The sequence below is a fragment of the Martes martes genome (genome assembly GCF_963455335.1).
Source record: "Martes martes genome assembly, chromosome: 16".
NCBI classification, from domain to species: Eukaryota; Metazoa; Chordata; class Mammalia; order Carnivora; family Mustelidae; genus Martes; species Martes martes.
The window spans coordinates 44,581,966-44,641,528 of NC_137904.1; the positions used below are offsets into that span (position 1 = coordinate 44,581,966).

General features: G+C 43.0%; 3 protein-coding genes across 4 annotated transcripts; all 3 read right to left on the reverse strand.

Annotated features, from left to right (window-relative positions):
• Nucleotides 1-13,408: 13,408 nt before the first annotated feature.
• On the reverse strand, nucleotides 13,409-19,689 carry LOC308356922 (keratin, type I cuticular Ha3-I). 2 transcript variants are annotated; one of them, XM_080826313.1, is made up of 7 exons: nucleotides 19,186-19,689; nucleotides 17,813-17,895; nucleotides 17,122-17,278; nucleotides 15,754-15,915; nucleotides 15,534-15,659; nucleotides 15,189-15,409; nucleotides 13,409-14,975 (listed from the first exon to the last, which is right to left on the reverse strand). In XM_080826313.1, exons 1-7 carry the CDS (start codon nucleotides 19,531-19,533, stop codon nucleotides 14,858-14,860), a joined length of 1,215 nt encoding a protein of 404 aa, XP_080682439.1. In that variant the 5' UTR covers nucleotides 19,534-19,689; the 3' UTR covers nucleotides 13,409-14,857. The 2 variants fall into 2 exon arrangements, with proteins under 2 accessions (XP_080682439.1, XP_080682440.1); XM_080826314.1 differs by having other exon boundaries at nucleotides 13,415-14,738; nucleotides 15,273-15,409; nucleotides 19,186-19,598.
• An 11,994-nt stretch (nucleotides 19,690-31,683) lies between these two features.
• Nucleotides 31,684-37,930, reverse strand: LOC308356921 (keratin, type I cuticular Ha3-II). Its single transcript, XM_080826312.1, has 7 exons — nucleotides 37,442-37,930; nucleotides 35,865-35,947; nucleotides 34,744-34,900; nucleotides 33,591-33,752; nucleotides 33,371-33,496; nucleotides 33,026-33,246; nucleotides 31,684-32,214 (listed from the first exon to the last, which is right to left on the reverse strand). Exons 1-7 carry the CDS (start codon nucleotides 37,787-37,789, stop codon nucleotides 32,088-32,090), a joined length of 1,224 nt encoding a protein of 407 aa, XP_080682438.1. The 5' UTR covers nucleotides 37,790-37,930; the 3' UTR covers nucleotides 31,684-32,087.
• A 6,526-nt stretch (nucleotides 37,931-44,456) lies between these two features.
• Nucleotides 44,457-48,285, reverse strand: LOC308356926 (keratin, type I cuticular Ha4-like). The gene is made up of 7 exons (XM_080826320.1): nucleotides 47,834-48,285; nucleotides 47,650-47,732; nucleotides 46,964-47,120; nucleotides 45,948-46,109; nucleotides 45,728-45,853; nucleotides 45,383-45,603; nucleotides 44,457-44,934 (listed from the first exon to the last, which is right to left on the reverse strand). The coding sequence occupies exons 1-7, from the start codon at nucleotides 48,257-48,259 to the stop codon at nucleotides 44,850-44,852; spliced, it is 1,260 nt and encodes a 419-aa protein (XP_080682446.1). The 5' UTR covers nucleotides 48,260-48,285; the 3' UTR covers nucleotides 44,457-44,849.
• Between the last annotated feature and the right edge of the window lie 11,278 nt (nucleotides 48,286-59,563).

The window sequence follows — 59,563 nt, forward strand, 5'->3', positions numbered from 1 at the left end:
GCCTGGTGGTGGGTGTTATGGAGGGCACATATTGCAGGAGCACTGGGTGTGGTGCATAAACAATGAATTCCGGTACACTGAGAAGAAATTTTTAAAAATTAAAAATTAAAAAAAAACAAAAACAAAAACAAAAAATCATCCTCCAAAAATATTGTTCCCATTTGCACCCACTTCACAGGTGCCTTCAACAATACCAATGAGCATTATTTTTTAAATCTCTTCGTCAAGAAATGTGGTGTGACATAGACCAGTGGAACAGAGTAGAGAGCCCAGATATGGACCCTCAACTCTATGGTCAAATAATCTTCTACAAAGCAGGAAAAAATATACAGTGGAAAAAAGACAGTCTCTTCAATAAATGGTGCTGGGAAAACTGGACAGCTATATGTAGAAGAATGAAACTCGACCATTTTCTTACACCGTACACAAAGATAAACGAAATGGATAAAAGACCTCAACGTGAGACAGGAATCCATCAGAATCCTAGAGAAGATCATAAGCAGTAACCTCTTCGATATCAGCCACAGCAACTTCTTTCAAGATATATCTCCAAAGGCAAAGGAAACAAAAGTGAAAATGAACTTTTGGGACTTCATCAAGATCAAAAGCTTCTGCACAGCAAAAGAAACAGTCAACAAAACAAAGAGGCAACCCATGGAATAGGAGAAGATATTTACAAATGACAGTACAGACAAAAGGTTTATATCCAGGATCTATAAAGAACTTCTCAAACTCAACACACAAAAAACAGATAATCATATCAAAAAATGGGCAGAAGATATGAACAGACACTTCTCCAATGAAGACACACAAATGGCTATCAGACACATGAAAAAATGTTCATCATCACTAGCCATCAGAGAGATTCAAATTAAAACCACATTGACATACCACCTTACACCAGTTAGAATGGCCAAAATTAGCAAGACAGGAAACAACGTGTGTTGGAGAGGATGTGGAGAAAGGGGAACCCTCTTACACTGTTGGTGGGAATGCAAGTTGGTGCAGCCACTTTGGAGAACAGTGTGGAGATTCCTCAAGAAATTAAAAATAGAGCTTCCCTATGACCCTGCAATTGCACTACTGGGTATTCACCCCAATGATACAGATGTAGTGAAAAGAAGGGCCATCTGTACCCCAATGTTTATAGCAGCAATGGCCACGGTCGCCAAACTGTGGAAAGAACCAAGATGCCCTTCAACGGATGAATGGATAAGGAAGATGTGGTCCATATACACGATGGAGCATTATGCCTCCATCAGAAAGGATGAATACCCAACTTTTGTAGCAACATGGATGGGACTGGAAGAGATTATGCTGAGTGAAATAAGTCAAGCAGAGAGAGTCAATTATCATATGGTTTCACTTATTTGTGGAGCATAAGAAATAACATGGAGGACATGGGGAGATGGAGAGGAGAAGGGAGTTGAGGGAAATTGGAAGGGGAGGTGAACCATGAGAGACTATGGACTCTGAAAAACAACCTGAGGGTTTTGAAGGGGTTGGGGGTGGGAGGTTGGGGGAGCCAGGTGGTGGATATTAAGGAGGACACATATTGCATGGAGCACTGGGTGTGGTGTAAAAACAATGAATACTGTTATGCTGAAAAGAAATAATAAATAAATAAATAAGAAATGTGGTGTGGGAAAAAAAAGAAAAAGAGAAAAGGAAATGTGGTGTGATACGTAGTCCAGTCATGCAAACTCATTGTAGTATTTGTGTGTATTGACTTCATTATTAGCATACTTATTCTGTAGGCCTTTTTTCTTCTTTTGGGGATTATATATCATGCCAATTTTTTAAATGAAGCTATTCATCTTTCCTAGTTTATTTATAAGAGTTTATTTTATACTAAGTATATTAACGTTCCTTTCTCACACTTGTTGCAAAATTTGTTCGAAGGGATCATCTCCTTTTGATTGCCTCTATGGCTTTTTTATGTACATAATTTTCTTCTTATATAGGCGCATCTACCTGCATTTTCCTTTCTGCTGCTTTTGTGCTTCGAAATGTCTTCCCACTACTAAATGAGACACTTACTAACTTTTCTTTTCCTTTTTAAGTTTTATTAGGTGCATTTTTTTTTTACACTTACTGCTGTTATCCATCGGGAATTTATTTTGATGTGTGGCAGATGCTGCTGACAAAAACGATCTGATTTTCCTAATTGGGGCCCGTGAGTGCGTATTAAATACGTGCTAAGTGTGCAAGAAAGAACAGGACCAGGTAGAGCAGGCAGGAGTCATAGTAACTTTCTGTTATTTCTACTTTCTGTTTTGGCGGCCTCTAGTGTTCATTGGGTGACATTACACATGCAGCTCCTGGTGTTTCTTTTGGAGTCAAGACAAGCAGGTTCTGGCCTCACCAGAAGCAATTCAACAAAAACTTGATTTGATGTGAGAAGCTTATTATATTTATACAGCATTGATTTTTAAATCACGTGTTCAATTAACCATCTCTTGGCAAAGGAAGTACAGTAGCAGCCTCTCCCATTGTGCCAGACTCTGCACTAGGTACCTTATATGTATTTTCTTGGTTAATGTTCAAGATAACTATATACAATAAACATCATGATCCTTTCATTTTTGTACATGAGAAAACTGAGGCTAACGGAGATCAATTGCTTTAACTAGAAGATGCAGAGCTTGGATTTAAACCCAGAGATTGCATTTAAACCTAGATTTGTTGGTTTCTGGAGCCCATCGTTCTTCCTCTGTGTTAGGCTTTCTGGAAGGAACCACAGAAAATTGCTTCTTCATTTTAAGGTAAGCCATAGAGTAAGAATATCTTCTGTAATTGTATGTTCCACAACCACAGAGATCACAGCTGTTTTATTCACCAATTTACATTTAATTAAATGCTGTAAGGTAGGCACTCAATAAATATTTGTTGAATAAATGAATTAATAAAATCATAAATGAGAAATGACACCCTGTAACTCAGTCCAGTGAAAAGTGTCAACTAGAAGAGACTGGGGTCTCTGCTGCCATTCCTTATTCATCTTTCATTGTTATCAATCACTGTTTCACTCAGTCTCAGGTCTGTAAGCAACACTACCCAATAGAACTTTCTGTAATAATAGAAATGTTCTATATCTGCTCTGTACAATATGGAATCCACTAGACATATATGGCCATGAAGCACGTGAAATGTGGTGAAGGTGAAGGAGAAACCGATTTCTAACTTTTATCTCATGTTAATACCTTTGTATTGAAAGAGCCAACATGTGGCCAGTGGCTTCTGCATTGGACAGGATAGCTTCAGATGTTCTGTTTCAGATGGGATGGTAGGCTAGGTTATTTGGACTAACCTGCATTACGAAAACAGCTAAATGTGCTGTATTATTTTCTAAGTTTGAATCTTCTTAAGAGGGTCACAGAGCTGACAAGATAGTACAAATGACCCAATAATTATCAAAGAACTAAGAAAAGTAGGTACTCAGAGAGGTAAACTGAGTACTGACACTGCTTCTCCCTCAAGAGCTTTTGCTGAATTTGACAACCTTGAATTGTAGTTTTCATGGCCTTTTTGGGAGATAGAAACAGAAAATAAAGTCCAGAACCTACCCAAGGTAGAGATTCCCCTAGGAGATGCTCCCCCCCCCTTAAGCTGGGACCCTCAAGGGCCACAGCTTGGTATAATGGTGACCCAGACATCAACTCAGACCACCCACTCGTACCATCAGGGCTCTGTAAGGAAAGTTGTCATTCACAACTGACTTGTGTGCCATAATTCGAAAGAGGCCTCTAACTGGTAGTGCCCTAGTGCACTGACAGGAACAAATGCAAATCCTTTCTGGAGGACACACCACCATCTTACCTCAACAAAGACCCACAGATAATATTCTGAGGAACATAAGTGTGGCAGTCTTTTGTCATCACCAAATATTTCTGTCTCTCTCCCTTCCAGAAACATAACAGGAAGGCACTTGTCTATCCCATGTGTAGCTAGGCATGACCAAGAGATTTGCTTTGGCTAACAGCTCATGAATGGAAGGGATGCATATCACACATCATTTCCAGACCAAGGCTATATGAGCTGATGCACAATTTGCCACTTTGGCTTCACCTTCCCAAATGGATTTCTGGAAGTGTATCTGGAGTTGGAGCACCTGTCAGCCGGGATCCTTAAGCAAGTATGATGACTAGTCTATGTGAGACACGAGAACACAAGCAAGAAATAAACTCTTGTTGTGATAAGATTTGGGAAATTTGAGAGTTGTTTGTTTCTGCAGTAACTGTAGCTTAGCCTACCTTGACTGGCACAGCGAACAATTCGCAGTCACACATAACTAAGCATACAAGGAAACAAGGCACGGTGAGTGAGAACCAGCAGAAACAAGAGAGCATGAACAGACCACAATTCAGATACTGGAATTATCAAATGCAGTTTGTAATAAAGTACGTTGCTATTTTTAAAGGAATGAAAGACAAGCTGAAAAATATCTACAGGGGAGATCTTTGGAAAAATAGCTGACAAAAGAAAGTCTGTTTAAAGCCCCTTAGTGCAACGGTCCCTCAGAACAATGTATTACTTAAAATATAACCCATGGGAAATTTTACTAGTTACCAAGCACATTTAGATATAGACTTAAGAAAAACTCATACTGGCAACAGGCCTCTGGGGGAGAGGACGATATACAGCCTTGAAGCTGAGCAGCTGGGGATGCCCGGCCCGCTCAGGGCGGAACGCCGCCTGCTTCATTTTTCCATTATCTCCCCTCCCCACCCCGGAAGAGCACCTGTGGCTACTTAGATCAGTCCTTTGAATGTGCTTGTTCAACTATAAACTTTATATTGCTTGTACAGACATATTTTGCCCTCCTTCTCATTTATCTACAAGACATATGACTAATGTTTGGCCTTCTTCGACTCTTCTATTGGTTACTGTTTCTATCTAATAAAAGCGAGACTGAGGCGTGGTTCGGGGCAACGGTCTTTTCCACTGTTGTCCCCTGCTCCCTTTCTCTTGCAGCTGACTTGTTTGTGCCTCATTCTTCTCCCGTTCGCCGACAGGAAGTGGCACCTTAGAATTTCACGGATGCTGAAAAGTCAAGATGCAACCATCTGATGCTTTCTTTTGGTCCCACGTCCAATGAAGACAAACCAGAGAAAGTCTTTGTTTCAGTTGCTACTGCTGCATAACAGACAACCCAAATACAGTGATATAAAACATTTTCTATGTGATTAAAGCATTTTATTATGCTCATGGTTTCTGTGGGCCAAGAATTCTGAAAAAGAACAGTAGGATGGCTTGTCTCTGCTCTGTGACGTCTAGAGCATCATCTGGAAAGACTCTAAGCCTGCTTGGGCTTCCTCAGGGCAGCCCAGGAGAATGAGGTTGAAGCTGCATTGCCTTCTATGATCTATCCTCAGAAGTCACATAGTGTCACTTCCTCTGTAGTTACAAACTCACCGAGGTGTGAGGAGAGGGTCTATGTCAATGGAAGGACTAGCACAGTCATGTTCTAAAAAGAGCATGGGAATAAGATATTATTGCAGAGTCCTCTTTTCATACAGTCTTCCTCTTTTTTCCAGTAATCTTTCCCAGCATGTGGGATCCTCATGGCCTACGGTCATTGTCCTCAGCCTCTTTCCTCCCCTTTCTTCCCAACAACAAAACCAAGAGGTATCTGGCATCAGCCATTTCCTCAGGTTTGCTAATAACCCTTTAACTGAACACCACTTTGCATAGTCAGTGTATTTCTTACCTTGCCCCACCCCTCATTACCCATTAGCAAGAACCTAGGGGAATTATTTGAAGCAAGGAGGATAAGCCCTTTCAGCTGGCCATGAAGGCAAATTTAAAGCAATACCTCTGGCTTCACTGAAGTCAGGGAAGTGTGAAGACCAGAAAAGATGGTCTATATTGAATGTACACTTGTCTCCTATTTCCAGGAAAATCTTCCCAGGCCTATATTTTATGTCTGGAGCATACACACCACCACAAACTCCATTACCTGCCATCTTGGAACTCTCTCTCTATGTATAATCAGGGTTCTCCAGAGAGACAGAAACAATAAGATATATGTAGATAAATATAGATGTAGATATAGACTATAAGAAGAGATTTATTATAGAAATTGGCTCACGTGAGTATGGAGGCTGGGAAGTCCCACCATCTGCCATCTGCAAGCCAGAGAAAGCAGGAAAGCTGATATTATGATCCAGTCTGAGTCAAAAGGTCTGAGAACCATGAGCACCTGTATCCAAGGGCAGGAGAGGTCGGATGTCCCAGCTCAAATAAAAAGAGCAAGTTCACCCTTCCTCTGCTTTTTTGTTCTCCTCAGACCCTCAGCTGATTGGATCATGCCTACTCACCCTGGCGAGGGTAATCTTTACTCATGCTACTGATTCAAATGCTAATCATTTCCAGAAACATCCTCACAGACACACCCAAAAATAATTTTACCCAATATCTGGGCATCCTGCAGCCTAGTCAAGTTGACACATACAATTAACCATCATACTTCACAACTCCTCTTTTTCTTTCTACTTTTATTATAAAATTTCTGACAAAGGATGTCACTGGAAGATATTAATTAAAACCAAGGATTTGCATTTGAAAAAGAAAACTCCATTCTAGGCAGGAAAGTTTCCTAAGACAATGAATCCATGAAATCAGATACCTTAGAGAAATCTGCGTACCCACAGACAGTCCCTCTTGGTAACCATACCCTTATTGATGCTTTTCTGGTTGAGAAACAGACACAAATTTCCATATTTGTGTTTGGATATGGTGCTTCCCAGTCCTTCACAGTGAGGGAAATACTCATTATGTATAAATCTCATGCAGTGCTTCCAGGGAAACCCCCATGGAGAAGAGTATACATTCAATATGCACCATCTTTTCTGGTCTTCACACTTCCCTGACTTCAGTGAACCTTAAGGTATTGAATTAAACAACTCAGATATTGCAGGCAAAGCTAAAGCAGTTAGATCTTTTATACAAAGCCTTTGACTCACGTGTCCCTCTGTCTCCTTATTACAGGAAGTATGAAAATCACAAATACCTTTACACACTACCTTGCTGCAAGGAGCTGGACAAAAGTCATCCCATTATTTTGTGGCTGTGGGTGATTAGAACCAAACTCAAGGATGAATATCCTCCTGGTTACTCAGCCTATCCTTAGCACCAGACGTTTCCATCAGGTAAGCGGCACTACCAGCAAGACTCCAAGGTCTAATACCCAGGATTACCACAGCCACCATTGGCTGAAATGAAGAGATTAGCTCACTTTTCCACCAGTTCTTTTGTGTTTTGCTTTATATTTTGATAGCAACAAAATCCTTAAAAAAAAAAAATCTGAGCATTAAAAAAAGAAAAAAAGAAAGAAAGAAACCACAACAGAGAAACTATATTATAAAACCCATGCTTCTCTATTCAGGATGAGTAGCAGTTAAATTTTTTTTTCATATTTTCTCTGTGTTTAAAAATCAAGTAAATATTAGGGCACCTGGGTGGCTCTGTCAGTTAAGTGTCTGCCTTCAGCTCAGGTCATGATGTCAGCGTCCTGGGATAGAGCCCCACCCTGGGCTCCCTGCTAGGCGAGGAGTCTGCTTCTCCTCTGGCCCTCCCCAACTCATTCTTTCTGTCTCTCTCTTACTCTCTCAAATAAATAAAATATTTTTTTAAAAAGCGTTTTTTTTTAAGATTTTTATTTATTTATTTGACAGAGACACAGCAAGAGAGGAAACACAAGCAGGAGGAGTGAGAGAGGGAGAAGCAGGCTTCCCTCAGAGAGGGGATCCCGACGCGGGGGCCGATCCCAGGACCCTGGGATCATGCTCTGAGCCGAAGGCAGACACTTAATGACTGAGCCACCCAAGCGCCCCTAAAATATTTTTTAAAAGCGAGTAAATGTAACATGAAAGATTACATAAAGAACTTTGACTTTCATAGCCATGCATGTTCCAATCCCTTCTTCCCAAACACAGTCATGAATTTCATAAGCACATCCTGTTAGTGTTTTGTGCTTTTATAAATGTCTGTACAAGTCCAGGATTTTTTAAAGTATAGGAGTAAACATTAACGAGTATTTTTTAATCGGCTTATTTAATTGGATACGTGATTGGTATGAGTTTGAAAGAACTGGTTGTTTCAACCAAGAGATTCACTTTTTTGCCAGGTCTTCATTTATTATTAGTCACAGCTTGATGAGAGAAAGAAAGAAAAAAAGATTCTTTAAATTCACCCTGATTCTCAATTAATATCCCAAACTTTCTAGAACGTAGACCTCATTTTGTCACCTTTGACCAGTTTTATGTCTAAGCAAGGGATACCCAGCCCCTCTGTAGAGAGAAGAGTCACAGAGGCAAGACCAAAGCTTTCAAATCTTGGCTCAGTTACTGGGCAGTCCTGTGACATGGCCATGATGGTCACCTTTAGAGTCTCCACTTAAGCGCTTCTAAAACAGAGCTGGTCAGCGCTTGGCATGAATTTCACCTTTATGTGGCTGAACCACTTCAGCTCTTAATCTCTGTTTCATGCTGGGTGTATTTCTTTTTAAATATTTTTTATTTATTTATTTGACACACACACACAGAGAGAGAGAGATCGCAAGTAGGCAGAGAGGCGGGCAGAGAGAGAGGGGGAAGCAAGCTCCCTGCTGAGCAGAGAGCCCGGTGTGGGGCTTGACCCCAGGACCCTAAGATCAGGACCTGAGCCGAACATAGAGGCTTAACCCCCTGAGCCACTCAGGCGCCCCCATGCTGGGTGTATTTCCCAAAAGTTGCACTCCATGCCCCTGTTCTTGTCACCAATGCTCTTTCACAGCAAACGTCATGTCCAGTCCTGTGAGTGTCATGGTTGTTAATGTGGGGGTGATACGCTGCCTTGGCAAGGGGCACAGATGCTGCTCTTTATCTTCCATGGGACTCTACCCCTGGTGTTCTCTTGCCTGCTCAGAGCCAGCCCTTAGACTCCATCCGGGTCACTGTCCTTCCTCAACTGGTCCTCACGTCAGATAGTTTAAATAAGAGTTTTCACATTTCTTAACTGATCTCCGTGTGCCTTTTATGACACACGCTTAGGAAACTGTGCTTTATCAAAGCATGGCACGCTAGGGTTAAGAGAAAGAGGAATTATTCCCTTCTCATTAGAAACTGCCAATCATGTGCCTACATGCTTCCTGTTCCTCTCGTAGTCACCCAAAGGCTTCTCCTCCCAATGAGTTAAAAGCATTTTTTGCTGTGTGGCGTTCCTCAAGCAACCTCTCTGCGCTTCATTCCTTCATCTGCCATAAATGGGTTATTAATTTCAGGCAGGCAAGTTATGGTTTGTTGCACGTTATAACCCCCTATTTCTTTCAGCCTCTGCACAAACTCCTTTTAGACGGTAGCTTTATGTGGGTGGTGATGAGGAGACAAAGGAGTGCTGAATCACTCACAGAAGAAGTTATCAAGAGGCCCAAGAAACATCTGGAAAACACTCAGGAGGACATAATAGATCACATGCTGTGGAGCCCCTGTCCTGATCAGTAGGAAAGGGAGTCAGAGCACATAGATATGATTCCTCTGGGTCCTTAAGGATGTGAACAGAAATGACTTTTACTGAGCATTTAGTACATATTGACCATTGAGTCCAGCACCTTTTCCAACATAATCTCATTCCACCCTTATTTGAAAGCTACAAAGTGGTCATTATTCTCCCCGCTTCACAGATTAAGAAACTGAGGCTCAGGCCACATAACACAATGAGGGCTAAGATTCAAGTAGAGGTTACGATTCAGATGGAAAACTAGGGCAGTCCTTTTCAAACCCAAGATTTTTCTGGGGCTTGCTTTATAGTCTTTCTCATTTCATCTTTTAGCTGTTTAATCTTAAACACTATGGTGACTAACATAACATAATAAAAATAAATAAATAAAAATACAAAAATAAAATCAAATTTTAAACACACACACATACACACACACTCCGGCTTGTCCTCGTACGTGAAAGAATGAAAAAGAAAGAGAACATTAGCTCGCACACCTGTTGTGGGCTCAGATAAGAGGCTGGCTAGGCCACAGCCAACCAACCCACGTAAAGGTGCCAGCACAAGTTTTGCAATAACAAGAAACAGGCCATATCATGATCCCATCTTCCTACAGTTTTAGCAATTCTTGAAACTCTTGGCCCTTCTTGCCCAATGTTCCTGTTTTGATGAGGAATGTGAGTAGTTGTTAAATATCAGCGACACTTCTTTGAAGCAAAACAGAACAGAACAAAGCGTTTGACCATAACTGTCACCCACGAGCCCCAGCTTTAAATGTAATTTCACACTCAGCCACCAAAGTGCTGCTGGGTGTTTTCCAGGTGCTTCTTGGGCCTCTTGATAACTTCTTCTGTGAGTGATTCAGCACTCCTTTGTCTCCTCAGCAGCACCCACAGAAAGCTACCGTCTAAAAGGAGTTTGTTGTGCAGGGGCTGGAAGAGATGGAGGTTGCAATGTGCATCCAGGAGAAGAAGTGGCCAGAACGACCATGCAGGCCCATGTCCCTTTTCCCTGCACTCCTGTCATTGTTCCCCCCAAGGCCTCCTTTCACACTCCATTCCTTGTGGTGCCTCTTCTCATGTCAAACCCATGCTGTCCTGGGGGCTGGAATTCCATGGGTCAGTGAGGAAGAGGGGGGCCCAGAATAATGGAAGAGATTAATCCCCTTTCCAGAACAGAAAGCCGGTCCTATACTACCCAACAGAGCTTTAGGTGGAGCTCTCCAAGCTGGGAAAATAGGAACCCGAGTTACATCCATCAAAAAGGATGTTCCACTAGGAACAGACAATCTCAAGATTAGACTCTGGTTGCTCAGGAATCCGTATTCAAGGTCAAAGGGTCAATGACAATAATACTAAAGCTTACATGTGGTTTTCAGAAAGTGCTTCCAGACACAGAGACCATCACAACCCCGTGAGGCTGGCGGCCCAGGCATTCTCTCAGATGAAGAGTCTGAAGTTGGAGAAGTTGAAAACTTGTCCAAAATAATGACGCAAACATTCTGCCTCCAAAACAACCCATAATTCTTCTCCTGTAACTGTCATCCAGTGGGTCACACTGTCATTAGCAGGTGAGGCTCAGGGCCCAACCCCATCATTGCTTACTTCACACACAGGGCAGAGCAGGGTTAGGTGGCAGTCCCTGGGTTCTGATGCCCTTGCTTCCTTGCTGTGGGAGCACTGTTTTCTGGGAAGACCTGGCTCTGGAACCATTGACCTCAGCAACGGTGGACTAGAGCCCAGTGGAAGAAGAAATTGATCCTAAACCTGGGAGAGCCCAGAGATGACTAAAATTCTTAGTTAGAGCTCTTCCTCTTTTCTTACCCTGCCTCTGTGTTGCTGCTGAAAGACAATTTAAGAAAAAACAACTGTAAAAAAAAGAGTTCCAGACTCATTTATTTCTCATCTTATTCTAAGCAAGCAGCACTCATTGTTAATGAGATTACTTTCCTTTAATTGAGATCTGTATTGTAACCATGTTAATCATTTTTCAAATTAATAAAACTATTGTCTACTGACTCTTCTCTGGTAAAGTCTGATCAAGAATGGGGTCCTCTACTGAAAACGGACACAGACTCTCAGATCTGCAAGGATGTCTATCCTTTGTTCTATAGGAGTCTGCCCCCGGTTATGAGGATCCCATGACCAGAGCCTTTCAGAGACCTGGCTCTGCTCTGTACATCAGCTCTAATACAGGGGAGTGGCTGGCCTGGAGACGCCTGGGGTGGAAAGGAGGCTGAGCAAGGGTTGAAGGTGAATTCAAGGCACCCACCCCCATCCAGCCTAGCAGACCTGGCCACTTCTCATGGCCACTAAATCCTCCACCCTCCACTGTGCTTTCCGGCTTTCTACCTCCATATTGTGTGTGTGTCTAAATATATAATAGATTAATTGATATATTATTTGTTATTTATTTAATTATATTAAATATGTATATTAAAAAATAAAATAATAAAATAAAAATATGTATATTAATATGGAATTGTATAATATTTAATATGTATGTATACATATATGTATATAGTGTATATATGTCTGTACATATACAGTATGTATGTGGTGTGTGTATATATGTACATAAGATAGATTTATATTACCTTAGTGAAATTTTCTCTTCAATTTTACCCCAGATATTAGTTGGACTTCCATTTCTTCCCAGAGATACAGGCTTGGACTCCACCACTTCCTTAGTTTTTGAAGGTCTGACGACCTCCCAAGAATTTTTTCTTTTTTTTTCTTCTTCTAAGAATTTTTCTAATACCCAGGCACACTTTTTAAGAACATCTGCCTTGGACTCATAACACACAAACAGAAAATGCAAGTGTCTTCAACATCCGACACAATGAATCTCCAGCTTCTACATCTCCATACAGTGCACAGACATTTTCTGCTTAGGTCAGAAACATCCCTCATGCTCCCTTCCAGCATTGCCCAAGACTTTCTCGGGTGCACCCAGAGGGTAGCCACTCTGTGACTCCTAACAGCCCTATTACTTCTGCGAGGCACAGTCTTGTGTGCTTCTGTGTATTTACTCAATTCATCCTCCCAGTCACCCTGTGAAAACATATTATTATTGTCATCCTACTAAAGATGAGGAAATGGGAGAGCATGGTGTTTATATTATTTGCAAAGACACAGCTCTTAAAGAGTGAAGCTGGAATCCAACCCACAGACTCTGGTTCCAGAGTCACTTTCGTCAACTGAATATCATGGCCCCTGATCAACAGTCCAACCAATGGAGTTGGATGTGTCAAAAAATAACCATTTGCTTCTACATAGCACTTTGCAGATGGTTTTGCACTTGCTCTAAGAGTTTGCATTTTCTAAATTGTGTCTGAGAGCCCTGTGAGGAGGCATGAAGTTTGGAGAAGGGAAAGGACTTGCCCAGGGGCCAGATCTGATAAGGAGCAGAGTCAGATTTGAGTACAGCATAGCCTAGGAACCATTACTGATTTCTCCTTGTCGCTAAAGGACAGGAGAAACCTGAGGCCGGGAGGGTCATATGAGCGGCAGTCCCTCCCTCCAAGCAAGTGGTGCTGAGCTTGAGGGAAGTCCCAGCCATTCCATGTCTCTCAGACTCCTTGCACTCTTACTGAGGACAGGACATTCACCAGGGACCCAGGCAGTGTCTATAGGGAGAGGAGACAATTAGGGAGAAAAATGAGGTCCAGGTGAGCAGGACAGAGGATCTCTCTGAATCCAGGACTCCAGTGGGGTGACTTGTAGGCACTTGCTCTGCCCTGACAGCCCAGAACAACCTGTGGAGAAGGGACCATGGTATCCACTCAGTGCTTCAGACACCCAATTTCACACAGTATAAATATCTCAGGGGAATTTACATGTCAAAAAAAATTGTACATGTGTAAATATCATGCTGTTCCCTCACTGTGAAAAGGAAGGGTCTTTTTGATGGAAACAAAACGGTCTTATTTCCAACTCTTTATTCATACATGAAACATTCCAAAGAATATCTGCCCACAACTTTACATCAGCTCCAAATGACATATCTCAGTCTGTGCAGAGTGTAAGAAGTTTGGGAGATTCAGGCTCCCTAGTTGGCTGGGTTTCAGAATATTTCATCTTCTACTTCTATCAGAAGAAATGTTGAGCACACACCTGCAATGTGTTTACTTATCAATATGCATTTTATAACATGTATATATACCACAACTGTAAAATATTATGTGTGTTATAAAACATACACTCTGTGCTACTAATAAACATTTTTAAAGGAATAAGTAGTCTATGATAAAACTTTTTCAATTATATTTGCTGTTATTATTAAATGGGCATAAACACTTGTCCTCCCAAAAATATTGTAATTGAATGATATGACAGGTAATATCAACATTAATAACTCTTTGGTGAGAGGAATGTGATTGAAAATAAGCCTTTTTTGACATTGTGGTTTGATCATTTATAATACATGACTTGATAGTCTAGACCTGAGATCAATGTATTTCTGCATATTTTAATAGTTATGAAATTTGTAGGCACAAACATCATCATTACTCAATTGGGATGGTGATGAAGAAAACCTCTCCAATATACAAAGTTAGAAGTAGAAGAAGATAGTTTTTGGCTGTTTTTTCCAGTTCTTTCTAGGATACAGTGTTTTTGTGTGGCCAAGAGGTATGGCCTTACTCTCAACATTCACTTGCTCCTGATGAGGTCCCATTTCTGTGGTTCTCTCACCTTTTCCCTCTGCAGAGCTAGGCAGAAAATGTTTGTGGATCTTGTCATGTGGATCTACCTTTTCTTCTGCTACCAACTTCTCCCCACACAAGAAATTCATCAACAGGTGGGTGATGCCTGGTGGAGACTTTCCCTTTGAAGGAAGTCACATGACCCCTTCATCTGATGAAAGAACACCACTTATTTTTTATTGCTACAAGACACCCAGTTTGGGAATTAATGAAGAAGGACAATGATCATGTTTGTGCCAGAATAAGAGTTTATTAGGAAGTTAAGAAGGGACTCTGACTGCATCTCCAAAGACCAAAAGAGTAACAAGGAAGATGTTTTTTCCCAATATGTTCAGTTTTATGACCTGCCTAATCAGCTTTTTGAAATCACATTTAGATAAGTATTTGTTCAAACATAACATGTTACACACGTGTGTCATTGTGATAATAGATATTGCACAATCCTGCTGTAGATTTCTCTATACGCTCAGAAGACAGAACAAGCTGCTGAGGAGACTTTGCCATCTGAAGGATCAAGCCAGGGGATTCAGTGAAAGGCAGAGTGGACACTCAGAACCTGGTGCTGGTAGAAATTCTTCCTTTGTCCAATGTGTGGTCACCAGAGGAGATCCCTTGCATGAAGTAGGGTTGAGATGTGACTCTGGAACCCTTGTCCTCCTCTTGGCACCGGGCCCTTTAGCGCACAAAGGTGTTGCAAGGCCCGCACCGAGCACGTTGGGTGCAAGGATTAGAGACACAAGGCCCAATGGGCTTGTCACAGGCATTGGTTGTGGCACATGGGTTGCAGGGGAGCCTGCAGACAGAAGACCATGAGGGCCAGTTAGGGGGAAATGAGCTGAAGAGATAGGAAAATACTAAATGCACTTTATATAAGAATATAGCACTTCCTCAGACTGTCCCCAACCAAAAGCTTGAAATTATCTATTTGTTTCCACCAGGATAACTTTTCATTCCCACAGGAACTTCATGCAACCCCCAAGGGAAATAGTACTAGCTTCCCACTCACTTGCAGTCCTCGCTCTCCAGCAGGCCCCGGTACGTGTTGATCTCACACTCCAGCCGGGCCTTGACGTCCAACAGCACCTGGTACTCCTGGTTCTGCCGCTCCAGGTCACACCTGATCTCAGCCAGCTGGGACTCCACGTTGGTGATCATGCACTGCACCTGGGACAGCTGGGAGCTGTAGCGGGCCTCGGTCTCCGTCAGCGTGTTCTCCAGGGAGTCCCTCTGTGTGGGGAAGATAAGGAAGGTCCCAGAGCCGCTCCTCAGGGAGCTTCTCCATGGGCTTCCAGAGAAGCCCCAGGCTTCATGAGGTCAGGAGAGTGTGGACAGTCCCCTGAACAACACCCACCAGGTTGTGCTGGGCCTGCAGCTCGATCTCCAGGGCGTTGACCGTGCGTCTCAGCTCAATGATCTCCGCCTGGCAGGACTGCAGCTGCTCTGAGCTGGACACCACCTGCTTGTTCAGCTCCTCGGTCTGAAACAGCACAGGGGAGAAGACAGGGTCAGACCTGCCTCAAGGGCCCCGAGGGGCCAAGGGGTCCTGAGTGGCCAAGTGCTGAGATGCCCACCTGGGTGGTGAACCATTCCTCCACGTCCCTGCGGTTGGTCTCCACCAGAGCCTCATACTGACTCCTGGTCTCATTGAGCACGCGGTTCAGGTCCACAGTGGGGGCTGCATCCACCTCCACGTTGAGGCGGTCTCCAATCTGGCAGCGCAGGATGTTGACTTCCTGAGGGAGGAATGGGAAGATGGAAAGTATCACAGAGGGTTCAGATGCTCTCTTCTAAGGGATCATAGATCAGCTTGTGATCATTCTTAAACTTTAAGCCACTCTGTTCCATCGGATCCTCTCATAACTATGATCAGCGTTCTATCAGGGTTCTATGATCAGCGACTAACCTGTGTATTCCACTTTGCAAAGTTCTTTCACGCCCATCACATCTTTCTGCCCCCCATTCGGGGTGCTACCCATTGTCTAGAGCAGCGATTTGGCCTCTACACTGAGATGTGATAGACCATAATGTAAACCGTGGGCCCCAAGCACCCAGTTCATTGTTTTTGCTCATACACCACAGAGTCTCTTAGGTCTGATTCTTCACCATGACTAATAAAAAGGTTGGCGTCTGGCTAAAGAGGAAATAAAGAGTGCTTGCTTCAAAATATGCCATCTGGGATGGAAAAGATCTAAAAGGTGATTTGTCAATTCTATCAACCTAGATTTTGCTGAAGAAATTAAATATCCATTCATATCTGGGCTATTCTCGTCATACAACCAGCATAGCTTGGTACTTGGGCTTAGGAAGATACCAGGCTTGAATTGAGGGCCATCCCTACCACTTACTCTATGGCTTCTAGAAACTTCTAGAAACCTCAAGTTCTTTGGCACACAATAAGCTCTTGATTAATATTAACTGTCACCATTTACATTGTTCTGGTATTTCAGGTTTGCAGAAAATGTCCATCTTCTTTATCAACTGATCAAGCAGTGACAGTGAGCATTTTGCTCAACATTTCCCACGGGTCACACTGAACAGCAGAGGAAACTCTGGAGGAGAAGTGGGAGAGTTGGTTTTGTTTCCTGTGGAGCCCTCTCTGCTGGGGAGCCGTCTTGGCCTCTCCAGTTCCTAACTGGGGAATTGGGATACAAGATCTCTGCAGCGGGATGTTCTCTGGCCTGGGAGTGGAAGAGGCTGTGGGCGCGCCTGGCTGCTGGTCTTTCCTCATTCCTGGGCTTGCCAACTTCCTTTACTCTCATTCCTATCTCTGGCAGAAACCTCCTAATCTCATAACACAAGCTTTCAATTGCTCATTCTCTACAAATCCCTTTTTGTTTGGAGGACAGACCCCTCGGGCTAGTTGAGTCTCTCCCATACCCCCTGGCAGTTGGAAACGGGCCTCAGCAAGTTGGAGCCTGTTGCTCTTTGGAGAACCTCACCTGCTCATGGTTCTGCTTGAGGCACAGCAGCTCCTCCTTCAGGGACTCCACCTGGGCCTCCAGGTCGGACTTGCACAGGGTCAGCTCGTCCAGGATACGGCGCAGGCCATTGATGTCCGACTCTACAAGCTGCCGCAAGCCCACCTCCGTCTCGTACCTGTGGTACAGGGGTGTCAGGGACCCACCAGATGGGAATGGACCTGGCCCTGACTCTGGTGTGGTTTCATTTGTCACACACCTGGAAATTGGGGTTTGTGATTTCTACAGCCTTCTCTTTCATTTAGGTGTTTAACACTGAGCAGTAGCTCCTAGAGGAAAATGCACTGGTAATCATTTTTTTGATAAATAAGGAGCCAGTGGATTTAGGGAACAAAATTTCATAAACTGTGAGATTTCCAAAATTAATACACTTCTCACATTCATCTGATTGCATTCTGTGCATAGTAGAGCATCAGGGTGGGGTGGGGAGGGGGGCAGGTATGACTTCTACACTAGATTGGAGGATGTCACCTTAGAGAAGCAAGAGAGGGAGGGTCTGAATCTAGAGAAGAGATCTCTGAGCTCTGCAGAGCAGTGGTTCTATGGATCCTAGGGAAAACATCTAGGGAAAAGCTTTGTCTGTGTTTGTCAACGTTGAGTAGAGGTTAAAGGGAAAGAGAGAAGAGAGAGGATACCCTATTTGCCCACTCACTTGGTCCTGAAGTCATCTGAGGCCAGCTTGGCATTGTCGATCTGCACCACCAGCCTGGCGTTCTCTGCCTTGCTGCACAAGATCTAGAAGACCCCAAACAATCTAGAATGAGCTTGGTTATTTTTAACCAACAGCAATTCCTACTAATTCACTTATGTGGAAGGAATGGAATGAGAAATCACAGCAAATCTTATGTAAGACTATTACATGCTGTCCATGTGCCATAGGTGCTCAATAAATATTTGAAAAATCAAATTTGAAAAAAGAATACTGAAATGTGTGAGCAAAAGAGGCTGATAATAATAACTAACAATTATTTTTAAAAGCCTACCATAGGTCCACACTGAGCATGGAGCCTGCTTAAGATTCTCTCTCTCCCTTGGGGCGCCTGGGTGGCTCAGTGGGTTAAAGCCTCTGCCTTCGGCTCAGATCATGATCCCAGAGTCCTGGGATCGAGCCCCACATCGGGCTCTCTGCTCAGCAGGAAGCCTGCTTCCTCCTCTCTCTCTGCCTGCCTCTCTGCCTACTTGTGATCTCTCTCTGTCAAATAAATAAATAAAATCTTCAAAAAAAAAAAAGAGTTTAAAAATAAAAAAGATTCTCTCTCTCCCATTCCCTCTGCTTCCCCCTACCCCGGCTCATATGTGCTCATTTTCTCTCGCTAAAAACAAAACAAAACTACCATAAATGTGGTATGGTTCTAGGAGCAAAGATATGAAAATGAGTAAATGCTAGATCCTGCCCTCAAGAAACTTCCAGTCCAGTGGGAAAGATAAATATGGAATTGGCCATTAGAGGGGCTGGGTCAGGGAAGCAGCCGTGCCCTTCTGGCCATCCTGGGTGGCTTAGCACCACTACCTCCAAGGTGGTTTCCACTCGTTCTGATTTTATACCCTCACTAGACACTGAACACCAGGAGGAGAAGTCCAGAGGCATCCAGGTCAGGAATATAATCAGGATAATTAGATACCCAGAAGAAGACAGCAACAAGAAGTCAGGGTAGGCAAAAGTCCAGATGAAGAAGAGAGAAAATAGTCCAATTCATACAAAATGTTCTGCTTCCTCAGCTTCCTTCTTGGGCTCAGGCCTTTTCTCTTACCTCAGGGTAATAAATCTGGAGCTTGGCCATGCATGCAAACATTTGGAAGCGGCTTTTAATTACAGCTTATTTATGCAAAGTGCTGCTCCTGCACATAGACTAGCCCTATGCAAATATGCAGGCCTAACAGTCCCGAGCCTCACACAAAATGGGTACTCAAGAAAAAAACGGAAAAGCCAGACTTTAGCTGAGAATTCATACTGTTTGTTAATCAAATTCCAGATTCCCTCCCTACAACTTCCTGCAGGAGACAGTGTGGTCGCCACCCCCTCACCTTCTGCTGGAGCTCCTCGATGGTCCTGAAGTAGGACTGGTAGCTGGGACACACGAAGGGCACCTGCTGCTGGCACCACTCCCGGATGCGGCTCTCCAGCTCCGCGTTCTCCCGCTCCAGCTGGCGCACCTTCTCCAGGTAGCTGGCCAGACGGTCGTTCAGGAACTGCATGGTCTCCTTCTCGCTGCCATTGAAGGAGCCCTCACAGAACCAGCCGCAGTTGCCCACATTGGCGGGGATGTTGCAGGCCCCGGGCAGGGTGCAGGTGTGGCAGCTGGGGGGCACGCAGGGCCGGGAGCAGCAGGTGGAGCGGCAGCTCATGTTGGGCAGGCAGCAGTTGTAAGGCATGGTGCTGGAGGGAGCAAGTCACCTGGCTGAACACAGAGTCCAAGTTCTCCAAGCCACAGAGCTGTGGGTCTCCTTCCCCTGGGGAGCATTTATACCCCCTCCACAGAGGGTGTGGACATGGAAGGCAGCCCCTTTTTTATTACTCATTTGGTGATTGTCAAAAGCCCTTCCCCCTTGGTTTGTTATGTTTCCTCAGATGAGTCCCTCACCTCATAAAAGACTTTACTTGGGCTTCTGGCTAAGTCAGGACTCCTCTTCCATGCTGTGCATCAATGAAGTAAGAGCTTCATGGAGTGGCTTCAAAGAGCTGGACTCATGAACCCCCTGGCCTTTATTAGTGGGTGTGGCAGGTCTACGGACACTGTTGCTGCTTTGCCTCCTGGCTTGCTGGCCCTGACTCCTTAGCAATCACCTGGCTCTTCTTGCTAAGAAGGGAAAGCACAGCTCTTGCCTGTATATCTTTCACTAGTTCAAATTGCCAAAAGCTAAATACCAAATTCATGGTTCTCAGAAAGAGGAATAGATCCCTTCCAGAATAGTTAAAACAGCTTGGTTCCCTGTGCCCTGTTTCTTGATGTAGCAGACATCACATCCATGATAATATAAATCAACCAAATAACTGATATGCACCAGCATAGAAGTATGTACAGGGCACTGTACATAGAATGGAATGGTAGGACCAGAGCTGTGTTCAGAAGGAGCTCACCCTTATTGTGCATCCACAGGCTCCTCTTGGTACTTGACACTTTCCACAAACATGATCTTATTCACACCTCACCATGACCCTTCAAAGTACATGGTATTATTCCCATTTTACAGATGGGCAAATGGAGGCATAGAAGGTAGGGAGAACTATATTGTGAAGCCAGGATTCCAGCACATATCTCTGTTCTTTCCGTCACTCCATGCCGCTTCAATACAAATGAACCATCTCCTACACTAACTTCTTCAGACAGATCATTTCTTCCTCCTCTGTGAGCTTTTATCTCACCTTGCACAGTGTCCAGCTTCTGTGTTCATCTATCTCTGTGTCTGAGTTCCCTAAAGGCAGGAAAAGGGTCTAGTTCTCTGAATCCTCAGCTCTAGGTGCATGGTACTGAGTAGACCGTCGATGGTGTATGTTGAGTGGATGAAGGAATGAACATAGGATAATAATCTAAGGCAGGAGATGGTAAGTGACAAGTGTAAGGTTGAGGTAATGGGGCAAGAGGGCATTGCCAGGATGGGAATTTTACAGGTCTAGATATGTGCTGGGGCACAAGGCTTCTGAAACACAAAGGAGGAACATGGGCCCTGCACGTGAAAGAATGGTGTGCACACACAGAGGGCGGGAGAGTCCAAGGTCTAGTCAGTGAGACTAGTGGCTGGGGGGAGAGAGGCATGAAGGGAGGTGGTAGAAAAGAAAGCTGTATGGTGAGTCAAAGCCATGTGGTAGAAGTTCTCTACGGCAAAACTAAGGAACTTGGACTTCCCTGGAGGAGAAGTTTTAGGAAATGTTTAGTAAACATTTATCTGTTTTAGCAAAAGAACGGTAAGGCTGAAGGCAGAGGGACCAGCAAGAAGGTGATCACAGTGTAGTCCAGGGCAACAGTGAGGAAGGACCAAGTTTAGTTGTCTGCAGAGGATGAATAAGAGAAGAAATGGTGTAAGAATCATTTTCAAAGAAGCAATTTGTTTTTGTTTCCCTACCTAACATTTATTTTTTAATTTTTTTGGTGAGTTCAGTTAGCCAACATATAGTACATCATTAGTTTTTGAGGTAGTGTTCAAGGATTTATTAGTTGCACATAACACCCAGTGCTCATCACATCATGTCCCAAGAAGCAATTAAAAAAAAAAAAAACCCAGCAATCATTTAGAAAGGTGAGATGTGGGAGAGAATCAGGAATGAAACCAGAATTTGGCAATCAAAATATTTAAGAGAAAAACTTTACCATTCACAGAAGTACAGACTATTTTGCTCATCAAGGATGAACTGGCCCACTTCCTTTAACATACATTTTATTGAGCCCTTCCCATGTGCCTGGAAAAGAACCATGTGCTGGAGATGTAGAGGTGAGCAAGAGAAACAAACCTACAACTTAGTGAAGAATGTACACCAACCAGGTATAGAATACATCTGTGATGGGGCTAGCCCCAGCTGCTATAGGAACATGCACCCAGGGACTTAACCAGACTGAGTGGAGATCTAGAGGAAGTACACATTACATTCAGGCATGCTTCCTATTTTTCACACAAAAGCTTATATAAGAAATGACAATACTTTATGGCTTATGGGGGCAAAGTGACAGGGCTGCCTTGGCCAAACACTCCAAGGACTCAGAGCACCAGTACCGTGGACCCCCTCTAACACATTCACCACAGTAAGATTGGAAAGTCCAGTGATAGAGGAACCAAGAGAAGTTCGGTAAGCACTGTGTAAGCCAGAGAGTGACAGATGAGGGTGGAGGAGAAACAAACCCTTTCTATATCTCATGTTGCTTAGATATAAATGACCTAGCTCCTTCCCTAACTTCTGACAGATCATTTCTTCCTCCTCTGTGAACTCTCATCTCACCTTGAGCATGGCATGGCATGACTGCATGAGTTCTCTCTCTCTCTTTCTACTTGCATCCCCTTGAAAGCATGGAAGGACTTTTACGTGAAGGACTTTGTACACCTCCTTGAGGAGCTTAGGCTTTGAAGGTCAGTGGGGAGCCATTGAAGGTTCTAAGGAGAAGAGTGATCTAGTTTCATTCTTGATCAGATACCTGTGAAAGAATGGTGGAATCTATACAGGTAAATGTTCATCAGGTCCTTGGAGTAGCAAGCCTAGAAGTCTTGACAGTGGTACTAAGGAAAAGTGTGATCACACTGCAGTTGTGAGAATTGGAGAAATGAGCCAAGGGAGAATATACATGGAGAAGAGAAAAAAAAGCCTAAGGACCAAACTTTGGGGAATTCCCCCAACCAGAGAGTAGGAAAAGGAAAAAGAATAAGAGAAATGGAGAAAAGGTGAGAGAAAATGAAAAGAGCCAGCTTATAGCATCAGAGAAGGCCAGGGAGGAGAGCTTCAAAGGGGAGGTAAAGGTCAAAAGTGTCAAGAGTGGCAAAGGGACCCTGTAAGATCAGAACCATGGAGAGGTTCTTGGGTACATTGACCGACAAATTGCCAGGACCTTCCCAGGGTCACATAGATCTGCTTACTCTATACAGTACCTGTACTCTTCAAGTAACTTCCACTGAACATTAAGCCATTGACACTTTAAACACCCAGAATTGAGATTCCATTGTTTAAAGAAGGCCTGCCATAATCAGTTTGTACTCCTGATTATAAAGCTTGTGAGCTTTGGTCTTACCAATACAGAATTTCTATGATAATTAGAGTGCGTTAAGTAGTTTAAAGATGTCAAGCTTGTTTTGATTTGATGATTCATAATCGTTCGTGATTTAGGAACATCTATCCAAGAAGCATAAGCAATTAGAAATGTCCATGCATATAACTCTAACTTCTGCTTTGGTGCAAGGCATAGGATTTATTTAATATCCTAAAGAGAAACTATGGGGGAAGAATTCAGTTGTGTGCCTAGATGCATTTTCTGGGGAGGGAGGTGTTCCTTATTGTTGTTCTAGCAGAGAACAGAGAAGAACTCAGAGAAGTATGTTCACAACAAGAGTCCAAGAGTCAGCTGTAGTTGTAGATCCAAAACCTGACTGCCATGCATTCAGCTCTTCCTTTCCTCTTTCCACTTCCTAATGTAGATCCCAAATGCCAAATTTGTCAGAGAAAGGGAAAATCTTGGAACAAGAGTGGTATCCAACCTCTCATTCTACAGATAAAGAAACTGAGGCTCAGAATGGAGAAATGGCTTACTTAGGATCATATAATTAGAAGTCAAATCTGCTAATCCCCACTGTATTTCCAGTTCCCATCACCATAGCACAGAAATATTGAACAATTTCTCAACCAATATGATCTGTCAACTACCTAGGGGCAAAATTGGAGACAATAAGAAAAAGGAAGAAAAATAGAAAAAAAAACTCACTTGTTACCCATAGATATGTCATGTTAAAAGAAGAATAAAGGGTGAATATGGAAATGTTAGAATTCAGTGATACCAAGGTTCCTCATTGCTATCCTGATTTCAATCATTTATTTTTCAATCACTATTTCTAAACTGATGATATAATTATGTTCCAATAGTTTGGAACAACTTAAATACAATTATATCCCATCAGTTGAAGTGACTTAGAACACAAACGATAGTGTAATTACTCAAGACCAGTACATTTACCCAAAATATAGCACACATAGTCATAACAAAATTAAAAATTATATGATTTTAACAATGAGAACAATTGAGAGAGAAAAAGAATCACACTGTAATGACGACACTGGATGCTCTTTTTTTTTAAGATTTTACTTATTTATTTGTTTATTTATTTATTTTAGAGCGAGAGCAAGAGCAGGGGGAGGAACAAAGGGTGAGGGAGAAGGAGGAGGAAAGAATCCCAGGCAGAATCCACACTGAGTGTGGAGCCCTATGCAGGTCTTGATCTCATGACCCTGAGCTGATACCAAGAGTCGGACTCTCAACTGACTGAGTCACCCAGGTGCCTCAACACAGGATGCTTTTAACTGGCAGAGTTTTGAATGCTTTTTCCCCCTTCTCTGTAGCTTTCTGTTCTCTCCAAATTTTTTGAAAACTGATCTATTCTTTGTACACGGCAAAAGAAATAAAATTTACATTAAAAAATCCAAAAGGAAATTCTTATGAGTCTTCTAAAAAAAAATGGAGTCATAAAAGGACCCAAGTAAGGCTCCTATTCCAATATAATCACTAAATTATGCTTGAGCTTATTATTCTGGAAGTAAAGACTTTGGCATGATTGTCATTCACACCCTTGTGATAACTGCTGACTTTGCCAGTTTTGAAGCAGAGCTATTAAGAAGTGATGAAGGGACACCAAGCTTCCTATGGGATCAAACAACCTGTAGTTCATAAAGTGATTGAGTTGTGGGTATGAGCTTCAGGCAAAGATGATGCCAAGAGGAGAAACACTTGGAAAAATGTTCTGCCAATTGACTGCCGGCCCATAGTCCAAGATCATGTATTAGGATCACCTCACACTGAGCCGTGTCCTAAGAATGGACTTCCCACAGAAACAAAGGATGATAAAATTTCTCTTCTGGAAATAGTGTCTGAGTCAGATGCAGCCTAGAGTCTTAGAACGTTGGAGCCACCAAGGGCTCAAGGGGTCATCTCACCCAAATATGTTGCAAATGGGAAAATGTTGACCCAAAAGAGGAAGCGACTTGCTTCAGGTACAGAGAGAGTTAGTGAAGAGTCTAGGTTGGAAAAGAGTAAATTAGAAATGAGGGTCAGGGGACAAGGCCTTCAGTCCATATGACAGAGCCGGAACTCAGTCTACTGGAAAACCTTTATCTCTTAAAAGTTAGCGAAAAGGTGTACTAGAAAAAGAAAAAAGCATGCTCATTGTCACAGCAAGATTTTTTTTAAAGTCTGAATTGTTTCTTATTGGGCTCTAAATGTAAAACATTATGCTATATAAAAGAATCCAGTCAAAAAATACCACAGATTGTATGTTTGCATTCATATGCAAAGCCCGAGATAGGCAAACCTACTGACATCATCATGATTCCTAGGTCTGAGGTAGGGGTTCCAAGGAGCAACTACTGGATAATCAGTACAACATGTCTATTTGAGGTGATGAAATGTTCTAAAACTGAGGTAATGGTTATGCAACTTTATGGATACATTAAAAGCCACTGAATTGTAAACTTCATATTGGTGAATTTTGTGGTGTGTGAATCATATCTATGTTAAATGAATTATATTTCAATAAAGTTATTTTTTTAAGGAATTCAGAAATGGAAAGGAATTCAGAAGTGGAAAATAGAATAGGGCAGAATTAATATTCAAAAAACACAATGGCTGAGAGTTTTCCACTGGTATTAAAAGGCATGAATCAATTCAAGAACATCAATTCTAATTAGGAAAACAAAACCACCCCTACACATAATATAGTGAAGCCACATAACACTTAAAGACAAAGAGACAAACTGTGGAAAGAACCAAGATGCCCTTCAACGGATGAATGGATAAGGAAGATGTGGTCCATATACACTATGGAGTATTATGCCTCCATCAGAAAGGACGAATACCCAACTTTTGTAGCAACATGGACAGGACTGGAAGAGATTATGCTGAGTGAAATAAGTCAAACAGAGAAAGTCAAGTACCATATGGTTTCACTTATTGGTGGAGCATAACAAATAATATAGAGGACAAGGGTAGATGGAGAGAAGGGAATTGAGGGAAATTGGAAGGGGAGGTGAACCATGAGAGACTATGGACTCTGAAAAACAACCTGAGGGTTTTGAAGGGGCGGGGGTGGAAGGGTGGGGGAACCAGGTGGTGGGTATTAGGGAGGGCACAGATTGCATGGAGCACTGGGTGTGGTGAAAAAACAATGAATACTGTTACACTGAAAATAAATAAAAAATTTAATTAAAAAAAAAAAGACAAAGAGACAATCTTAGAAACAAAGAGAGAAAAAAATAAACAGATTACCAAAACGGAACCACACTTAGATTGGCAATATGCTTTTCAGTGTCGACAACAAAACCCGAAAGACAATGGTATAATATCTTCAAATGCTGAAGAAAAATAACTATTGGAATTCCACACCAAACTAAACCATCGTTCAGGAGGAACCACTAAGGAGACATGTTTTCATACAATAACTGAAAGAAGTTATCACTTACAGGTTCCATAAGAACTGCCAAAGAATGTATGTCAGAAAACAAGAAATTAAAACCAGAGAGGAGCAAGAAAGTATGAGAAACATTGTAAGCAAACAAACCGGTAAAAATGCAGGAAAGTCTAAAAATAACAGTAACAATTACCAAATTTTGGAGTGTAAAAACAAGGTAGAACTTAAAATATAAACCAGCTAAATCAAAACTTCTTTACACCTTGTTTTATATGCAGGAGGAGAGATGAGTTGAAATTAGATAGTGTTAAATCTGCACATTTAAAAGTTAAGAATAAAATCAACAAAGAAAAGAAGATCTTTCCAATAGTTGTCAGGAAAGGAGAAAGCAATAAGCAAAGAAAAAAAATCGTGATTACTAGAAAGCACAAAATAAGATTTTTAAAATAAATCCAAAAGCATCAGTAGTAAAATTAAATAGAAATAGACAAACCCTACTTTTCTTCATCAAACATTCAGTGCCTTGACCAGCCTATCTGAAAGGCTTCATCCCCCATTCTTTCTGTCCGGTTGCCCAGTGTCTCAGTACCTTCCAGCTGCTGTAGCAAAACACCATAGACTGGGTGGTTATGAACAATAGAAATCTATTTGCCACAGTCTAGAGGCTAGAAGTCCAACATCAAAGCTCCTGCACATTCAGTGTTTGGTTAGGGCCCATGTCCTGGTTTGTAGGTAGCAGTATTCTCACTGTGTCTTCTCATGGCAAAAGGGGTGACGGAGCTCTCTGGGATCTCTGTGTATAATGCCTCTAACCCCCATTAATGAAGGCTCCACCTCAGAACTAATCAGCTCCCAAAGGCTCATTTCCCAGTACCATCAGAGCGAGGGCTAGGATTTCAACATGAGAATTTGAGGGACACAGTCAGTAGCACCTGGCTTTATTTTTCCTCTTAGCACCTACCACTTGACACAGTCATGTTTGTCTGACCCTTTTTACCGCCTGTCTCCCCACCTGAAAGTAAGCTTCTTGAGAGCAGGTCTTCGTTTTCACTACCCTGGCCTGACCCCTAGGACGGTTTTAGGACATTGTAGCCATGCCACGATTCTTGAATTGAATTTACAGAAAAGAAACCTGAATGACCAATAAAAACTTTTTTTTTAAATGCTTAGTTTCACTAGGAACAAGAAAACTGCAAACTGAAACAAGATGCCATTACACCCACGTGTATTGGTTGTATTTGCTAAGTCCAATGCCTCTTCTCAAATTTGAAAGTGAAAGAGATCCCTGGGGGTAAAACTTGATGCTTTTATATGCGTATCCATACATTGTGGAAGGATCACCACAACCAAGCTAAATGACCTATCCATCACCTCTTGGTTACCTTTGGGTGTGTGTGTGCATGCGTGCTGAGATTTAAGATTTATCTTCTTAGAAAATTTCCAAAAAATACAAGGCAGAATTATTAACTGTCATCATCCCCCTATACATTTTATCTCCAAAACGCATTCATCCTCTATAACTGTAACTTCACCTTTGACCAACATCGCTCCGTCTTCCTCACCCCACCAGTCCCTCTCTGCTTTTTTTTTAAGGAATTTATTTATTTATTTGACAAAGAGAGAGAGATCACAAGTAGGCAGAGAGGCAGGCAGAAAGGGGGGGTGCAGGGAGCAGGCTCCCCGCTGAGCAAAGAGCCCAATGCGGGGCTTGATTCCAGGACCCTGGGATCATGACCTGAGCAGAAGGCCGAGGCTTAACCCACTGCACCACCCAGGCGCCCCCCTCTCTGCTTTTTTGAGTTCAACTTTTTTGAGATTTCACACGTAAGAGATCATGCAGAAACTATGCAACATTGTGTGTCAACTATACTCAAAAGATTTTTTTTTGTTAAAAAAATGTCTAAAACATAGATCAGGCAATATTTGTCTTTCTGTGTCTGGCTTATTTCACTTAGCATAATGTGCTCCAAGTTTGTCCACATTGTCACAAATGACAAGATTACCTTCTTTTTTGATGAAATCTTATCATTTACATCTAGGTGGATGGAACTGGAGGATATTATGCTGAACGAGATAAGTCAACCAGAAAAGGACAATTATCACATGGTTTCACTCATTTGTGGAATTTCAGAAACAAAGCAGAGGATCATAGGGGAAGGGAGGGAAAAATAAAATAAAATGAAATCGGAGAGGGAGAAAAACCATAAGAGACTCTTAATCATTGGAAACAAACTGAGGGCTGCTGGAGGGGAGGGGATGGGGGATGGGGCAACTGGGTGATGAAATTAAGGAGGGCACGTGATGTATGAGCACTGGGTATTATATGCAACTGAGGAATTACTGAACTCTACATTTAAAACTAATGATATACTATATGTTAACTAATTGAATTCAAATAAAATAAGTTTTTAAAAGGTCACCTTTTTTGACCCTCTATTATGTATTTTTTTCTTTATTCAGTTATACATATCTATAGACATCTGTTTCCATATCATGGTTATTGTGAATAATGCTGTCCTGAACATGGCAGTGCAGATATCTCTTTGAGGCAGTGACTTCATTTCCTTTGGATACATACCCAGAACTTTTTTACAATGTTGTAAAACAAAACAAAACAAAACAAAAACAGATTTGCTGGGCCCCACCTGCAGAGTTTTAGAATTAGTAAGTCTGGGGTAGGACTGGAGAATTTGCATTTCTAACAGCTTCCCAGGTTCCCAGGACACACTTTGAGAACCACTGCTCTAGAGACTCACTCACACAGGTACATAGAGAGACATTGGGAAGGATGTTCTTGCAACCCTGTTTATAATGATGAAAGGAAGGAAGGGAGGGAAGAGAGGATGGGAGGGAGGGAGGGAGGAAGAAGGAAAAAGGAAGGAAGAAAGAAAGAAGGAAAAAGGAAGGAAGGAAAAGAAAGAAAGAGAGGGGGAGAGAGAGAGGGAGAGAGGGAGGGAGGGAGGAAGGAAGGAAGAAGGGAAAAGGCAGGAAAGAAGGAAGGAGGAAAGGAAGGAAGGCAAAAAGGAAGGGAGGAAGGAAAGAAGGAAGGAGGAAGGAAGGAAGGAAGGAAGGAAGGAAGGAAGGAAAAGAAAGAGAGAGGGGGAGGGAGGGAGGAAGGGAGGAAGGAAGGAAAGGCCTGAGTGGCTCAGTCTGTTAAGCTGCTGCCTTCAGCTCGGGTCATGATCCCAGGGTCCCAGGACTGAGCCCTGCACAGGGCTCCCTGCTCAGTGGAGAGCCTGCTTCTCCCTCTCCCTCTGCTTGCTACTCTGTCTACTTGTGCTCTCTCTGTATCTCTCTGTTAAATAAATAAATAAATAATCTTTAAAAAAATAAGAAAGAAAGAAAGAAAGACCCTAACTGTCCCTCAACAGTGGAGTAAGTAAATAAAAACATTATCTGTTTTCCTTATGAAATACTACAAGGAAGTTAAAATAAATGACAGGAATAATGTGTATTAACATGGACAAATCTCAGAAACACACTGTTGAATGGAGTAAATTAATGGTAACATCTATAGCACTTATATTTTCTAGCTTAAACTGCTAAAGTGAAACACACACACACTGTATGTGGATATAACCATGTATAATTTCTAGAAATTTTTTTTAAGATTTTATTTATTTATTTCACAGACAGAGATCACAAGTAGGTGGAGAGGCAGGCAGAGAGAGAGAGAAAGGAGGAAGCAGGCTCCCCGCCGAGCAGAGAGCCCGATGCGGGGCTCGATCCCAGGACCCTGAGATCATGACCGGAGCCGAAGGCAGAGGCTTTAACCCACTGAGCCACCCAGGTGCCCTCTAGAAATGTCTTAACTGGAGAATGATACACCATCAAGTTCAAAATAGCAATTACCTCTAGGGCAGAGGGGGGAGAGGAGGATGGATGAAGGTGGAGTTTTATGTCAACCCATAACCAACCCGAAACCAAACCAACCAACCTAACAAACAAACGAAAAAAACCCACAGTAATGGCACAAACACAGCACAAGGTTAAATCTCTTAAATCTTGGTTGTGGATTTATAGGTGTCTTACTATTTTTTGTACTTTCAGGTGTTTGAAATATTTCATAATAAACTATTTAAAACAAGAAATAGCAGCAGTGCCTTGTTATGCCGTTGCAAATCATAGGTCCTTGGCAGTGGACTTCAGCACCCTGCGTCTTGCCCCATATGTGAGGTCAGTAGTAACACTGAACTACACCCAGACATCTCAGAAATCAGTTTGGCTGTGTTCTGGGACAAAGTGATTTCCCTGACACTCCTTTCTCTGCTTCACCAAAGAAAGCAAGCACCGTGGCAGAGACCAAGCCTCAGGAGCGCCTCCCCCAAACCCACATGTCCCACTGTTAGCCTTGTCTAACATTGAGGCAAAATTTTGTTTGATGCTGTGCACATTGAACAATAAGAAAAGGTGTATTTCCTTTGCTGACCAATTGGAGCTCTCGCAAGGCAGAGAACTGGGTGTTTGGGAGACACATCTGGATAAGGGAGCTCTAGCAGCGCCCAAAATATCAACAACAGCAGAGTGGACACTAAGAGAACCAGAGTATGTTAAGACAAGGATTTATGACCAAGGTTGCAGCAGCCATCGTCACAGCAGGGGGACAGAGCACCAGCTTCATCTCAAGGAGAGAAGGCCTAACTGGCAGTTTAGCCCAAGACAGGAGAGTGGCCTTGCACAGGCTACAGTGTGCACAGCTGTGGGAGCCATCAGGCATGGCCAGACATCAGTAGACACCAGCAGGGGCAGGGCACCAGCCTAAATGTCACTTTAATACTGGCAGAGACCAGAGACTTAATATCCTAGTTGGATTCTAAAGAACTTCTTTTGGGGTATGGAAGGGAGCTGGTCCCAAAATCCAGTTTTAGTCCTTGTGGTTACAAAAGTCAAACAGGAAGAGAAACACTTTAAAAATCGGTCAGATATTACTCAGATATAAGAGATGCCCTTTTTACTGTTCCAAATTCTATTTCCCGAAGGAGAGTTTCTGGGGTGCTGAGAGCATCATCTCTCCCCATTGTGACAGTGTTGAAGAGTAGCTAAGACCCCGGTGCTTGTTACGGGTGGGTTTCATTCCCTCACAGTCATATCATACTGACCATGGACTCTAAGCTCCTTATTATGTGAATTAGAAAGAAAATGAGTCATACAGCTCCTTATACTTGGCTGGTGTTCAGTAAATGTAAATTCTGTCCCTCTTCTGACAGGCACTTGGAAAGAAAAAGTGGGACTTTCTAAAAATGTTAACCATGGTGCCATATTGAGTCAGCTCCCATAGTGAATATTCATGATATTTGGATGAGGCCTCTTGCCTTAGTGGCCCCACTAGTTCCTGGCCGGCCCAAGTGGACGCCAGGCTCACTGCACCTAATGAATGTTAATTAATGGTGATGAAGCCCTCGGGGGAGAGGATTAATGACACGGCCCTCCTGTGCTTTCAAGTGGCTTTATAAGAAGCACATACAGAGTGAACACTTTGGAAAGAATGAATACAAATGAGCCCCGTCACTGCTTTGCAAGAGGAAAGTTTATTAGGTCTACAGAGGGATTTAGGGACCTGCGAGGAAGGCCAAAGCAACAGAGAGAACCACAACACACCGGGTAGGGCACCTTCGCAGCCCAGTCCTATCAGACCATCAGGTCACAGAATAGAATGAAGGGGATCGGGTGGGCTCAGCTCAGAGTCAGGCCACACCTGGGCATTTTCTCTCCTTCCAGACCATGATTTATGAGGCTGTCTGGGGCTGCTTCTGTGGTTGGTGCTTGTTAGAGAAGCAGGGCTGGTCCATCGATGGTCCTTCTGTCTTCATGCAATCCTCTTGCTGGCCCCAGGGTATCTAGCATCCAAAGGTGTTGCAGGGCCCACAGCGGGAGCGTGGGCCACATGGGGTGCAGGGATTGGTGACACAGGGTCCGATGGGCCTGTCACATGCGTTGGTCGTGGCACAGGGGTTGCAGGGCAGCCTAGGACACAGAATTAATAGTTGGTCAGCATGAGAGGGATAATTTTTAAAAGGAGAGAGCTCAACCCAAGGAGACAGAAAACATAGAAACCGTTCTCTGACATCTTAGGAAACCAAAGCCTTATTTGCATCGTCCCTTTACAGAGCTCGGAGACAGTGGCAGAAAAGAGCAAAGAGTGGCATTCCAGCCCTCATTCTATTACCCTGGAGTCATGCGGAAGTGACTTTACCCCTCAAAGCCTCGGCCTCCTCGCCTTTAAGACGGGATTAGTAATACCTACCACACAGACTGTGTTTATGAAAATACCGTCAGGTGCTGAGTGCTGTGCTCTGTGAGCTAATGAATTGTCTTCTTGTTCAGTATTCAAATACTCATCTACAATGGTTATACTGTCCCCATTCTGCCTGTCTCAAATGATTGCAACAAGGATCAGTGAGACAAGGGATTTGAAAGTGTGGGTTAAACCCAAAAGACTATTCAAATATATTTGATGGTCATTGCATTTTTGTTTTTCTTTTTGTTGTAACAGGCCAAGCGTGAAGGTACAAAACTTTATTTATGCATCAACCTCCAAAAGCTCACCTGTTGGAGAAAACAATCAAGTCTCACAAGCATCTTTTGGAACAGAAAATACCTTTTGGCCATATAATGACAGCAAAAAATACCCTCCATGGTACACTACTGCAAAGAAAACTCTGGTCGTTACAGACATATTGGCTTCTGGAACTTCACCTGAAAAGTCTCTGTTTTGTCCTTGAGTAAAACCGTGTGTGTGTCTTACAAGGGTATGGCCGGCCGGCTGGCTACTCACTTGCAGTCCTCGCTCTCCAGCAGCCCCCTGTACGTGTTGATCTCACACTCCAGCCGGGCCTTGACGTCCAACAGCACCTGGTACTCCTGGTTCTGCCGCTCCAGGTCACACCTGATCTCAGCCAGCTGGGACTCCACGTTGGTGATCATGCACTGCACCTGGGACAGCTGGGAGCTGTAGCGGGCCTCAGTCTCCGTCAGCGTGTTCTCCAGGGAGTCCCTCTGTGCGGGGAAGATAAGGAAGGTCCCAGAGCCGCTCCTCAGGGAGCTTCTCCATGGGCTTCCAGAGACGCCCCAGGCTTCATGAGGTCAGGAGAGTGTGGACAGTCCCCTGAACAACACCCACCAGGTTGTGCTGGGCCTGCAGCTCGATCTCCAGGGCATTGACCGTGCGTCTCAGCTCAATGATCTCCGCCTGGCAGGACTGCAGCTGCTCTGAGCTGGACACCACCTGCTTGTTCAGCTCCTCGGTCTGAAATAGCACAGGGGAGAAGACAGAGTCAGACCCTGCCTCAAGGGCCCCGAGGGGCCAAGGGTCCGGAGCGGCCAAGTGCTGAGATGCCCACCTGGGTGGTGAACCATTCCTCCACGTCCCTGCGGTTGGTCTCCACCAGGGCCTCATACTGACTCCTGGTCTCATTGAGCACACGGTTCAGGTCCACAGTGGGGGCTGCATCCACCTCCACATTGAGGCGGTCTCCAATCTGGCAGCGCAGGGTGTTGACTTCCTGAAGGAGGAAAGGAAAGAATGAACCCACTGGGAAAAAAGTCTATAACTAAACTCTCTTTGATTGAGTCCAATGTGGTGGGGAGAAGATTGCAGTGGAATTAGGAAATATGAGTTCAAGCCCAGTTGACATAAAACAGCTAAGTTACCTCTGTGAGTCAGGCCTCCTGTCTTAGTGTCTCCTCATCAGCATGATGAGGCAGCTTGAATAAGTGATTGCTAATGTTCCTTTCCAATCCAAGGTTCTCTCATTTCTTTCTGGTTTTCCCTTTGCTCAGTGACAAATCTGGCATGGTATCTAGTTTATAATTATTGCTCCTTAAACATAGAGAAACCAGGGATAACTCCTCCGTTTATTTCATGGTCTTCTACTTTTATATACTGTCTAAAGGGATAATCTCCTTTTTTTTTTAATATACTGTCTAAAGGGATAGTCTCCTTTTTTTTTATATATACTGTCTAAAGGGATAGTCTCCTTTTCTTCAAAACATCTGATCTTCAATATAGGCATCTGACATCCTACTATTATTACATTCAACCATGAAGTCTGAGTCAACCATTATTTAAATTCCTTCATCTCTCTCATTTTTCCCATCTACCCATCCATCCACCCATCCATCCATCCATTGGGTTCTAATATCTAGGTGACATATGATATGAGGAAGTTTGCTGTCTCCTTCTAGCTTTGGTCCTTAATTTGGCACCTTCAGAAGATAAAAGATTTTGTCAAGCAGTAGGAAGTACTTTAAAGATCTTTGTGTGGACTCTTGGCCATATATCTGGCCCCAAGGAGAAATAAGTCAGCTGACCGCATTCTTTAAGGTAAAAGAGGTAAGCTTATGACTCATTCCACCAAAATCCCCCAAATGTGTTTTGAGCAAGTAGCAAAATGTTGTGTTAGCTCTAGGGTGCTTAGCAAAGACCAACCTTATCCTGCTCAGGAAAGGTATGGAACTCTCCATATGGGATGATGGGGGCTGGGACTCCCTCACCTGCTCGTGGTTCTGCTTGAGGCTCAGCAGCTCCTCCTTCAGGGACTCCACCTGGGCCTCCAGGTCAGACTTGCACAAGGTCAGCTCATCCAGGATCCTGCGTAGGGCATTGATGTCCGACTCTACAAGCTGCCGCAAGCCCAGCTCTGTCTCATACCTGCACACATGGCAGAAGTTGAAAGAGAGTCAAAAAAGAAGACTTTTTCCAGGAGTTTACGTGGCCAGCCTAGTCAAATTCATTACATTTTGAAAGTTTTTGAATTTTTCTCAAAATTCCCTTTTTGGAAGGGGAAAAATATACCACCATGCTGCGTAAAAAGACCTATTTCCTCCCTGAGATCCACAGAGAAGGTATTGGTGGGGGGACCTCTGTAGTTTTAATCTGATATTACCTGCTTTTGTTTTAAACGTTTGCTATGGATTAAGCCCTGTCTTTCTTCTTTAAGTGCGTTAGTGAACTTCATAAGCCTGTTAATATCGCCATCCTTTCCAACCACCTTGAAAGCAACCTGATCTTGTGATAAAAGCACTTAAGTCGAAATCAGCTAGGTTCAGCCTCATAGTCATGACCGTGGATAAATTCCTTCATGTCTCTGAGCCTTGATTTCTTTATCTATAAAATGGAAACCAAACTAACACTTCACACGGTTGGTCTGAAGATGAAGAAATGACATAGTAATTACAAATACGTTGCAAGCTATAAAGTCCTACAGAAAAACGCAAAGGATTCTTATGATTGTAATGATCACACCTAAAAAAAATTCTATTCTGAAATGGATTTTGCCTCCTATTTCTGTGATTTAATAACTTTTTTCTGATGGGCTGATAGTGATGACCCTATACTAAGAAGAAGGTGTGAAATTTACTTTTATACGTGGTTCACATAGTAAGTTGAAAAAGAGAAAGAATGGGTGATTTCTTTCACTCCTTAAAAATAAGCTGAAAACACAGCATTCTTTCATTCAGAGAGGAAACTGTCATTTAACCTAACTAACCCAATGCAAGGATCCTCCTAATGCCATCCCAAAAATTTCTGCTTACGCACACCCAGGACAGAGTTCATCATGTTGCAGTTCAGCCTGTCCATTACTAGATTGCTCTGATCATTAGAAAAATCTTACTTCGTTCTGAAGTCATCTGCAGCCAGTTTGGCATTGTCGATCTGCACCACCAGCCTGGCGTTCTCAGACTTGCTGCACAGTATCTGGGGACACGATTCATTATGAAAGGAGTTATACTAAGAAGGAATGCATTGTACCTTAAAGTGAAAGGTGTTTTGTTTTGTTTTTCTTTTTCAAATACACGTTCCTGCCAAATAGCTTTGAGTCTTCTCAGAGTTTCAGTTTAGGGATAAAAGGAGGATTAATTAGTAGCACTGTTCATTTCAAAACATGGAGAAATGTGTTCTTTGTCATGAATTCTTCTCTCCTTGGTCTGCCTCTGGCTTCCTGAAGGAATTGAGCATACTGGATATTGAGCCTTCCTTAGAGTGACCTAAATCCCAGTTTGCTTATGAATAAGCAAACTGGGATGCTAAACCCAGAAAAATCCTAGCCCAACCAGAGCAGGCTGGTTTTCCTACCCTCACATTCGTTATTCCTGTCCTGCTGACCTCTTTCCACTCTCCGTCATATTGCCTTGTCCATGCTTTTGCACAGAGCTTCTCCCTCTGTCTGGAATGCTCAGGGATGTCCTCACCCACCTAGCAAGACCCCTTGCATGACCCACGTTCTCCTCCACCCCTCAGCTGCTGCAGGGGGTCACCTCCTGCATGCACCCCCCAACAGTACTGCAATTAGCCAGTTACACTTCTCCCCTTCACCCCAGCCATGTCTGTCTCCCCTATTAGACTGTGAGCTCCTGAAGGAAACAGACTTGTCTCACACTGTCCTTTATCCCTCGCTCAAGTACTTACCTTGTATTCAGTAAATATGGGCAAATGAAAGCATGGTCTTCAAATTGCATGGCCCCTTCCTGGCATTCACTTTGCTAGCACTGCTGAGCAGTGGACAGTTAATCTCCTTGGAGAATTAAAGGCTTGCACCATTGAGTAAAAACTCCTACTCATCCATTTAACCCTGCTCAGATATTCCTCTTCTGGGAAGCCCTCCCTGACCTATACCATACATTAAGTCCCACCTCTATGCTTGCTCTTTACTTATCCCCGCTTCTACTCCTGCATTTCTGGCTCTGAATTCTCACCTGCATGTTTGCTTTAGTGAATGGTACAGGGTCTGAGTGTATTAGTGAAGCTTATGGGGTCAACAGTTCTTTTGCTTTACTATGGACACAGTCTCTTGCAACAGACTTGGAAGGCTTTAAGTATTTGAGGATCCACTTAGGAAATGACTAGTTTTAAGAAATAATTCAGATGCATATTTTTTAATGCTATAGACCTAAAAATAAGACGAAGATATCACAATAGAACTAAAAAATCAGGCACTATGGTTTTAGTAAGAAGAAACATAAGATTGCTATGACTGACCATAGTCCAATGTCTTACCCCATCCCAGTCCATATCCTTCCCTGTGGGGCTTCCCAAATAGATTTTCTAAGATAATTTGATGTGTCCTACCTAAACCAATAAAGTCAATATCTCTATCATCGCAGCTTTGAATGGTCTTAGATCCATTTCAGAAGTTGGTATGTTAAATTTAAATAGTTAACTAAATCGGCAGTGTGGTCGCCACCCCCTCACCTTCTGCTGGAGCTCCTCGATGGTCCGGAAGTAGGACTGGTAGCTGGGACACACGAAGGGCACCTGCTGCTGGCACCACTCCCGGATGCGGCTCTCCAGCTCCGCGTTCTCCCGCTCCAGCTGGCGCACCTTCTCCAGGTAGCTGGCCAGACGGTCGTTCAGGAACTGCATGGTCTCCTTCTCGCTGCCATTGAAGGAGCCCTCGCAGAACCAGCTGCAGTTGCCCACATTGGCGGGGATGTTGCAGGCCCCGGGCAGGGTGCAGGTGTGGCAGCTGGGGGGCACGCAGGGCCGGGAGCAGCAGGTGGAGCGGCAGCTCACGTTGGGCAGGCAGCAGTTGTAAGGCATGGTGCTGGAGGGAGTGGAGCTCTGAAGGTCGGTTTCAAAGGCTGGTTCCTCTCTCTGGTGTAAGCCCTGGTCCTTCCCAGGACTTTATATTCTGTCAGCCATGGGTGTGGTGACCACATGCACCATTACCCTCTTTTACTCTATTTACCCATTTTTCCATTTGTTATTTAGCCACCTCACTCGAGTCCTTTACCTCATAAAATGCTTTGCCCTGGCTTCCTGCTAAGTCAGGACTCCTCACCAATTATGCTGGTTGGTTAAGTAAGACCTTCAAAGTGACCAACCCATTACCTTGCCAACAACAGCGCTTGTTCACAGGGTGTTGATTTGCAGTGAGAGCTGTACCCCAGAGAGGGATATATCTGTGCCTCTTTCTCCTAAAGGAGGAAACATCTGTGCTCATCCAGCTCCTGTTCAGTGAGGACTCCGAGAAAAGCCATTTAAGGAAGCCCACCTGGAGACTAGACTGTTCGGTAGAAAATCCTGGAAGCTGAGATCAGAGCAGACCTATGAGGCCATCCTGTTCAACAGCCCTTTGTCCTTCCATCCAGGAAAGATGGAGGCAATTCTTCCCTCTCCTTAGGGGGCTGTAGGAAATCCCCCTAGGCTCCATTTCTACTATTACTCAATGTTCATAGAACATTAAGAAAACAAACAACCTGGGAGCACCTACGCTTACACACAACATGAGTATCATCACAATGGTTCCTGCTTGTTGAGCACCCACTACTCAAAGCACTGCATATGCATTATCTCCTTCAGGCCTCACAAAGTCCTGTGGAGTTTGTAGATGAGGACCCAAGCTCTGAGAGGTTTCCTATGGTCCCAAAGCTCCTACATGGTGGCCAGCATTCAAACACAAACCTCTCTGACTCCAACAGCCTTACTCTCTCCATCACACCAACTGTCTCTCTTCTGACCTCACTGATGCACAAATGAATTGAGTTCTACGAAGCTCAACCGTTACTAGACAGTTCCTCTCCCAAATTAGAATGATCCAGGAAACCTAAGCCAGTTCTCTGTCAAAGAAACAACCTGAGGGTTTTGAAGGGGCGGGGGGGTGGGAGGTTGGGGGAACCAGGTGGTGGGTATTAGGGAGGGCACAGATTGCATGGAGCACTGGGTGTGGTGAAAAAACAATGAATACTGTTACGCTGAAAATAAATAAAAAATTTAATTAAAAAAAAAAAGAACCAAAGGTCGTTTCTATTCTAATGGAAGAAAGTCAAGTAAGTGAGTAAGTAATACCTGCTAAAAGCTTGAAAAAAGGAAACCCTTGGTTGATTTGATGAAGAAACATCTGAGCCCAGTTCTCCAAATGATGTGATCCTGAAAAACCACCACATCATGACATGCTCAATAGCTTCTTGTGACCATCAATACATTGTGGCAAACAGATGTTCTGCCTGTGTGCTATTCCAGATGGGGATACAAATTAGGAGGTTTTTATGTTTAATCTATCAGTTCTCAAAATGGGACAGATACTCCTTAAAACAGTTCCTTTTGAAAGCTATGTACTAATTCCTTCTGTAGAGCTACTACTCAGATCATCACTTCTATAAAGTTGACCTCACAGTCTGGGACACTTTCTTTTGGTTATCCTCATTGAAGACAAATCTTCGTCCTCTGAGGGTGTTTTTATTTTTGAAACCAGCCAGATATCATTTGGAACCAACCCTACTGAGTGGAATAAACAACCAAACTTACTAACATCTTTAATGGGTCAGAAGCACATTGTGACTGTAAAACAATAATGTACATTTTCTTGGGTAATTCTGAAAGTCATTTCCAATGTGGAGCTTCGAATATGCTTCCATGAAGGACAGCAGATTTGGAGTAAATGTTTGCTATACCAGAGCATAATGCTTTGAAGACAATGCCGTCCTTAACCACATTCACAATCCACAACTCTCTGCCCTCCTGCCGGAATCTCTACCTTTAGAGAGATACGAGATGGACATGCTTGTTTAAAATCAGTACCAAACTGATTGAAGCCCTATCGGATCAGATCAAATAACATAAAGCAAATAGCAGGATTCATTACCTATTCTGTTTCCCTCCTTCTTCTATGCCCCAGGCTTCAAAAGAGAAAAATCTAGACAATGGCAATTTTTTAAAGAATAGGAGAGGAATGCTGTGTAGACTACCAAAAATGTCCCTTGGGATCCCTAAACCATTACAGCAGTTTGAACCTCAGAGCAAAATGAGCCAGAGGTACGTGTCATTGTATCTTCAAAAGTGGAGAGCAAAGTTTAGAAAACAGGACCACTCCCACCTTTTGAGTAGAAATAACCATGATTGCTGCTTGGCAGCATGATCATTAAGTTATAATAGCTGAGAGGCTTTGGGTTTATTGAGAAAAGAGCCAAGTTTCAAGTCATTCCCCAGGAATTCTGGAAGGCAGTTGCTTTTTATTTACTCCACTTACTGCATGCTGTGCATCTTTACCTTTACATAAGCAATGCCATAGTCTCTAGTCAATGACCCTTCAATAAACCTGATGAGCAAATCAAATCCTAACAAACAAAAAGGTTTAAACCTGCCCATATAATTGTGGCAGACGCCATGGTAAGGCTTCTGGTCACCAGATGTGAGAAAATTGCTGTTGAGGTTTAAAGATACAATGTATTATGGAAGCCAAGGATATTTCTGTAGGAGTGATCACATGCAAACTCATCAGTGGCACTTAACCACAGAGTGGAATCAGGGCAGATCTGCTAAGACCATTCTCCCCATGGCAGAACTTTAAAGGTATTAGGAAGCCTCCCCACTCCTTCCCAAAACCATCTTCTCTGATGACAGTACCTGGCACTCAAAATTCTCATCATGAGAAATGTAAACTACATTCTTTAGGAAATGCAAAGTAACATATTGGGTCCCTTACAGATTTACTTTATCTTAGTGTAGATGAATAGCAAGGAGAGGACAAGAGTAATATCACTGGACATACACAAGCCAAGATACTGACATTTGCCTAAAAGAGCTGGAGAGTTGACCATTGGAGAATTAGAAAAGCAAAAACACTCTTTGATACCAACATCAGCCCACCCTGCTGAGATAGCCCCATTTAGAGCTGCTTATGAGAACAAGATACAGGGCTTCCATAGACTGTTCCATAAAGGTGTCTGTTGCCAATTTATCAATCACCCAGACTTACCACATTGAGGGGAGAAATTATGGTGGTGATCCAGGAAATAAACCAACAGGTTTGGCTTTGGGAAGATGTTCAAACAACATTTCCAATGAAGGACAAGTAGGGGAGGACATGGAGAATGAGCCAGGTCAATAATAATATGGGCTGAGCAAAGAGAGGTACAGCACCCCAAAATAGGACTCAGTGCTCATTACTCAAATCCTCTCTAGAGCTGCCATTGTTTCTTATGCTCAGGCTTCAACTCCCAATGGGAATAGAGTTTGGAGGTCTTCAGGGACCAAGCCAAATCGGAAAAATGCAAAGTTCATCAGTATGTTTTTAACTCTACCCAGTCTAGAATAGAGGAGTCAAGAAGAACATGAAACAACCCAAGACAATATAACTTAATAGTCCTAGTCTTCTGGGAAACCTAGATCTGGGAACCACCCAGAGAAGGGATAAAAGCCTGTTTATGTGACTGCTCTACAGATCAAAGGGAATAGCAGATGCCAAAACATTTCAAGAGTTACACAGAGGATAAAGCAAAGTAAGCTTCATGTTTAGTATGAATAAGTTGTGTTGAACATTTGCATTAAGTTTACTATCAAGATGGTGATTTGAGGGCGCCTGGGTGGCTCAGTGGGTTAAGCCTCTGCCTTCGGCTCAGGTCATGATCCCAGCATCCTGGGATTGAGCCCCACATCGGGCTCTCTGCTCAGCGGGAAGCCTGCTTCCTCCTCTCTCTCTGCCTGCCTCTCTGCCTACTTGTAATCTCTATCAAATAAATAAATAAAAATCTTTTAAAAAAAAAAGATGGTGATTTGAAACAGGTGTGAAAGAGCCACTGAAATATGCCTTCTTCCCCTGCATCCCATAGACCCTGCTCTCTCTATGGTCACCAGCGATCTCCCTATTGCTATGTACACCGACTTGTCTGATTCCTCAATATTCCTGACCCTTCAAGAGAGATAGTATCTTCACCTAATTAAAGCCTAGTATAAATCATAGAATAGTGTAAGTGGAATAAATAAGGAACAGTAACACTAATGAGGATTCATGAGAAAGATGGCATTGACCATCCCCTCATCAAAACCCTGACTTCTTTTGACTTCTGTGTTGCTTCAGCTGCTTCCCACTCCAACTGTTTATAACCAGATGTCACCTCTGTCCTTGGAGACTGGGCCAAACCAAGGAGGAACCTCATGTCAGAGACTTTGGAGAGACTGAAGGCACTCCATCCTTTCTCCCAGTGCTTCCCAAGGTTATCCCTAGTCTAACATCATCCCCCTTGACAGTCTTAACAACTCCGACAGCTCTAACTGATCATTTCTGTTTAGGTAACTCTCTGACATCTCTCCCAAATCCAGTCATTCTCTTCCAGCTCTCTTCACTGGAGCCCCACTGGTGTTTCATTTTCTCAGGCTCAAAAACATCCCTCATGTTGACCCAAAGTAGATATTTAATCAGTACTAGTTTCCTTCCTTCTTTTTCCATTGTTCTACCTCTAATCAGCTTCCACCTCCTGGACTGTGCCTCTAAAATCCACCCCTCCCTCAGCCTTCCTGTCTCCTCCCATCTCAGCCCTATTGTCTCTCATCAGCCTCCCAACTGTTCCTCCTTTCTCCCACCCAAGCCCACTTTCTGGGCCCATCATGACCCAGCCTATATAGCTGCTTGACAGAACATATGCTAAACTTCCTTACAAACAAATCTCACAGGTAACAATGAAAAGCACCCCCAGATATGGTCATCTATGACTACTTTGCAGTTTCATTTTCCACCACCATATTTATGGTTTGCTCCAGCTAGAAATTGTTCTGTCGAGCTCTAGATATACTTCCTGCTTCCCCGCCTCCTCACTAGGCAAAGCTCATGTTCATTAAAAACTTTCCCTCTTGTCATACCTGCACACACTCATCTGTCCAAACAGAGCCCATCAAACTTTATGTCAGAATTATGCTAATATCATATAGTACTCATTGATTGAAGTCAGAACAAGGGAAGTATTTAAAGTTTTAATAACCTTCTCATGAATACTTATTAGTGTTACTGTTCCTTTATTCCTCTTACAGTATTCTAGGGTTAACACTAGGCTTTAATTGGGTGAAGATACAGTTTCTTGTAGGACAGGCAGACAATATTTTCATGGACAGAATTATTGAGTTTTCACAGCCCTGATTGAGTGCTATCACTTCTTGGAGCCTCTTTTTATGACTCTCTTACACTTCAAAGTATAGAAATGGTCCCTGAAAATATAGTCTTTCTCTCACACGTCAGAAATTCATCATTCTTCATTTACACCTTTCTTGAGCCACACTGATGTTTGTCTGTAGCACAGTTATCTCTTTGTCTTTTCCACTCTAGACTATGAACATGCTATGGGCTAGGACTGGGTCTCACTTATCCCTGTGTTCTCAGTGCTCTGCACCCTAGTGATGAGGGTGATAGAGGAGATGGTTGATTGCAGTTGTGTATGTTAGAGAATGCCAAATTAAATGAAGAATTGAGATGGTGGCCAAAAGAATTGAGAGCTTTAATAATTCAGATGTGAGTCAAGTGGGGGTAGGATTAATATCTGTAGAGGGAGACTATGAACACTGGTCTTTCTTAAAATTATAGGAAATAAAGTAATACAGAAGTTACAGGAGAACATTATAGACCTATTTATAAAGACCTAGAGGAAAGAGTGAACTTAAAAAGAGGCAGGTAAGGAGATACAGTTGCCTGCATTTAAAGGGTCTTTGGATTACAAAGTGTTGGGTATAACAAGTGGGTAACAAAAGGAACCAGTCTGGCAAAGATAAGTTGGAGTCTAATTAAATGTGAAATGGCAACATAACACCAAGTCAAACTGTCCTATGGGCAAGACACAGGACTTGAGCTAGAGAGCTTTGGGAGTCATCAGTGTAGAGAAGCTAGTTCTCACCAAACAGGGAAGGAGAAAAAGAAACACAGCAGAGGATCTAGGCATTTCCTCCAGTTGCAACAGGAAGGAGAATCAGGCTAATCCGGGGCTGGAGAACAAGTAGTAGGAGATATAACAAGAGGGCCCAGGGTGTGTGGGTTTATGGAAATCACTGAAGGTACATTTTGAGGGAAAGACAGGTATCCATATTGTTGATGCAGGTACAGCTGACAAGCTGAAAGGAGAGAAGTTGGACTGCTTCTCTTTGAGCAATTTCTACAGAAGCTGGTCTTTAAGTACTTTAGGAGGAAGGGGAGCAAAGAATTGACCCCTGAGTGATGAAGGTGACAATGGGAGAGCGGTGAGGTTTGGGGAAGACTTTCAGTATTACCTAGGACCTTGCAGCCAAGGCAAGATGGTCATGAGTGCTGGAGGTCAGGGTTTCTGCATGGTCTCTCCTTGGTGGTAGCCTCCCAGGTGGATAGATCCCCTTCCCCATCAGTATTTACCATTGGAACATAATGGCTGGGGTCAGTCTTTTAACCCATTTCTTCCTAACAAAGAGGTATTTTTATGAAACAGCAACACAAGTTCTTTACAGTACATAAATATGAATGAGAAACACATTTACTATGCCAGAGAAATAAAGTTTATTGGGAAGTAAATGAAGTAGCTTCCTTGCATTCCAGAGAATACCAAAGAAGCAAGAAAAGCAGGAAACACAATACATACAGGAAATGCCCTAAAAGTAATACCTGGAGCTCAGATTACAGCGACCTGTAATCAGAAACAAAGATACTTGATCTTCAGTTGAAAGGGATTTTCCAGATATTGGAATTTAATGATGTGTGTCTTTGCTTGTTGAATCTGGAAAGCATTTCTACGTCTAGAAATATCACATTTGGTGTGGGTAGGCTTCTAACTGGCAGTTGAGCTCCAACAAAGGCAAAACCTAAGGACCTTTCCTGTGCTTGATCTGAATGGCTTCATTGTCGTCTTCAAAAAGGATGCAAGTTCTTAAATTAAGAGCAACGCGTTTGACAGTTGCCACAGGACCCACAGGAATTGCCGCAAGCGTTGGTGGTGGCACATGGGTTGCAGGGGAGCCTGGGAGGACAGAGGTTTAAAATGGATTGGGGATGATTGTGGAAAGAGCCCTAGGTGCTTAATGAAACAACTCATGAATTCTCAGTGGTTGGAGATAGTTGGAATCAAATTTGATTGTTATCAAATCTTTATCCCCATCTGAGAAGGTTTTGTGCTAAGGCGGAAAATTGTTCTCGTGCTCTTGAGCTTTCATGGAACTAACACAATATGCCTTACCCAACAGTTATTGTTGTAACAATCTCTCCACCCCCACTTCTCCGTTATTAGCTCCCTGAGGCAGGGATGTATGCCCTTCACCTTTGACTTTCAATTTCTGCCTAACTGTCACATAGTGAATTCTCTATAAATGCATGTTCTGTGAGTTGAAAATGTGGCCCACATGCGTATGCCCACAATGTCTTGTAGTCCCACCACATGGGACTACATGCCTCCTTTCCCTCCTACTTACTTGCAGTCCTCGCTCTCCAGCAGGCCCCGGTACGTGTTGATCTCGCACTCCAGCCGGGCCTTGACGTCCAACAGCACCTGGTACTCCTGGTTCTGCCGCTCCAGGTCACACCTGATCTCAGCCAGCTGGGACTCCACGTTGGTGATCATGCACTGCACCTGGGACAGCTGGGAGCTGTAGCGGGCCTCGGTCTCCGTCAGCGTGTTCTCCAGGGAGTCCCTCTGTGCGGGGAAGATAAGGAAGGTCACAGAGCCGCTCCTCAGGGAGCTTCTCCATGGGGTTCCAGAGAAGCCCCAGGCTTCATGAGGTCAGGAGAGTGTGGACAGTCCCCTGAACAACACCCACCAGGTTGTGCTGGGCCTGCAGCTCGATCTCCAGGGCGTTGACCGTGCGTCTCAGCTCAATGATCTCCGCCTGGCAGGACTGCAGCTGCTCTGAGCTAGACACCACCTGCTTGTTCAGCTCCTCGGTCTGAAACAGCACAGGGGAGAAGACAGGGTCAGACCTGCCTCAAGGGCCCCGAGGGGCCAAGGGGTCCTGAGTGGCCAAGTGCTGAGATGCCCACCTGGGTGGTGAACCATTCCTCCACATCCCTGCGGTTGGTCTCCACCAGGGCCTCATACTGACTCCTGGTCTCATTGAGCACGCGGTTCAGGTCCACAGTGGGGGCTGCATCCACCTCCACGTTGAGGCGGTCTCCAATCTGGCAGCGCAGGGTGTTGACTTCCTGATGGAAGAAGAAGAATGAATGAGCCACATAAATGGATCTACTGTCTACCTTCCTACTGTAGGAAAGTACGCACAACAAAAATGCACTGAAGGGAATATCCTGATCATTCCCCAAGACTGACACAGATACGATGTAGGAATAAACCCAAGTAGGGATCACATCAATTTCTTTCCCAAAAACCTTAAAGAAGCTCACATTTCCAATAAGATTAAATCCAAACCCCCTGGTGTATGCAGGTCGTACCTCATTTCACCTCACATCCCTATAGGTAACGCATGCCCAGCCGTATCAGTCCATGGGCCAAACTCAATATATATGCTCTAGCACCTCTGTGTCTTTGCTCAGCCTCTTCCCCCAGATTGAAACATCCCAGTGTGAATTCCTCCTCTTTCCCATGACATGCCTCTAAGAAGGGTTCTTTATGTCTTTCGAGGTAGACTGGATTACTCCTTGAATATGCTGCTTGTCCTCTCCCTGCCTTATATGGTTGTCTTTACATGGCCATCTCCCCAGACTAGACTGGGAGCTCATTGAAGAGAGGGGCATGTCTTATTTCTCTTTTTTCCTCCATCTCTCTAACTAATTCAGAAACTAACAGTGACAAGGAGAGAGCAGGGCTCAATAAATGGCTGCCCTTCCTCAGCATCTCCAACACTGCCAAACCCTCATCCAGCTGCTTGAGAATAAGCAACCCACCTCACTCCATGCTATGGGTATAGCATCATGATTCACTCACTGGCTGACCTCTTCAGAGAATGGTCCCAACCCAAGAAGCCTGATGTCAGTTGCCTCTTGGTTGCCAATGCTAAGGGGGTGGCTCTGAAGCCTCCTTTTTTTCCTTTTCCTCTTACCTCTTCATGGGTACTCTTGAGGCTCAGCAGCTCCTCCCTCAGGGACTCCACCTGGGCCTCCAGGTCAGACTTGCACAGGGTCAGCTCATCCAGGATCCTGCGCAGGCCGTTGATGTCCGACTCCACAAGCTGCCTCAAGCCCAGCTCCGTGTGGTACCTGCACACGCAGATCAGAGTGGGAGGATGAGGCAGGAAAGAATCCCATCCCACCGTGTGTCTTGTAGATGGGCTCGTCTCAATCTCTTTGAGCTAATACAGTTTTCTGCCTCTTTTCTCCCATGTTTCCCTCAAGCTCTGCACAGATAGACTAGAGAGGACGCTCCCTGACTCACCCTAACACCAGAAGGTGCCCACAGGGATTCATTAAATGGAGTCTCTCATTCTTCTCTCAATTTTGTTGGTTAATATACCACTATCCCCCAAGAACCAATCCATTCTCCAAGAATATTTCATGTCGTCTGAATTTGGGAGTTCGAGAAAATCTTCCAGAAAGACCATTATAAACTGAAGAGCATGCAGTGTATGGATTTCTGTTAGAAAATGGTTTTATACAAACCGAGGCTTGAGAAGAGAAATGAAAAGTGTGAAATGGCTGCCTCTTCCCTTCCAGGAAATGTTAGTCTCACAGGACCATGAGAGAGCCATAGGGGTCTTAGAGGTCACATAGCCTGAAATTCTCAACATACTTGGTTCTGAAGTCATCAGAGGCCAACTTGGCATTGTCGATCTGCACCACCAGCCTGGCGTTCTCAGACTTGGCACACAGAATCTGAAAGCAAGATTCTACTGTGAGGGCCGCTTGAACTTGAGAAGGTCTTATTGTTCAAGGACAGTCAGCTGCTGTTGCATCCCCACAGAAGACCCCCTCACCTTCTGCTGGAGCTCCTCGATGGTCCTGAAGTAGGACTGGTAGCTGGGACACACGAAGGGCACCTGCTGCTGGCACCACTCCCGGATGCGGCTCTCCAGCTCTGCATTCTCCCGCTCCAGCTGGCGCACCTTCTCCAGGTAGCTGGCCAGACGGTCGTTCAGGAACTGCATGGTCTCCTTCTCGCTGCCATTGAAGGAGCCCTCGCAGAACCAGCCACAGTTGCCCACATTGGCGGGGATGTTGCAGGCCCCGGGCAGGGTGCAGGTGTGGCAGCTGGGGGGCACGCAGGGCCGGGAGCAGCAGGTGGAGCGGCAGCTCACGTTGGGCAGGCAGCAGTTGTAAGGCATGGTGCAGGGAGAGGTGATGGAGAGCAGGTAAGCTAACACAGGTAGCTGTGGTGAGGTTTGAGTCTCTCCTTCCTCCATGGTCCTTTTATACCCTTATTGGTGGGTGGGGGTTGGCATACAACATAGTTTCCCTTCCTAATGCTTCAGCTAATTTTTTCTCCAAAATATGCTAGTTAGATGCCTCCAAAGAGTCCCCTCAACCCATAAAATTATTCCATTCGGCTTGTGTCACACCAGGTTCCTCCTGGGTGCTAGTGGTTGGTGAAATCAGAGTTTCATCAGATGGCTTCAAAGGAGACAGAATCATCACAAACCCAAATGGTCTCCCCATTACTCAGAGGGGAGGAGATCCAGGGACATGGGGTGGAGTTGTTTGGGACTCCTCACCCATGAGGTTCCGCCACTAGTTCCCTGGAAAGAGTCTGGAGTGAACAGTCTTCCAGGTGGCCCTTTTTTCCCAGGCCTACCCATTTCTCAGTGTTCGGTTCAACTTGACTTTGTAGCAGAAACTTGTCCTGTATTAGCCACTCATGAGAGCATTAACTGGGGCTTAAGGAGTTTATCAATACATGGAGATTGAAAATAATGGGTTGTTCATGGCTGAGAAGTGAAACTGGCTAAAATGGGTGGATAACACTGAAGCAGAGATCAGCAAACTAGGGCCCACCATCCAAGTTCAGCCTCCTCCCTTTTTTTTCTAACTAAATGAACATAGCACACACCCACATTCATTAGGTATTATCTGTGGCCGCTTTTGGCCTACAATGGCAGAGTTGAATAGTGTAACAGAAACCATACGGCTTGCAAAGCCTAAAATATTTATGATCTGGCCCTTTAGAGAAGAAGTTTACCAATCTGTACTGAAACAACAGTCTCCCTAAAGGTGAGAAAGAGAAGAAATATCTAGAAATAAAATTATGCCTGGAATAGTCCACAGAGAGTTCAAGTGGCAATGTAGAAGCATAAACATAAAGCATAATACTTCAGCTCAACAGAATGGAAAACCAGAATGAGGAGCTCAGAGTTATCTTTGTGTCTATGGTGACCTTAACTCAAAGTCTCTGGAAATTTCTCTCACCTTATCCCTAGTGCTAATCCTCTTCCTGAGAGCACTGTATATCCCTAGGGGTGTAACTCTACCCACCTGAGATGCTCCCAGAACAAGTCACAACCCATGAGAATGCACCTTAACTCTGTCGTCCCTAAGAAGTGGGCACCATCTCTGATGAGCGTGCACCTCTATATTACCTCTGGGATCAGAGACCCTTGGACACTTCCAAACTCTTGAGAGTCTCCCTATTGCCCAGTAAAGGATCTTAATGAAGTAGCCTTCCTCATCTCACGTTCTATTCCTTGTCATTTTTTCTGTCCTTCCTTCTACACAGAAACAAAATCTTGGGTTCAGACAGAAGTCCCCCAAAAATTATTTGTACAACATCATATAAGTGATTTATGAACATTGTGTCCAGATTTCAAAGGAAGTATGAAGGTAACAGAAAAGTATTTGAAGCTAACCTACCTGAGTTCACATTCTTACTGATCATATGAGTTCAGAGAAGTGAGTTCCCCTTTTTGACTCATTCTCTTCATTTCTTAAATTTAAGTAGTAATATGCTCCCCACCTCATAGTTTTGTTGTAAAATGTAAGTAATATATTGTGTGTGGGGATGCCTGGGTGGTTCAGTCAGTTAAGTGTCTGCCTTCGGCTTGAGTCACTATCCTAGGGTCCTGGAATCAAGTCCTGCATCAGGCTCCCTGCTCACTGGGGAAACTGCTTCTCCCCTTACTGTTCCCCCTGTCATTGCCCCTCTCTCTCTCTCTTCCTAATAAGTAATTAAAATCTTAAATATATGTGTGTGTGCATGTGTGTACGTGTGTGTGTGTATATGTAATATTGTGTGTGAATATGGATGGGGGTGGGGAGTGATGATTATTTCCATAACCTTCCTCCTTACTGTTGGCCCAGATGGCTCAGATGTAGAATTTTCTGAAAATCCAATTCTGTTAAGCAGACACCTGGGCACACAGCCCATGCCAGCCCAATGCTGATAAAACTTCACTCACTTACCTTGCAAACACTAGGGGCACAGAACTATATTCATGAATTAGTCAATAAAAATGCAAATTTAACATTAACTTGGTGGCTGGAGTAGGAAGTTAACAGAGGGCCCATTGCCCCTACATTCCCTGAAAAGTTGCTGATCTTGTGGATTCGGTTCTTATTTGGGGTGGTTCTTGAGGAGGACGTGTTCTCTACACAGGGTTGTATTGCCATGAAAGCCCCCTTTCTTGTACTGGCCTTGAAATGGATTCCACTGAATCTACTGGGGACTCCCCCAAGCGTTGTGTTTCCATGCTAACATCCATAATAATGATGGTGGTGGTTTTGGCGATGCTGACCATGTTACTTACCACTTCATGAATACTTATTCTATGCCCAACAAGGCACTAAGTGCTATAGTACATTTCTCATTTGACCCTCCCAACAAGCCTGTAAGACTGGCCTATAAAATTATTCCCATTTTACAGATAAATTAAGAGATTGGGAAAGGCTCAGGATTTTCCCAGACACAGCCAATGAGTGGCAGAGCTGGGATTTGAACAATTCATTGTCTAATTTTTGACCCTGAATACCTAAACACAATGCAAACATTTGGCACAGACGTTTCTCTGATTTTGTGAGGGGAAGGAAATCTTAGATTCCTTTCTTCCCCTTGCCCCTCTCTTTATAGTTTTTGTTTCTGATTCCTACTAGGTCCCTGTTCCCACTCCACCCCCCAAGCTCATCAGTCCTCCAAAGTCCTCTCTGCCCAAAGGCCTCTCTCACCCAGCTACACTCTATGGTACCCTCTTGAACCAAAACCAAATTATACTTATTTCCTTTTCTTCACAGGCAAAAGGCTGTCCTTTTGCATGATTGGTTGCTATGTCCAGATTGAAAATCAGATTGCCTTTCCTTAGCATCTAAAAAAATCAAAATGCACAACAGCATGACCTAAGGTGATTTAGAATGCTGGAGAAAGCCTACTTGCCTCACCCTGAACTTTTAGCCCGATAAAACTCACCTCAGAAGTAGGATCTATTTCCTAAGAATCAAAGAACTCTAGAGCTAGAAAGACCTGAATTTATGGAGAAGAAAACTGAGGCCCAGATGGTGAGGCAGGAAAGAAATGAATAGCAATATGTCACTTCCTCATCAGGTAGTCTACTAGGACCCTTCACATATAAAATTCCATCTTCACACCAAATCCTGGATGTTTCAATGCCACTATTGTCACCATGTATCAGAGATCAAGAATCTGGGAAGAAAGTAAATTGTCTAAAAGGACACAAGTAAGTAGACTCAGGTCTGCTGGGCCCATCCCACCTCACTGTGAAGTAGAGAAATAGGACACTGGCATAGGCCAGGATGTGACAAAACATGAGAACTAGAAGAAAACAGAGGTAGCTCATGAATTCCAATGCCAGCTCTGAGCATGGACAGGAAGACACACCTAGGCTTCCTGCATGTTGCTTTGCTCCTCAGTAAACTGGAGATTAAAAAGTGACAAATCCCACAAGCTTGTGATGAGGCGTGCCTCCTGGAAGTAATGAGACGGGCTTTTACAGAGAGAAATGCTGTACATTCCTGGACAGTCCTGCTCTTCCTAGAGATCCTGACAGCAGCCTCAGGCCTCAAAGCACTCAAACAGTGACTCTGACCACAGATATAAGGATGCAAAAAAAATGCCCTAGCTATACCCATAACAAATAAGAATTTTCAGGAAAAGAATCAGCCAAATTTTTCAGGGCATAAGCTCGGGGATGGGTCAAGTATCTGAGAAGGATATTCCCAGTGGGCTAAGAGTTCAGACCAGGACAGCCAAGAGCCAATTAAATAGATCACAAAAGAGCACTGGACATGCAAATGAGATGGGCCTGGGCCCCCATCAGAAGATGGGGGTGGAGCCAAAAAGTATCAAATAATATTATATAGAATACATACTCCAGAGCTAGGTAGGGGACTTAAAGAAAGAAACAATGATGTAAAAGACAACAGGATGGTATACAAATTCTACTGTTGGGCATGAAACAACAACAAAAATGACCATGTTTTTCTATTCTTAAGAAGCTTATCTATATGTTAAGTCATCAATAATCAAAATTATAATCCTAATAAAAATATCTAGATTGCAAAGTTTTTCCATAAACACAGTCTTCCACAATCCTCTTGGCAAATGTACAATGCAGGCGGAGAAGATATTGTTACCTCCACCTTGGGGAAACTGAGGCTCAGAGAAGTAACATGTCTTGTCCAAGGACACAGAACTGATGAGAAGGTAAGTGAGAACTAGAACCCTACTTCTGGCAAGTGGGTCACAATTGGCTCATTAAAGTAGAGTGGAGCCGGTAGAGATTTTTAAACTCCCACTGCACCCCAGTGTTCATAGCAGCAATGTCCACAATAGCCAAACTGCGGAAGCAGCCAAGATGTCCTTCAACAGAGGAATGGACAAAGAAGATTTGGTTCATATATACAACAGAATACTACTCAGCTATCAGAAAGGATGAATACTTACTATTTACATCGACATGGATGGAACTGGAGGGTATTACGCTGAGTGATATAAATCAATCGGACAAAGACAATTATCATATGGTTTCACTCATATGTGGAATATAAGAAACAGCACAGAGATTTATAAGGGAAGAGAGGGAAAACTGAATGGGAAGAGAGCAGAGAGGGAGAAAAACCATGAGAAACTCTTAACTCTGCGAAACAAACAGGTTTGCTGGAGGGGAGGAGGGTGTGGGGAATAGGGTAACTGGATGGTGGGCATTAAGGAGATCACATGATGAGCACTTGGAGTTAGATACAACTGATAAATTATTGAACACTACATCTGAAACTAATGATGTACTATATGTTGGCTCATTGAATTTATATTTTAAAAAAATAAAAAATAAAAATAAAAGAAATAAGAAAACTTGCAGTGGCCAGCCTACATCCCAGACCAATTAAATCAGATTCTCTAAGGGCAAACTCAGGTTCTAGCATTTTTTTTAAGTTCCCAGATGATTCCAAAGTACCACCAAGGTGGAGAAAAACTGTCATCATGTATGATGATGATGACAGAGTACCGGGAAACAATTTAAAAGTCACATGGAAGTATTTAAGGGCATGAAGAATACATTTACTTACAAAATTACAGTTCAGCTACAGGGATTGAGATTTCTGTTTTGAAGAAAAAAAAAAAAAAAAACGACAGAATTTACAGATCCAAAAAACTTTGCCCCTGCCCAGAATCTTCCTTTGTTCTAGTGATGGCCTCTGTTCAAAGCATGTTTGGACTTTTGTGTTTTGGAAATGTTTGTGTCTTTTTAATAACCAATTTGTTGATACCAAATCTTTGCCTTTAAAGGATGGATTTGATTTTTTGGGGAAACCATTCAACAAGAAACTTTATGAATAAGATGGACAATCAAGTTAGATAATTTTTAAAAATACCTCCATGTGCTTGTGGCTCATAATTTATTTGAAAGCCAATTCTTAGAGACTTGACAAAATTAAGCTGAAATCTGTGTGTAAGGAAAAACTATGAAAAATGTCATTGACCTGGATATATTCATTCTGTCCTGAGTTTTTAATCACTCTCCATACTTTGTGGTAGTGTCATGTGCATCTATTAATTGAACCTGATTCAAATCTCATAACTGCTAATAACAAACTGTGATTTTGAGCAAGTTTCCAAGCTTCAGTTTCCTCATTTGTTAAAATGGGTTTAATTTGAAGAATTTTATAAAGATTCAGATAATTTCCTAGTGTTTTGCTTAACCCATAGCTGATATCCAATAGATGTGAGCTGTATTAGTTTCCTATTGCTACTTTCACAAATCACCACAAATGTAGTGGCTTAAACCAACACAAATTATTATGCTGAAGTTCTATAGGTCAGAAACCTAACGTGGGTCTAAAATCCAAGTTTTACTCTCATTGGGAGTATGATTAAGAAGAAAGTTTACAATAACATCCAAAAGAATAAAATACTTAGGAATAAATGCAACCAAGGAGGCAAAAGACTTGTACACTGAAAACTGCAAAACTTCACCAAAAGAAATTAAAGAAGATACAAGTAAATGGGAAAACCTCCTGTGTTTGTGGAAAATTTAGTATGTTTAAGATGGCAGTATTGCCCAAAGAAATCCCTATCAAAGAGATTCAATGTGATCCCTATCAAAATCCTAATGATGTCTTTCTAAGAAATAAAAAACCTCAACCTAAAATTTACATGAGATTTCAAGGTACCCCAAATAGTGAAAACACTCTTTATTTTTTTAATTTTATTTTATTTTTTCAGTGTTCCAAGATTCATTGTTTATGCACCACACCCAGTGCTCCATGCAATATGTGCCCTCCTTAATACCCACCACCAGGCTCACCTTTAAAAAAGAACAAAATTAAAAAACTCACACTTCCTTATTTCAAGACTTACTACAAAGCTATAATATTCAAAACAGTGTGACACTGGAGTAAGGACAGACATATAGACCAATGAAATGGAATAGGGAATCCAAAAATCATTCCTTCACATATATGATCAAATGATTTTCAAAAAGGGTGCCATTCAGTGAAGGAAAGACGGTCTTTTCAATGAATGGTGCTGAAAAAAACTGCATACTTATGTGCAAAGAATTAAGTTAGACCCTTACCTCACAACATATACAAAGCATGAACCCAAAAATGGATCATGGACCTAAATGTAAGAGCTAAAACTGTTAAACTTTTGGAAGAAATCATAGAGAAAAACTTCATGACATTGGGTGTAGCAATGATTTCCTGGCCAGGGCACCAAAAACATAGATAACAAAAGAGAAAAATAAGTAAAATGGACTCCAGAAGTTGTAAAAACTTCTGTGCACCAAAGGACACTATTAAGAGAGTAAAAAAGGCAGCCCACAGAATGAAAGAAAATGTTTGCAAATTATATTTCTAATAAGGGATTAATATCAAGAGTATATAAAGAACTCCTACAACTCAACAACAACAAAACTGAAAAGACTCCATTAAACACATGGTCAGAAGATTTGAATAGATATTTCTCCAAAGATATACAAAAGGTCAACAAGCACATGAAAAGGTGCTTCAGCATCACTAATCACCAGGGAAATGCACACTAAAACCACAATGAGGTACCACTTCACACCAACTAGGATGGCTATTAGCAAAAAACAAACAAACAAACAATCCAGAATTTTTAAAGTTCTGGCATGTAGGGATAGGGTGGCTGGGCGATGGACATTGGGGAGGGTATGCACTATGGGGAGTCCTGTGAATTGTGTGTCTGATGATTCACAGACATGTACCCCTGGGGCAAATAATACATTATATGTTAATTTTAAAAAAAGAAAAAGAAAAGTGCTGGCATGGATATGAAGAAATTGGAACACTTGTGCATGGCTGGTAGGTATGTTAAATGGCATGGCCTCAAACAATTAAACACAGTTACCAAAGGATCCAGTAACTCCACTTCTAGGTGCAGACACAAAAGAATTGAAAGCAGGGACTTGAACAGATATATGTATAGCAGTGTTCACAGCAACATTAGTCCCAATACCCAAAATACCCATCCATGGACGAATGGACAAACAAAATGTGATATACACAATGTATATTGTGTTTTGGATATGTCTGTATATACAATGTATATACAATGTACAATTATCTAATCTTTAAAGGGAATAAAATTCTGATACCTGCTACATGAATAAGCCTTGAAAACATTATACCCAGTGAAATAAGCCAGACACACACACACACACACACAAAACAAATACTGTATGATTCCACTTATATGAGGTACCTAGAGTATTCAAATTCATATGGACAGAAAGTGGAATGGAAGTTAACAGAGGCTTGAGGCAGGGAGGTCATGGAGTTTAATGAGGACAGAGTTTTTTTTTTTTTTTTAATTTTTTATTTATTTTCAGCGTAACAGTATTCATTGTTTTTTCACCACACCCAGTGCTCCATGCAATCTGTGCCCTCCCTAATACCCACCACCTGGTTCCCCCACCCTCCCACCCCGCCCCTTCAAAACCCTCAGGTTGTTTTTCAGAGTCCATAGTCTCTCATGGTTCACCTCCCCTTCCAATTTCCCTCAACTCCCTTCTCCTCTCCATCTACCCTTGTCCTCTATATTATTTGTCATGCTCCACCAATAAGTGAAACCATATGATACTTGACTTTCTCTGCTTGACTTATTTCACTCAACATAATCTCTTCCAGTCCTGTCCATGTTGCTACAAAAGTTGGGTATTCGTCCTTTCTGATGGAGGCATAATACTCCATAGTGTATATGGACCACATCTTCCTTATCCATTCATCCGTTGAAGGGCATCTTGGTTCTTTCCACAGTTTGGCGACCGTGGCCATTGCTGCTATAAACATTGGGGTACAGATGGCCCTTCTTTTCACTACATCTGTATCTTTGGGGTAAATACCCAGCAGTGCAATTGCAGGGTCATAGGGAAGATCTATTTTTAATTTCCTGAGGAATCTCCACACTGTTCTCCAAAGTGGCTGCACCAGTTTGCATTCCCACCAACAGTGTAAGAGGGTTCCCCTTTCTCCACATCCTCTCCAACACACGTTGTTTCCTGTCTTGCTAATTTTGGCCATTCTAACTGGTGTAAGGTGGTATCTCAATGTGGTTTTGATTTGAATCTCCCTGATGGCTAGTGATGATGAACATTTTTTCATGTGTCTGGTAGCCATTTGTATGTCTTCATTGGAGAAGTGTCTGTTCATATCTTCTGCCCATTTTTTGATATGATTATCTGTTTTGTGTGTGTTGAGTTTGAGGAGTTCTTTATAGATCCTGGATATATTAGAGAATCGATTCCATTTACTATAGCACCAAAAACCATAAGATACCTCGGAATAAACCTAACCAAAGAGGTTAAAGATCTGTACTCGAGGAACTACAGAACACTCCTAAAAGAAATTGAAGAAGACACAAAAAGATGGAAGACCATTCCATGCTCTTGGATGGGAAGAATAAACATCGTTAAAATGTCTATACTGCCCAGAGCAATCTATACTTTTAATGCCATTCCAATCAAAATTCCACCAGTATTTTTCAAAGAGCTGGAGCAAATAATACTAAAATTTGTATGGAATCAGAAGAGACCCCGAATTGCTAAGGAAATGTTGAAAAACAAAAATAAAACTGGTGGCATCACGTTACCTGATTTCAAGCTTTACTACAAAGCTGTGATCACCAAGACAGCATGGTACTGGCATAAAAACAGACACATGGACCAGTGGAACAGAGTAGAGAGCCCAGATATGGACCCTCAACTCTATGGTCAAATAATCTTTGACAAAACAGGAAAAAATATCCAGTGGAAAAAAGACAGTCTCTTCAATAAATGGTGCTGGGAAAACTGGACAGCTATATGTAGAAGAATGAAACTTGACCATTCTCTTACACCGTACACAAAGATAAACTCGAAATGGATAAAAGACCTCAACGTGAGACAGGAATCCATCAGAATCCTCGAGGAGAACATAGGGAGTAACCTCTTTGATATCAGCCATAGCAACTTCTTTCAAGATATGTCTCCAAAGGCGAAGGAAATAAAGGCAAAGATGAACTTCTGGGACTTCATCAAGATAAAAAGCTTCTGCACAGCAAAAGAAACAGTCATCAAAACAAAGAGGCAACCCACGGAATGGGAGAAGATATTTGCAAATGACAGTACAGATAAAAGGACAGAGTTTTAGTTCAGATTGGTTAGAAAGTTCTGGAGATGGATGGTGCTGATGGATGGACAACAATGTGAATGTACTTGATGCCCCTGAACTAAACACTAAAAAAAAAAAAAAAAAAAAGACAAAATGGTAAATTTTATGTTATATATACATATGTATTTTTCCACACAAAAAAGAGAAAAACCAAAGTGTTGGCAGGGCTATGATCCTTTCTGGAGGCTCTAACAGAGACTCCATTTCCTTCCCTTCAAAAGCATCTAGAAGCTACCTACTTTCTTCGTTTGTGGCCCCCCCTCCTCCTTCTTTAGATCCTGCAACAAGGGCACCAGTCCTCATATCACATTGCTCTGACCTGTGTCCTCAGTCATATCTCCCTGTCCCTCTGGCTATCCTCTGCCTCCCCTTCCATTTTGAAGGATCCCTATGATTATATTGGGCCCATTGGATAATCCAGTTTAATCTCCCCCATTTTAAAGTCAGCTGGATGACAGCTTCAATCCCATTCTCACCTTTAATTTCCCTTTGTGTGCAACCTAACACATTCCTGGGTTCCAGAAAGCTATATGCTCATCTTCACAGAGAAGGGGGACAGTCATTCTGCTTACCACAGGAGCCATTAACATTACTTTTGCATTACTGTAAAATAATAGATGTAAGCAGAACGTGGAATAAAGGAACAAGCAAAATTAGGGATGGCCTCTGAACTGAGCTTGACCTCGGGTTTGGAAGAAATCACAGAAACAGTAGCAGACCACATCAGAGAAGGGATTCCAGGTCAGAGGCTGCTCACGAGCCAAGCAGGTATGCAGATCTGAATCCACCCTGGAATTTGAGCTTTAAAAATAAGGGTCAGGGGTAACAATTATGGTGGAAACAATAAATAGTTGCTTTATCAAATATATATGTAATTTCAATACATTTGGTTATTTTAGTACACAAGATTGTGTTTCACCAAAGTGGGGTCTGATATCTGCCTCAGAAAGCCTGGTTTGATGGGACAGTTCATGGGAAAAGGAAGAAACCTGAGTGCTTTCTGATCGTTTCATGTCGAAATGGTCCTCTGGGGTTCTAGAAAGCCAATGCTTAACATTTCCTTGGCTCTTCTTTGAAGTTAAAGATTCAAGTTCAAACCTTTCTTGATGAATGCTACTGTCATTTTCAGTACTCAGTGATTTTTTTGCAGCACGAGCCTGAGTGTTCAGTGTCGGGGACAATGCCTTATGATAGCACAACTTAGGAACTAGTTTTATTCCTTTACAAGTTGTAAAAAAAAAAAAACTTGCAGCCAGGACTATGTCTTTCTTGACATGTGTCTCCCTTCCCCACTATCCAGGATGTGCATACAGTAGGGAACAGGTAGTGCTTAGAATGGACTGAAAAAGGTAGGAGTTATCAGATGAAGGTATCAGATCAGTTGGGAACAGAAGTGACCCCTGGAGCCCAGGGTGATAATGATCCACCGACACAGGAGGAAGGAGGAAGACCTGGGCACAGCAGGCAGGCCAGAGCACTCCTTTGCTGGGTGTTCCTAAGGCTGCCTGGAAAGTCAGGACCACCAGGAATCAGGAAATACAGCACTGGACCTGAGGCTTCCTGCTAAGAAAAGATGAACTTTCCAGAGCCTCTTT

Excerpts from the sequence above, each read along its gene's own strand:
- LOC308356922 (XM_080826313.1), bottom strand. The coding sequence starts at position 19,533 with ATGCCTTACAACTGCTGCCTGCCCAACATGAGCTGCCGCTCCACCTGC. Across the intron at positions 15,660-15,753 it reads AGGAATGGTTCACCACCCAG|ACCGAGGAGCTGAACAAGCA; the intron begins GTGGGCATCTCA and ends GTGCTGTTTCAG. Across the intron at positions 15,410-15,533 it reads TGCAGGCCCAGCACAACCTG|AGGGACTCCCTGGAGAACAC; the intron begins GTGGGTGTTGTT and ends TTCCCCACACAG.
- LOC308356921 (XM_080826312.1), bottom strand. The coding sequence starts at position 37,789 with ATGCCTTACAACTGCTGCCTGCCCAACGTGAGCTGCCGCTCCACCTGC. Across the intron at positions 33,497-33,590 it reads AGGAATGGTTCACCACCCAG|ACCGAGGAGCTGAACAAGCA; the intron begins GTGGGCATCTCA and ends GTGCTATTTCAG. Across the intron at positions 33,247-33,370 it reads TGCAGGCCCAGCACAACCTG|AGGGACTCCCTGGAGAACAC; the intron begins GTGGGTGTTGTT and ends TTCCCCGCACAG.
- LOC308356926 (XM_080826320.1), bottom strand. The coding sequence starts at position 48,259 with ATGGAGGAAGGAGAGACTCAAACCTCACCACAGCTACCTGTGTTAGCT. Across the intron at positions 46,110-46,963 it reads TCAAGAGTACCCATGAAGAG|GAAGTCAACACCCTGCGCTG; the intron begins GTAAGAGGAAAA and ends TTCTTCCATCAG. Across the intron at positions 45,604-45,727 it reads TGCAGGCCCAGCACAACCTG|AGGGACTCCCTGGAGAACAC; the intron begins GTGGGTGTTGTT and ends TTCCCCGCACAG.